At 44.4% G+C, this 70,174-nt stretch overlaps 4 protein-coding genes across 4 annotated transcripts in view; 2 read left to right on the top strand and 2 right to left on the bottom strand.

The window, feature by feature from the left end:
* The window catches only part of mcm6 (minichromosome maintenance complex component 6), a 12,224-nt gene extending 7,217 nt beyond the window's left edge, over positions 1-5,007 (bottom strand). Inside the window, 10 exon segments of the mRNA XM_046321366.1 lie at positions 841-982; positions 1,537-1,687; positions 1,828-1,973; positions 2,063-2,228; positions 2,530-2,658; positions 2,660-2,692; positions 2,809-2,896; positions 3,002-3,112; positions 4,297-4,443; positions 4,806-5,007. Of these exon segments, the coding sequence (XP_046177322.1) occupies positions 841-982; positions 1,537-1,687; positions 1,828-1,973; positions 2,063-2,228; positions 2,530-2,658; positions 2,660-2,692; positions 2,809-2,896; positions 3,002-3,112; positions 4,297-4,443; positions 4,806-4,903 (1,211 nt within the window). The 5' untranslated portion in view covers positions 4,904-5,007.
* A 31,707-nt stretch (positions 5,008-36,714) lies between these two features.
* LOC124009818 (C-X-C chemokine receptor type 4-like) lies at positions 36,715-38,444 on the top strand. Its single transcript, XM_046322007.1, has 2 exons — positions 36,715-36,807; positions 36,987-38,444. Exons 1-2 carry the CDS (start codon positions 36,793-36,795, stop codon positions 38,091-38,093), a joined length of 1,122 nt encoding a protein of 373 aa, XP_046177963.1. The 5' UTR covers positions 36,715-36,792; the 3' UTR covers positions 38,094-38,444.
* Positions 38,445-46,208: 7,764 nt separating this feature from the next.
* On the top strand, positions 46,209-50,139 carry abhd4 (abhydrolase domain containing 4, N-acyl phospholipase B). Its single transcript, XM_046321637.1, has 8 exons — positions 46,209-46,393; positions 46,967-47,052; positions 47,204-47,308; positions 47,637-47,928; positions 48,164-48,351; positions 48,455-48,566; positions 48,797-48,983; positions 49,116-50,139. Exons 1-8 carry the CDS (start codon positions 46,350-46,352, stop codon positions 49,203-49,205), a joined length of 1,104 nt encoding a protein of 367 aa, XP_046177593.1. The 5' UTR covers positions 46,209-46,349; the 3' UTR covers positions 49,206-50,139.
* A 624-nt stretch (positions 50,140-50,763) lies between these two features.
* LOC124010046 (protein-glutamine gamma-glutamyltransferase K-like) lies at positions 50,764-69,369 on the bottom strand. The gene is made up of 14 exons (XM_046322369.1): positions 69,165-69,369; positions 64,996-65,273; positions 64,670-64,861; positions 61,098-61,349; positions 59,686-59,804; positions 58,996-59,103; positions 58,386-58,563; positions 57,078-57,216; positions 56,092-56,284; positions 55,612-55,765; positions 55,082-55,366; positions 54,615-54,775; positions 52,234-52,370; positions 50,764-51,788 (listed from the first exon to the last, which is right to left on the bottom strand). Exons 2-14 carry the CDS (start codon positions 65,270-65,272, stop codon positions 51,644-51,646), a joined length of 2,340 nt encoding a protein of 779 aa, XP_046178325.1. The 5' UTR covers position 65,273; positions 69,165-69,369; the 3' UTR covers positions 50,764-51,643.
* Positions 69,370-70,174: the final 805 nt, after the last annotated feature.

The raw sequence follows: 70,174 nt of genomic DNA, 5'->3' as shown, positions 1-70,174 counted from the left end.
ATTCACTTGAGGAATGATTTTTGACAGAGGAGTCTCATACAGTGCCTTCAGAAAGTATTCACACACCTTGACTTTTCACACATATTGCTGTGTAACAGTCTGAATTTGAAATGTTTTAACTTGAGATATTTGGACACTGGCCTACACACAATACCCATACTGTCAAAGCAGAATTGTGTTTTTCCCAAAAAAATGTAACTCATCACAAATGAAAAGCTGAAATGTCTTGAGTCAGTAAGTCAGTAAGTATTCAACCCCTTTGCTGTGGCAAGACTAAACAAAGTTCAGGAGTAAGTCACATAATAAGTTGCATGGACTCAAAAAACTAGTGCAAATCTAGTGCTTAATATGACGTTTGAATGACTACCTCCTCTCTGTACCACACACATACAATTATCTGTAAGGTCCCTCAGCCAAGAATTGAATTTCAACACAGAGTCAGCCACAAAGACCAGGGTGCTTTTCCAATGCCTCGCAAAGAAGGACACCCATTGGTAGATGGATCAAAATAAAAAAGCAGGCATTGAATATCTCTTTGAGCATGTTGAAGTTATTAATTACACTTTGGATGGTGTATTAATACACCTAGTCACTACAGGTGTCCTTCCTAACTCAGTTGCTGGAGAGGAAAGAAACCGCTCAGGGATTTCACCATGAGAGCAATGGTGGCTTTAAAACAGTTTAATGGCTGTGATAGGAGAAAATTGAGGATGGATCAACAACATTGCAGTTACTCCACAATACTAACCGAATTGACAAAATGTGGAATAGCCTAAGTCAAGGCACTGTACATGTAGGTACAGTGTGGAGTGTATAGTGTGCAGGGTGTAGAGGTCTTACTTGAGGAACTGGCTCTTGGCGGTAGAGGGGTCTCCGACAATGCAGACGTTGACATCTCCTCTGAGAGACGTTCCCTCCATGGTGGTCTTAGGAACACCCCCAAACAACATCAACAGGATACCACGCTTCACCTCATCGTTACCTACACAAACACACATTATACACACATTGCACACACACACAGAATACCACATGCAAAGGTTGTGGTAATAACATGGTAGTAGTAACAGTGTAGTACTGACCATGTATAGTTTGGAACAGACTGGTGCTGAGGTTGTTGTAGTAATATGGTAGTGGTGTAGTAGTATAGTAGTAGTAACAGTGTAGTACTGACCGTGTATAGTTGGGAACAAGCTGGTGCTGAGGTTGTTGTAGTAATACGGTAGTGGTGTAGTAGTATAGTAGTAGTAACAGTGTAGTACTGACCGTGTATAGTTGGGAACAGACTGGTGCTGAGGTTGTTGTAGTAATATGGTAGTGGTGTAGTAGTATAGTAGTAGTAACAGTGTAGTACTGACCGTGTATAGTTGGGAACAAGCTGGTGCTGAGGTTGTTGTAGTAATATGGTAGTGGTGTAGTAGTATAGTAGTAGTAACAGTGTAGTACTGACGTTGTATAGTTGGGAACAAGCTGGTGCTGAGGTTGTTGTAGTAATATGGTAGTGGTGTAGTAGTATAGTAACAGTGCAGTACTGACCGTGTATAGTTGGGAACAGACTGGTGCCGAGGTTGTGGTATAGGTTCTTGTCTTGGCTCATCTCAAACACCTTCTCCCACTCCTGAACTGACATCTGGCTCTTGATGCTCTCTGCCGTCTGATCCTCATCACGCAGCTCCTTCCCTCCGAACTACACACACACACGATTACAACTCCCTTCAAACAAATGTTGTACATGCATGCATTACATGTATACTAGTTTGTAGCCTGAAATAGTATGAGAGTTTGTGTGTGTGTCTCTCGATGTTTGGGTGAGTGTGTGTGTCGTACCCTGGGGTTGGTAGGAGCCACATGGCAGGCGAGGAAGGCCAGTCTGTAGGACAGCTCTCTGACACCCAGGGCTTTAAGACCACGAAGGCCCTCGTTCTCATAACCCTGTCTCCCTCCTACCCGGGAACTGGTCTCTGCTCGCACACCTAGAGAGATGGGAAATGAGTCTTGTTGTGTGTCTGTATGACCTGTGTACGTGTCATACCAGTGTGTGTGTGTGTGTGTGTGTACATACCTGCGGTGCTGAGCTGGGAGACGTCGGGAACCACTATCAGTGAGCCAGTGATATCACAGCGGTCTCCGGCCTGGGCCGTCTCCACAGCCTCAGCCCTCAGAATCACCTCCAGAGAGCGGGGGATGGACCCTCTGGGCAGCTCTGCCTGGGTCTCCTGGATACGCACCTATACACACATACACACACACACACACACACAGAGGTTAGACATACACACGCATAACACACACAAGTTTCAGACTTAGACACACACACACGTAACATTACTGACACACAAACAATCACACACGCGTGCCTTCCTACTATTCTGAAGGTACCAAGTTGTTGAGGTGATATCTGACAGAATCCCCGAGCCGACTAGGTGAAAAATCTGCCGTTGTTCACTTGAGCATGGCACTTAGCCCTAATTGCTGTAAGTCGCTCTGGATAAGAGCATCTGCAAAATGACAAAAAATGTAAACGTCTACCTTCTGGAAGTCGATGAACTTGGAGCGGTGTGTGTCTAGGTGGAAGCGAGCGCGGTTGTTGCAGACGGGGTTCCTGCAGACAGTGGGCGGTGCGTACTTGAACTGCTGGGGCACGTCCGGACACACCCCCCTGGCAGTCCAGACACAGGAACGTCCCGCTCACCTGATGGAGGCAAAACAGAGAGGATCAGACACAGATGTCAAACATCTCAAGTGTTTTTAGGAAGCATTATTTGGCCTCACTCACAAGCTGTGGGTATGTGTGGGTGTGTGACTCACCAGTTCTGGGTGTACGGGGTGCGTCCTCACTACCTGTGCACTGATCCGCACCAGAGAGCCGATACGCAGGGAGGACAGCTCACGGATCCTATAACACAAAACAAACACTGTCAGGTCAAACACAAAACATCTTAGAGAACAGAACACCATTTGTGTGACTTGAAACATTTGTCTTCAGGTATGTGTCTCTTACTTGTGTCTGGTGGGCAGGTCCTGAATGGCCAAGTAGAACTCCTTATTCACTGGGACATTCCCATGATCCCTAGCAAAGTTCCTCACCGCACGACAAAGGAAGGGATACACTCTGAAGTGGAGGAGAGGTAGAAGCAGAAAGAAGAATAGAGAGCTTGTTAGCTGGACATAGTAACGCTAAGATCATCAATAACATGAACACACAAAGGTTCTAGGTAGAGGTCGACAAATCGGCATGGTCGATTAATTAGGGCCAATTTCAAGTTTTCATAACAATCGGTAATCGTCATTTTTTGACACCGATTATGGCCGATTACATTGCACTCCACGAGGAGACTGCGTGGCAGGCTGACCACCTGTTACGCAAGTGCAGCAAGGAGCCAAGGTAAGTTGCTGTGTAAAGACCATTTCTTCCTAACAAAGACAGTACTGAATCTGCCAGAATTTTACATGATTATGACATAACATTGAAGGTTGTGCAATGTAACAGCAATATTTAGACTTAGGGATGCCACCTGTTCGATAAAATACGTAACGGTTCAGTATTTCACTGAGAGAATAAACGTTTTCTTTTTGAAATGATAGTTTCCGGATTTGACCATATTAATGACCTATGGCTCGTATTTCTGTGTGTTTATTATATTAGAGTTAAGTCTATGATTTGATATTGATAGAGCAGTCTGACTGAGCGGTGGTAGGCAGCAGCAGGCTCATAAGCATTCATTCAAAAAGCACTTTCCTGCGTTTGCTAGCAGCTCTTCGCAATGCTTGAAGCACAGCGCTGTTTATGACTTCAAGCTTATTAACTCCGAGATTAGGCTGGCAATACTATAGTGCCTATAAGAACATCCAACAGTCAAAGGTAAATGAAATACAAATGGTATAGAGAGAAATAGTCCTATAATTCCTATAATAACTACAACCTAAAGACTCATGCTAAAAGGAATCACCAGCTTTCATATGTTCTCATGTTCTGAGTAAAGAACTTAAACATTAGCTTTTTTACATTTACATTTAAACCAAATTGAACATGTTTCATTATTTATTTGAGACACATTTTATTTTATTTATGTATTATATTAAGTTAAAATAAAAGTGTTCATTCAGTATTGTTGTAATTGTCATTATTACAAATATACATATAAAAATCGTCCAATACTCTCTTTTTTTGGTTATCGTGTTGAAAAATCATAATCGGTCGACCTCCAGTTCTAAGTGCTCTGTTAGAGTTTTATGGAGTGTCGTGCCCCTCTGATGGATTGAGGGATTTAAATATGATTCTAGATCTGTAGCTACCTGTAGAACTCCTCCTGGATGGTGGTTGCCAGTTCCTGATTAAATCCTTCCAGATCAGTGAAGGAGACCAGCAGAGTGTTTCTCTCTGGCCTGATCAGCTCCTCAGCATCACGGACATACTTCACCTCACCGTCTGCTGTCTGGTACCTACACACACAGAAATACAACATTTTTATTAGTTGTATGCATCCCATTTTGTGTATAACTGATGTATAACTGTGGTTATAGAAGACTTGTATGAAGCTAGACTGGATATGTTAGACATGCACATCGTGTTAGCCAACTCTAACTAGCTTGTAAGCTAGCCAGCTAGCTAGGTTTCAACAGTTCCAAAAACTTGGTAAAATACGATTAAAATAGTTAGTTAGCACACTATTAATAAAGTAAATCCAGCCATAACATTGACGTTTAGCTATATGTTACAGTTTGATAGCTATCCAATAGCTATTAGCTAGCTAGCTAAAAATGTACCAAGAACAATAACATCATCATGGCATTATTTCACTTACTCTTCTAAGAAAGCCTGGAAAAGCTTCTGGCATTTCTCTGCCAACTCGTCCTTCACCATCTGTCCCGCATTCTCCTGAGTCGGCTGTACAAGATCCATATTTTCACTGGATTAAAACTAAAATATTAATATATGAAATAGTTCTAAAGTGACTCCCGTCTCCTTTTGACTGTACAACGCACGCTGTGGGAAAGAAAGTGCATTTTTCGCGCGAAAACCAGGACCATGTGACATTTGGCGCGACATAGTCGACCAATTACATCGTTGTATCTTGAGCCATGCAAACGTATGAAGAATTATAGCCAATCAAAAGTTGCTATGCAAATTTATATCGACCTTTCTCCTTCCATGGCTTCCATGCTAGAAAAATGTATGCTTTATGACCATCTGCGGTTGTTACTAGTTGCCGCAGACACAAAATCAAAAATTCATGAAAACAAAAATGTGTTTTTTGGTCTTAATTTAAAATTGGGGTTAGGGATAAGATTATCCGTGTGGTTAAATTGTGGATTAAGGTTAGGGTTAGGTTTAAAATCAGAGTTACCTTGTAGAAATAGGTGGGGTTTAGCCATAATTATGACTTTGTGGGTGTGGTAACTAGTGACGAGCGTGCTGCGTGGACAGATCTAGGACCAGCTTCCCTTCCCACTCCTGGTATAAAGGTGGAACGCGCAAAACTGACCTTAGACAGTTAATAAAGTGTAATATCGTTACCGTGTTAGAAGCAACTTTGTGTATTTTCCCATAAAATGAAAGAGCGTACTAGTGGTAGCTACATCCAGAATGTTGGTGGGGTGACGTTCCAGGTTTCTCCACCGGATGTAGCTGTTGAACTGATAGAGCATGTTCTCAAGTGCAGCATTGTCATATTCTTGGAGTAATAAGGATTGGTAAAAACTGGGAATTTGTGGTTTTAACAGAGGAAGGACAAGGACCATAGTTTACCAGTTCACCCTGGCAAGTGCCCTCCTCTCTCATATCTTCTTCATAAGCAGTAGCCAACACGAATATGGATGATGTCTACCTGTCATTCACCAATCCTGGTATTTCATATCATTGATGCAGTTGAAGGGAGAGGAGACTTTGGAGTATTGGGATGTCATGTACACCTTTTCCCATGTCCTTCACGTACATTGTTCTGAAAACACCGGACCGGTGATAAGCAATATGGTGGATACTTACCAGGTGCTTGTTTGCTTTTACCTGCTCAGTTCTTTCACACCAGAGCATATAAAGGAGAGGAAGCCCCTTTATACTGTTAAGATGAAGCCCATTTCTTTCTGACTTTCCCACGATTGTTCAGTCTCACCAACAGGAAACTATCGGTCTCGACTTGACCAGACCATCTGTAGGCAGTAGCCTACCACACACGTGCACACACACACACACACACACACACACACACACACACACACACACACACACACACACACACACACACACACACACACACACACACACACACACACACACACACACACACACACACACACACACACACACACACACACACACACACACACACACACACACACACACTTTGCTACATTTCAGCCTTATTTAAAATGTATTAAATTGTTTTTTCCCTCATCAATCTACATACACACAATACTCCATAATGACAAAGAAAAAAGGTTATTTCATTTTTTTTGCAAATGTATCAATAAAAAAACAACTGAAATATCACATTTAAATAAGTATTCAGACCCTTTTCTCAGTACTTTGTTGACGCACCTTTGGCAGCGATTACAGCCTCGATTCTTCTTGGGTTTGACACTACAAGCTTGGTATACCTGTATTCGGGGAGTTTCTCCCATTCTTCTCTGCAGATCCTCTCAAGCTCTGTCTGGTTGGATGGGGAGCGTCGCTGCACACAGCTATATTCAAGTCTTTCCAGAGATGTTTTATCGGATTCAAGTCCGAGCTCTGGCTGGGCCACTTAAGGACATTCAGAGACTTGTCCCGAAGCCACTCCTTCGTTGTCTTGGCTTTGTGCTTAGAGTCGTTGTCCTGGTGGAAGACCTCAGTCTGAGGTGCTGAGCCCTCTGGAGCAGGTTTTCATCTAGGATCTCTCTGCCACCATCATGCTTCATCGTAGGGATGGTGCCAGGTTTCCTCCAGACGTGACGCTGTACATTCAGGCCAAAAGGTTCCATCTTGGTTTCATCAGACCAGAAAATCTTGTTCCTTATGTTCTGAGAGTCTTTTAGGTGCCTTTTAGCAAACTCCAAGCAGGCTGTCATGTACCTTTTACTGAGGATTGTCTTCCGTCTGGCCGCTCGACCATAAAGGCCTGATTGGTGGAGTGCTGCAGAGATGGTTGTCCTTCTGGAAGTTTCTCCCATCTCAACAGAAGAACTCTGGGGCTCTGTCAGAGTGATCATCGGGTTCATGGTCACCTCCCTGACCAAGGCCTTTCGCCCCCGTTTGCTCAGTTTGGCCAGGCAGCCAGTTCTAGGAAGAGTCTTGGTGGTTCCAAACTTCTTCCATTTAAGAATGGCCATTGTGTTCTTGGGGACCTTCAATGCTGCAGAAATGTTTTGGTAACCTTCCTCAGATCTGTGCCTCAACACAATCCTATCTTGGAGCTCTACGGACAATTCCTTCGACTTCATGGCTTGGTTTATGCTCAGACATGCACTGTGAACTGTGGGACCTTATATAGACAGGTCTTTTCAGATCATGTTCAATCAATTGAATTTACCACAAGTGGATTCCTAATCAAGTTGTAGAAACATCTCAAGGATGATCAATGGAAACAGGATGCACCTGAGCTCAATTTTGAGTCTCATAGCAAAGGACCTGAATACTTATGTTTCCACTTTGTCATTATTGGGTATTGTGTACAGATTGATGAGATAAATAAATACTTTTCATACATTTTTGAATTAGGCTGTAAAATAACAAAATGTGGAAAAAGCCAAGAGGTCTGAAAACTTTTCAAATGCACTGTAGAGTAGAGACGAGAGGATTGATGAGAAGAATGAGGGATAAACAGAGGGCATTTGTGCCTGTGTTTCAACACTGGTAGACATATCTTTACATGTGTGTGTATGTCTGCGTGTGTACAGGAATGTTTGTGTGAGAAATCTTTCCCAGCTGTTTGCTTTTCCTAAATAGAGAGGAAGTCCTTCCTGTTTTGAATACTCTATAAATAGATGATAATAATGTGTGTTTGTGTGTTTATGTGTATCACCAAACCCCTGTTCGTGCCACTGACCCATTAGCAGCTGCATGGGTTTGGAAGTGGGAAGTTTTTGATGTGGGGTATGCCAATTGCATCTGTGTGTGTGTGTGTATGTTTGTTTGTATAAGAGTGTGTGTGGGTGAGGGGTGAGTTTGTGGTATGGGTACTATTGAGGAGTGTTGATTTGCCTTCTCTCTTCTCTCTGTTTCCTTCACTCTTCATCCTCCTCTTCCTCCCTCTCTTCGTCAGGAAGCTGAGACAAACAGGCTCTGTTTTAATGCTGGGAGAGGCAGTTAACTTCCTACTTCTGTTTCTGCCACTTCCGTGTGTGTGTATGGGAAGTGCTTGAAAGGGCCTGGGAAAATGGACTCTTCTTGTCACTCACCAACCACCTCTCTTCCCAAATAACATACTTGGGTCAAATTTCAAACTGCTTGAGACTGCAATAGCAGCAGCAGCGGTAGTAGCAGTACTGTGAGACCTAATGTTTCCTACTGTGTTTCTTTCTATCTTTATTTTACACCAACATCCTGCTTATGTGCAGAAATACTATTTTCTTGCTCCTCTGTGTGTGTGTGTGTTTCAGGTGGGGTGGTCTTTAATTAACACAGCTGAAAGAATGGCGCTAAACCAGTCGGTCACCTGCTCGCTTCTGAGTGTGTGCTTTTCTGCATTTGACTGTTTATGCCCCTATACTGTAAGTGTTGGTGGCCTGAGTCCTTACTATGGTGGTGTTCATAGCTATGTAACAAGGCCTGATAACTATCAAACAGTGGGGGAGGACCATCCTCCTCAGAGAATTTCATAAAAATTCAAATAGTGAAACAAAAGTAATAATTTTTTGATAAAACTATATACATGATACCAAATAATTTATTAAATCACTGTTTAGGTTTACAGTAGCACCATGCTGTAGTCAGATACACTACATTTATTTTAATTTTACTAGGCAAGTCAATTAAGAACAAATTCTTATTTTCAATGACAGCCTAGGAACAGTGGGTTAACTGCCTGTTCAGGGGCAGAATGACAGATTTGTAACTTGTCAGCTCGGGGGTTTGAACTCGCAACCTTCCGGTTACTAGTCCAACGCTCTAATCACTAGGCTACGCTGCCACCCCATGGTTCCAAAGTATGTGGATACTCCTTCAAATGAGTGGATTCAGTTATTTCAGCCACACCTGTTGCTGAAAAACTGAGAACACAGCAATGCAACAAACATTGGCAGTAGAATGGCCTGTACTGAAGATCTCAGTGACTTACAATGTGGCCTGTCATAGGATGCCACTTTTCCAACAAGTCAGTTCATAACATTTCTGCCCTGCTAGAGCTGACCCAGTCAACTGTAAGTGCTGTTATTGTGAAGTGGCAAAGCCTAGGAGCAGCAACGTCTCAGCCGCGAAGTGGTAGGCCACACAAGCTCACAGAATGGGAGCGCTGAGTGCTGAAGCACGTAGCGTGTAAAAACCGTCTGTTCTTGGTTGCAACACTTACCGAGTTCCAAACTGGAAGCAACGTCAGCACAAGAACTGTTCATCAGGAGCTTCATGAAATGGGTTTCCATGGCCGAACAGAGCACAAAAGCCTAAGATCACGATGCGCAATGCAAAGTGTCTGCTGGTGGTGTAAAGCTCGCTGCCATTGGACTCTGGAGCAGTGGAAATGTTTTCTCCGGAGTGATGAATCACTCTTTACCATCTGGCAGTCCGACGGACGAGACTGGGTTTGGAGGATGCCAGGAGAACGCTACCTTCCCCAATGCATAGTGCCAACTTTAAAGTTTGTTGGGGAGGAATAACGGTCTTGGGCTGTTTTTCATGGTTCGTGCTTGGCCCCTAAATAATCTTAACGCTACAGCATACAATGACATTCTCGACGATTCTGTGTTTCTACTTTGTGCAAGGCCCTTTCGTGTTTCAGCATGACAATGCCCCCGTGCACAAAACAAGGTCCATACAGAAATGGTTTGTCAAGATTGGTGTGGAAGAACCTGACTGGCCTGCATAGAGCCCTGACCTCAACCCCATCAAACACTTTTGGGATGAATTGGATGGCCGACTGCAAGCCAGGCCAAATCGCCCAACATCAGTGCCCGACCTCACTAATGCTCTTGTGGCTGAATGGAGGCAAATCAAATCAAATCAAATTGTATTTGTCACATGCGTCGAATACAATAGGTGTAGGTAGACCTTACAGTGAAATGCTTACTTACAAGCCCTTAACCAATAATACAGTTTTAAGAAAAATATCTAAAAAAATAAATAAATAAAAGTAACAAATAATTAAAGAGCAGCAGTAAAATAACAATAGCGAGGCTATATACAGGGGGTACCGGTACAGAGTCAATGTGCGGGGGCAACGGTTAGTCGAGGTAATTGAGGTAATATGTACATGTACGTAGAGTTATTAAAGTGACTTTGCATAGATAACGACAGAGAGTAGCAGCAGCGTAAAAGAGAAATCCAAATAGTCTGGGCAGCCATTTGATTCGATGTTTAGGAGTCTTATAGCTTGGGTGTAGAAGCTGTTAAGAAGCGTCATGGACCTAGACATGGCGCTCCGGTACAGCTTGCCATGAGGTAGCAGAGAGACCAGTCTATGACTAGAGTGGCTGGAGTCTATGACAATTTTTTAGGGCCTTCCTCTGACACTGCCTGGTATAGACGTCCTGGATGGCAGGAAGCTTGGCCCAGTCATGTACTGGGCCGTATGCACTACCCTTTGTAGTGCCTTGTGGTCGGAGGACGAGCAGTTGCCGTACCAGGCAGTGATGCAACCCATTAGGATGCTCTCGATGGTGCAGCTGCAGAACATTTTGAGGATCTGAGGACCCATGCCAAGTCTCCTGAGGGCTATTAGGTTTTGTTGTGCCCTCTTCACAACTGTCTTGGTGTGCTTGGACCATGTTAGTTTGTTGGTGATTTGAAAGCAAAAGAACTTGAAGCTCTCAACCTGCTCCTCTACAACCCTGTCGATGAGAATGGGGACGTGCTCGGTCCTCCTTTTCCTGTAGTCCACAATCATCTTCTTTGTCTTGATCACGTTGAGGGAGAGTTTGTTGTCCTTGCACCACACGGTCAGGTCTCTGACCTCCTCCCTATAGTCTGTCTCGTTGTTGTCAGTGATCAGGCCTACCACTGTTGTGTCATCTGCAAACTTAATGATGGTGTTGGAGTCGTGCCTGGCTGTGCAGTCATGAGTGAACAGGGAGTACAGGAGGGCACTAAGCACACACCCCTGAGGGGCCCCCATGTTGAGGATCAGCGTGGCGGATGTGTTGTTACCTACCCTTACTACCTGGGGGCGGCCGGTCAGGAAGTCCAGGATCCAGTTGCAGAGGGAGGTGTTTAGTCCCAGGATCCTTAGCTTAGTAATGAACTTTGATGTTGAACGCTGAGCTGTAGTCAATGAACAGCATTCTCACATGAGTGTTCATTTTGTCCATGTGGGAAAGGGCAGTGAGGAGTGCAATAGAGATTGCATCATGTGCGGATTTGTTTGGGCGGTATGCAAATTGGAGTGTGTCTAGGGTTTCTGGGATAATGGTATTGATGTGAGCCATTGCCAGCCGTTCAAAGCACTTCATGGCTACGGACCTGAGTGCTACAGGTCTGTAGTCATTTAGGCAGGTTGCCTTTGTGTTCTTGGGCACAATGACTATTGCGGTCTGCTTGGAACATGTTGGTATTACAGACTCAGGGACATATTGAAAATGTCAGTGAAGACACCTGCCAGTTGGTCACCTGCCAGATGGAGCACACTTCCTGGTAATCCGTCTGGCCCTGCGGCCTTGTGAATGTTGAGCTGTATAAAGGTCTTACTCACACTTGCTGCGGAGAGTGTGATCACACAGTCGTCCGGAACAGCTGATGCTCTCATGCATGTTTCAGTGTCACTTGCCTTGAATTTAGCTTGTCTGGTAGGCTTGTGTCACTGGGCAGCTCTTGGCTGTGCTTCCTTTTGTAGTCTGTAATAGTTTCAAGCCCTGCCTTGCCGGTGTAGTACAATTCAATCTTAGTCCTGTATTGACGCTTTGCTGTTTGATGGTTCGTCAGAGGGCATAGTGGAATTTCTTAGAGGTTTCCAGGTCAGAGTCCCGCTCCTTGAAAGCGGCAGCTTTACCCTTTAGCTCAGTGCGATGTTGCCTGTAATCCATGGCTTCTGGTTGGGGTATGTACGTTCAGTCATTGTGGGGACGACGTCATCGATGCACTTATTGATGAAGTCAGTGACTGATGTGATATACTCCTTGTAGTATGTGGGATCTACATCTGTTTATATTAGTTACTGTGCTGTTAATAAGCAGTAATGCATTGCGGCAGTGGTACGTTACTACACTTAATAGGAAATGCACATCCGCACTGGGGTGCCGGGAACTGTAGAGCACGAGGGGTTTTGACTAAACGAAAACTAACTGTACTCCCGTCTCCTGGCTGGTCATTTCTCCACAACACAAATATTACAGTGGCGACGAAGTGATTAAACTACATAAACGGACATTGCTTGAAGGGAAGAATGTTGCGTGAGTAATGAAACTCAAAATAATAATGTAATTCGTCAGTTTTTTTTTCTTTCGCAGTTTTTTTTCTTTCGCCAGTAGAGAAGGCTAAGCACTGCTAGCACTGCTAGTACAGTATTCAGGAGCTGCCAAGTAGCAAGACTAATGGAGTCCAGAATAACGACACTGCCCTCTGGTGGTTAAATCGTTTAAAAAACTGTCAATGAACCCATTGATATTAGGCGATCTCAGTGGAGAAAAATTTTCAAGAAAAAAAGAAGGAAGAAGGAACTTAACACGGTGTGTACATTATTACAAATGAGTGCAGTGAATGAAGTAATTGCAGACATTTCTGAAGTGAAGAATTAGATGAAAATTCAGAAATTAAGGAATACAAGGAATAAGGAAACTGAACAATTAACTGTGAAAATGGCAACCATTGGTCGAGTACCAGAGTTTGAGGCTACAAAAGAGGATTTTGATTCCTATTAGGAGAGTTTTGAGCATTGGCTGGCTGCAAATGAAATCAAAGATGAAAAGAAAGCAGACATATTTCTCACTGTTTTGGGTCCAACTGAGTATGGATTGCTGTGCAGAACTGACTGAAACTCTTTCAAGGTATTTCAAACCTTAGCCAATTCTCATTGCAGAACGTTTCAGATTTTACCAACGTCACCAGAGTCAAGGGGAAACTGTGGCTGACTACATCCTTGCTTTAAAAAGGCTGGCAAGTACATGTGAGTTTGCACGATTTCTTGATGATGCTTTCCGAGACAAGTTTGTATGTGGTCTCACAGGTGAAGCATATCACAGAAGGCTCCTGTCCGAGAACCACCTGACCTTTAAGAAAGCCTGTGATATAGCACTTGGACTCGAGCTTGCCCACAGGGATACTATTGAGCTATCGGGACATGCAGAACGTCAGAAAGGTGTTCACAAGGTCAGTGATGAACGTGGTGAAAAAAGCTCACAATTTTTTTTTTTAATCAGTCCCGTCCTCAAGGTTACACAAGAACAAAGCAGCCCACATCTCAAAAGTCTAATCCATCCAAGTTGCTACAGATGTGGGGGAGATAATCACCAGCACAGTGAATGTCGATTCCAAAATGAAAAGTGCCACAATTGTGGAAAGGTTGGACATTTACAGAGAGTGTGTAAGGCCTCAAAACGCACAGTAAGAGCGCACAAAGTGTCAGACGCAGCACAAGAAGAGGAAGGTACAACTGAAACAGTAGTGGAACTGTTCACAGTGTACACAGCTCAACAACTAAAAGATGGAATCTATCTGTCATGCAGGTGAAAGAGGACCCAAAAGCGACTTGGCGAAAACAGAGTCTTTAATCCAGTAAAGTAAATACAAACAAAAAACACAACTTTCACTCGAAATGACGAGGACAAACTGGAGACTCGATCTTGAACAGCAGGTGAACAGCAGGTTGCCTCGGGAAGGCACTTGAACCAGACAGACTCAGACACCTGCTCACCACGCAGCATCTGAGGAAAACACGACACGACAGGGCGATACACAAACACAGCACGGTGAATTCTAGACAAGGAACCGACAGGACAGGAACGGAACACAAAGGAAGAAATAGGGACTCTAATCAGGGGAAAGGATCGGGAACAGGTGTGGGAAGACTAAATGATTGATTAGGGAATAGGAACAGCTGGGAGCAGGAACGGAACGATAGAGAGAAGAGAGAGCGAGAGAGTGAGAGAGGGAGGGGGAGAGAGAGGGATAGAAAAGGGAAAGAACCTAATAAGACCAGCAGAGGGAAACGAATAGAATGGGAAGCACAGGGACAAGACAAGATAATAAATGACAAAACATGACAGTACCCCCCACTCACCGAGCGCCTCCTGGCGCACTCGAGGAGGAATCCTGGCGGCAACGGAGGAAATCATCAATGAGTGAACGGTCCAGCACGTCCCGAGACGGAACCCAACTCCTCTCCTCAGGACCGTAACCCTCCCAATCCACTAAGTATTGGTGACCCCGTCCCGAGAACGCATGTCCATGATCTTATGTACCTTGTAAATAGGTGCGCTCTCGACAAGGACGGGAGGGGGGGAGGGAAGACGAACGGGGTGCGAAGAAAGGGCTTAACACAGGAGACATGGAAGACAGGATGGACGCGACGAAGATGTCGCGGAAGAAGCAGATCGCACAGCGACAGGATTGACGACCTGGGAGACACGGAACGGACCAATGAACCGCATGGAGTCAACTTACGAGAAGCTGTCGTAAGAGGAAGGTTGCGAGTGGAAAGCCACACTCTCTGGCCGCAACAATACCTTGGACTCTTAATCCTGCGTTTATTGGCGGCTCTCACAGTCTGTGCCCTGTAACGGCAAAGTGCAGACCTCACCCTCCTCCAGGTGCGCTCACAACGTTGGACAAACGCTTGAGCGGAGGGAACGCTGGACTCGGCAAGCTGGGATGAGAACAGAGGAGGCTGGTAACCCAGACTACTCTGAAACGGAGATAACCCGGTAGCAGACGAAGGAAGCGAATTGTGAGCGTATTCTGCCCAGGGGAGCTGTTCTGCCCAAGACGCAGGGTTTCTGAAAGAAAGGCTGCGTAGTATGCGACCAATCGTCTGATTGGCCCTCTCTGCTTGACCGTTAGACTGGGGATGAAACCCGGAAGAGAGACTGACGGACGCACCAATCAAACGACAGAACTCCTCCAAAACTGTGACGTGAATTGCGGGCCTCTGTCTGAAACGGCGTCTAACGGGAGGCCATGAATTCTGAATACATTCTCGATAATGATTTGTGCCGTCTCCTTAGCGGAAGGAAGTTTAGCGAGGGGAATGAAATGTGCCGCCTTAGAGAACCTATCGACAACCGTAAGAATCACAGTCTTCCCCGCAGACAAAGGCAGACCGGTAATGAAGTCTAGGGCGATGTGAGACCATGGTCGAGAAGGAATGGGGAGCGGTCTGAGACGACCGGCAGGAGGAGAGTTACCCGACTTAGTCTGCGCGCAGTCCGAACAAGCAGCCACGAAACGGCGCGTGTCACGCTCCTGAGTCGGCCACCAAAAGCGCTGGCGAATAGACGCAAGAGTGCCTCGAACACCGGGATGACCAGCTAACTTGGCAGAGTGAGCCCACTGAAGAACAGCCAGACGAGTGGAAACAGGAACGAAAAGGAGGTTACTAGGACAAGCGCGGCGACGCAGTGTGCGTGAGTGCTTGCTTAACCTGTCTTTCAATTCCCCAGACTGTTAACCCGACAACACGCCCATAAGGAAGAATCCCTCGGGATCAGTAGAAGCCACAGAAGAACTAAACAGACGGGATAAGGCATCAGGCTTGGTGTTCTTGCTACCCGGACGGTAAGAAATCACAAACTCGAAACGAGCGAAAAACAACGCCCAACGAGCTTGACGGGCATTAAGTCGTTTGGCAGAACGGATGTACTCAAGGTTCTTATGGTCTGTCCAAACGACAAAAGGAACGGTCGCCCCCTCCAACCACTGTCGCCATTCGCCTAGGGCTAAGCGGATGGCGAGCAGTTCACGGTTACCCACATCATAGTTGCGCTCAGATGGCGACAGGCGATGAGAAAAATAAGCGCAAGGATGAACCTTATCGTCAGACTGGAAGCGCTGGGATAGAATGGCTCCCACGCCTACCTCTGAAGCGTCAACCTCGACAATGAATTGTCTAGTGACGTCAGGAGTAACGAGGATAGGAGCGGACGTAAAACGTTCTTTTAGAAGATCAAAAGCTCCCTGGGCGGAACCGGACCACTTAAAACACGTCTTGACAGAAGTAAGAGCTGTGAGAGGGGCAGCAACTTGACCGAAATTACGAATGAAACGCCGATAGAAATTAGCGAAACCTAAAAAAGCGCTGCAACTCGACACGTGACCTTGGAACGGGCCAATCACTGACAGCTTGGACCTTAGCGGAATCCATCTGAATGCCTTCAGCGGAAATAACGGAACCGAGAAAAGTAACGGAGGAGACATGAAAAGAGCACTTCTCAGACTTAACGTAGAGACAATTCTCTAAAGGCGCTGTAGAACACGTCGAACGTGCTGAACATGAATCTCGAGTGACGGAGAAAAATCAGGATATCGTCAAGATAGACAAAAACAAAGATGTTCAGCATGTCTCTCAGAACATCATTAACTAATGCCTGAAAAACAGCTGGCGCATTGGCGAGACCAAACGGCAGAACCCGGTACTCAAAATGCCCTAACGGAGTGTTAAACGCCGTTTTCCACTCGTCCCCCTCTCTGATGCGCACGAGATGGTAAGCGTTACGAAGGTCCAACTTAGTAAAGCACCTGGCTCCCTGCAGAATCTCGAAGGCTGATGACATAAGGGGAAGCGGATAACGATTCTTAACCGTTATGTCATTCAGCCCTCGATAATCCACGCAGGGGCGCAGAGTACCGTCCTTCTTCTTAACAAAAAAGAACCCCGCCCCGGCCGGAGAGGAAGAAGGCACTATGGTACCGGCGTCAAGAGACACAGACAAATAATCCTCGAGAGCCTTACGTTCGGGAGCCGACAGAGAGTATAGTCTACCCCGAGGAGGAGTGGTCCCCGGAAGGAGATCAATACTACAATCATACGACCGGTGAGGAGGAAGGAGTTGGCTCGGGACCGACTGAAGACCGTGCGCAGATCATGATATTCCTCCGGCACTCCTGTCAAATCGCCAGGTCCCTCCTGAGAAGTAGGGACAGAAGAAACGGGAGGGATGGCAGACATTAAACACTTCACATGACAAGAAACGTTCCAGGATAGGATAGAATTACTAGACCAATTAATAGAAGGATTATGACATACTAGCCAGGGATGACCCAAAACAACAGGTGTAAACGGTGAACGAAAAATCAAAAAAGAAATAGTCTCACTGTGGTTACCAGATACTGTGAGGGTTAAAGGTAGTGTCTCAAATCTGATACTGGGAAGATGACTACCATCTAAGGCGAACATGGGCGTAGGCTTCTCTAACTCTCTGAAAGGAATGTCATGTTTCCGAACCCATGCTTCGTCCATGAAACAACCCTCAGCCCCAGAGTCTATCAAGGCACTACATGTAGCACCCGAACCGGTCCAGCGTAGATGGACCGACAAAGTAGTACAGGATCTTGATGGAGAGACTTGAGTAGTTGCGCTCACCTGTAGCCCTCCGCTTACAGATGAGCTCTGGCTTTTACTGGACATGAATTAACAAAATGTCCAGCAACTCCGCAATAGAGGCACAGGCGGTTGGTGATCCTCCGTTCCCTCTCCTTAGTCGAGATGCGAATCCCTCCCAGCTGCATGGGCTCAGACTCTGAGCCAGAGGAGGGAGATGGTTGCGATGCGGAGCAGGGAAACACCGTTGATGCGAGCTCTCTTCCACGAGCCCGGTGACGAAGATCTACCCGTCGTTCTATGCGGATGGCGAGAGCAATCAAAGAGTCCACATCTGAAGGAACCTCCCGGGAGAGAATCTCATCCTTAACCACTGCGTGGAGTCCCTCCAGAAAACGAGCGAGCAGCGCCGGCTCGTTCCACTCACTAGAGGCAGCAAGAGTGCGAAACTCAATAGAATAATCCGTTATGGACCGTTCACCTTGGCATAAGGAAGCCAGGGCCCTAGAAGCCTCCCTACCAAAAACTGAACGGTCAAAAACCCGAATCATCTCCTCTTTAAAGTTCTGGAACTTGTTAGAGCAATCAGCCCTTGCCTCCCAGATAGCTGTGCCCCATTCTCGAGCCCGGCCAGTAAGGGAGTGAAATGACGTAAGCAACCCGAGCTCTCTCTAGAGTATGTGTTGGGTTGGAGAGAGAACACAATCTCACACTGCGTGAGAAAGGAGCGGCACTCAGTGGGCTGCCCGGAGTAGCAAGGTGGGTTATTAACCCTAGGTTCTGGAGGCTCGGCAGGCCAGGAAGTAACAGGTGGCACGAGACGTAGACTCTGGAACTGTCCAGAGAGGTCGGAAACCTGAGCGGCCAGGTTCTCCACGGCATGGCGAGCAGCAGACAATTCCTGCTCGTGTCTGCCGAGCATGGCTCCTTGGATCTCGACGGCAGTGTAACGAGCGTCTGAAGTCGCTGGGTCCATTCCTTGGTCGGTTCCTTCTGTCATGCAGGTGAAAGAGGACCCAAAAGCGACTTGGCGAAAACAGAGTCTTTAATCCAGTAAAGTAAATACAAACAAAAACACAACTTTCACTCGAAATGACGAGGACAAACTGGAGACTCGATCTTGAACAGCAGGTGAACAGCAGGTTGCCTCGGGAAGGCACTTGAACCAGACAGACTCAGACACCTGCTCACCACGCAGCATCTGAGGAAAACACGACACGACAGGGCGATACACAAACACAGCACGGTGAATTCTAGACAAGGAACCGACAGGACAGGAACGGAACACAAAGGAAGAAATAGGGACTCTAATCAGGGGGAAAGGATCGGGAACAGGTGTGGGAAGACTAAATGATTGATTAGGGGAATAGGAACAGCTGGGAGCAGGAACGGAACGATAGAGAGAAGAGAGAGCGAGAGAGTGAGAGAGGGAGGGGGAGAGAGAGGGATAGAAAAAGGGAAAGAACCTAATAAGACCAGCAGAGGGAAACGAATAGAATGGGAAGCACAGGGACAAGACAAGATAATAAATGACAAAACATGACACTATCTCAACATGGAGTTAGTGGGAAAACCAGTAAAATTGCAGCTGGACACCGGAGCGTCTGTATCCCTGGTTCCAGAGAGACACTACAAAGACAAACTGAAAGAGTGTCCTCTTCAGCCCGCGTCCATCCGCCTTTCTTCATACACTGGTGACACTATTCCTGTGTTAGGGCAGATCCAGGTACCAGTCCGGTATGAGGAAAAGGAGTGGACGCTACCGCTTGTCATTGTTACAGGAGAAAAATCAGCCTTGCTAGGCAGAAACTGGCTACAAAAGATCAAGTTGAACTGGGGAGAAATCTTCAGTCTGAGAAATGACAAACCAGTGAGGCTACACTCACTAACATGCTGGAGACGCACAAAGAACTTTTCAAAGATGGCTACAGTGAAATACAAGACTTCACAGCAAATGTCAGAGTGCAAGAAGGAACCAAGCCTATCTTTCACAAACCACGTCCGGTTCCCTATGCTCTTAAGGAAGCAGTAGAGAAGGAACTGGACCGTCTACAGAAGAATAACATAATCACGAAAGTAGCGAGGAGCAACTGGGCCGCTCCGATTGTTGTAGTCCCAAAGAAAGAAAAGACCGTCAGAATGTGCGGTGACTACAAGGTCACAGTAAATCGCTGCATACTACCAGAGGAATATCCACTACCAAACGCTGAAGATCTGTTTGCCACTCTAGCTGGTGGGAAGGTTTTCAGTAAGCTGGACCTGGCATTCGCTTATCAGCAACTGAAGCTGGATCCGGAGTCAGAACAGTATCTGACCATCAATACACACAAGGGGCTATTCAGATTCAATCGCTTGACCTATGGAATCTCGACAGCTCCAGGATATTCCAACACACAATGGATCAGATCTTGGATGGTATAGACCATGTTGTGTGCTTCATGGACAACATCCTCGTGTCAGCACCATCCATTGGAGAGCACCTTGTGGTGCTGGACAAATTGATGTCAAGACTGGAGAAATATGGAGGGAGAATGAAACGCAGCAAGTGTGAGTTCCTCCAGGACTCAGTGGAGTATCTCGGATTCAAGATTGATGCACAAGGCCTGCACCCAACCAACAGCAAGGTGGAAGCAATCGTAAACGCACCAGCACCCACAAATATCTCAGAGCTGAGGTCATTTTTGGGGCTCCTGAACTATTACGGAAAGTTTGTGGCAAACTTGTCCACATTGTTGCATCCGCTTCACCAACTGCTGCAGGCTGATACAAAGTGGAATTGGTCCCCACAATGCAAAGAAGCATTCAAGACTTGCAAACAGCGTCTGCTAAAGAGCAAGTGGCTTGCCCACTATAACACAGAGATGAAGTTGAGACTCGCGTGTGATGCATCTCCATACGGAGTAGGAGCCGTCATCTCACATGTTCTACCGTCAGGTGAAGAACACCCTATTGAATTTGCATCACAGACTCTGTTACCAAGTGAGAAAAATTATGCTCAAATTGAGAATTGCACACTGCCCTAACACACCTGGACAAGAGGAATACCTATGTGAGAATGCTGTTCATCGACTACAGCTCGGCATTCAACACCATAGTACCCTCCAAGCTCGTCATCAAGCTCGAGACCCTGGGTCTCGACCCCGCCCTGTGCAACTGGGTACTGGACTTCCTGACGGGCCGCCCCCAGGTGGTGAGGGTAGGCAGCAACATCTCCTCCCCGCTGATCCTCAACACGGGGGCCCCACAAGGGTGCGTTCTGAGCCCTCTCCTGTACTCCCTGTTCACCCACGACTGCGTGGCCACGCACGCCTCCAACTGAATCATCAAGTTTGCGGACGACACAACAGTGAGGTCCTGGGCTGCTGCCCTCGTAGTGTGGTGTCAGGAAAATAACCTCACACTCAACGTCAACAAAACTAAGGAGATGATTGTGGACTTCAGGAAACAGCAGAGGGAACACCCCCCTATCCACATCGATGGAACAGTAGTGGAGAGGGTAGCAAGTTTTAAGTTCCTCGGCATACACATCACAGACAAACTGAATTGGTCCACTCACACTGACAGCGTCGTGAAGAAGGCGCAGCAGCGCCTCTTCAACCTCAGGAGGCTGAAGAAATTCGGCTTGTCACCAAAAGCACTCACAAACTTCTACAGATGCACAATCGAGAGCATCCTGGCGGGCTGTATCACCGCCTGGTACGGCAACTGCCCCACCCTCAACCGTAAGGCTCTCCAGAGGGTAGTGAGGTCTGCACAACGCATCACCGGGGGCAAACTACCTGCCCTCCAGGACACCTACACCACCCGATGTTACAGGAAGGCCATAAAGATCATCAAGGACATCAACCACCCGAGCCACTGCCTGTTCACCCCGCTATCATCCAGAAGGCGAGGTCAGTACAGGTGCATCAAAGCTGGGACGGAGAGACTGAAAAACAGCTTCTATCTCAAGGCCATCAGACTGTTAAACAGCCACCACTAACATTGAGTGGCTGCTGCCAACACACTGTCATTGACATTGACCCAACTCCAGCCACTTTAATAATGGGAATTGATGGGAAATGATGTAAATATATCACTAGCCACTTTAAACAATGCTACCTTATATAATGTTACTTACCCTACATTATTAATCTCATATGCATACGTATATACTGTACTCTACATCATCGACTGCATCCTTATGTAATACATGTATCACTAGCCACTTTAACTATGCCACTTTGTTTACTTTGTCTACATACTCATCTCATATGTATATACTGTACTCGATACCATCTACTGTATGCTGCTCTGTACCATCACTCATTCATATATCCTTATGTACATATTCTTTATCCCCTTACACTGTGTATAAGACAGTAGTTTTGGAATTGTTAGTTAGATTACTTGTTGGTTATCACTGCATTGTCGGAACTAGAAGCACAAGCATTTCGCTACACTCGCATTAACATCTGCTAACCATGTGCATGTGACAAATACAATTTGATTTGATTTGATTTTGATGATTTGAGAAGGAAGCCCTGAGCATAATATTCGGAGTGAAGAAGTTTCATAAATACCACCAGGTAAGGAAGTTCCAACTGCTGACAGATCACAAGCCTCTGTTGGCCATCCTTGGACCAAAATCAGCTATACCAACCCTTGCTGCACTTCGAATGCAACGTTGGGCTCTGATATTGTTAGCCTACGACTACGGGATTGAGTACAGACGATTCAGTGATCACGCAAATGCCGATGCACTATCAAGACTACTGTGCAATAGTGACTCCGACAGTGAAGATGATAGAGCAGTCTTCCAGATCTCTCTCTTTGATGAACTGCCCATATCTGCTTCAGACATAGAAGAGGAAACAAGGAAAGACCCAGTGCTTTCCAAAGTCTTGGACTTAACATTAGGCGGTTGGCCAACCTTCTTAAATGACAATAGCCTTCGTCCATTCATCGACAAGAAAGACCAGTTGTCCACTGATCAAAGGTGTGTTCTTTGGGGATCAAGGGTGGTGGTACCTCACAAATTCCAGAGGAGACTGCTATCTGACCTGCATGAGGGACATCCAGGGATCACTCGAATGAAAGCACTCGCTCGCAGTTATCTGTGGTGGCCTGGACTGGATCAGGACATTCAACAGCATGTAGGCCACTGCTCACCTTGTGAAGCTGTTCGCAACAAGCCTGCTGCCGCACCTCTTCATCCATGGTCCTGGGCTGCTCACCTTGTGAAGCTGTTCGCAACAAGCCTGCTGCTGCACCTCTTCATCCATGGTCCTGGGCTGCTGCACCTCTTCATCCATGGTCCTGGGCTGCTACACCTCTTCATCCATGGTCCTGGGCTGCTGCACCTCTTCATTCATGGTCCTGGGCTGCTACACCTCTTCATTCATGGTCCTAGGCTGCTACACCTTGGGAACGCATCCATGTGGATTACGCCGAAATTGACAAGCAACATTTCCTTGTTGTCATCGATGTCCATTCCAAGTGGATGGAAGTGTTTCCTACTCAACTGACCACAGCTGAGAAGACCATCAATCTTCTCAGATACCTGTTTGCATTCTTTGGACTAGTCAAGGAGCTCGTATCGGACAATGGCCCTCCGCTCACGTCAAACGATTTTGAAATGTTTCTCAAGAACAACGGAGTAATGCACATCCTGTCACCACCTTACCATCCGGCATCAAACGGAGCAGCGGAGAGAGCAGTGCAAACCTTTAAGAAGGCCTGGACTAGACTAGAGGTTCAGTCTGTTCCCACCCACCAAAGGCTTCCCCGGTTCATGTTTACTTACCGTAACACACCACACACAGTAACAGAATGTACACCAGCTGAACTGTTTCTGAAACGCCAACCACGTACCCGCCTGACATTGTTGAAACCAGACTTGTCAAGCACTGTGGCAAAACACAAGCTACAGCAGAAGAAAGCTTATGACACACACTCAAAGACTGTCAGAGAATTCAAAGAGGAAGAGAGGGTGATGGTACGTGATTTCAGACACCCCAAGCGCCTGTGGAACTCAGGTGTGATCTTGCAACGCAGAGGACCTTTGACTTACCAAGTCCAAATTGGTCATCGCCAGGTCAACGTTCATGTGGATCATCTGCTACGGTCCAACGCACCAGCAGAGACATGGGTTAGTTATTAGGACACAAACTCCATCTTCGGGGCAGAATAATACCCTGGATTTGTGCTGGGCTCTGAAAAGTCTGCTTCAACCCAGTAGTTGAAAAATGTTTAAGAATGCATTGTTCAGATATTGCATTAGTAGTTACCTAACATATTTACCGTGTTCCCTGGGAGTTAAACACTATGGGGGAGGAGTGTTGTATCTGGGATCTACATCTGTTTATATTAGTTACTGTGCTGTTACTAAGCAGTAATGCATTGCGGCAGTGTTACGTTACTACACCTAATAGGAAATGCACATGCGCACTGGGGTGCCAACTAACTGTACTCCTGTCTCCTGCCTGGTCATTTCTCCACAACACAAATATTACACTCCTCAATGACATCGGAAGAATCCTGAAACATATTCCAGTTTGTGCTAGCAAAACAGTCCTCTAGCTTAGCTGCTTCATCTGACCACTTTTTTATAGATAGAGTCATTGGTGCTTCCTGCTGTAATTTTTGCTTGTGAGCAGGAATCAGGAGGATAGAATTATGGTCAGATTTTCCAAATGGTGGGTGAGGGAGAGCTTTGCACGTGTCTCTGTGTGTAGAGTAAAGGTGGTCTAGAGTTTTTTCCCCTCTGGTTGCACATTTAACGTGCTCGTAGAAATGAGGTTAAACGGATTTAAGTTACCCTGCATTAAAATCCCCGGCCACTAGGAGTGCCGACTCTGGATTAGCATTTTCCTTTTTGCTTATGGCCGTATACAGCTCATTGAGTGCAGTTTTAGTGCCAGCATCGGTTTATGGTGGTAAATCAGTGGTGGGCCGTCAGGGCCAGCAAGGCCTTCTCTGCTGGCCTAAACATCATCAGAATATAAAACATTTTAAAATATATTTTCCCACAATTATGTATTAAATGATTCCCCAGAGTAAGAGTTACACTCTTCATTTCATAGCGTTCCTCTTGGTTGCACTGCTTCCAGCCCCAGGTTGAGATTTGTAGGGCTGGTGTTTATGTTAGATCTTTTATCCAATCATATTCAGCCATTATGTGTTGCCAGGGGTCTAACATCTGCCCTCAGGCCTTCAGAATCAACAGTGCGGGCGCTTGTAGCTTAAAGTGAATGGAAATTCAAATTTAGTGTCAACCAATCAGCTTTGGAGTTGGCTATTGTACGCCTGCTGGCTGGCTCCAGTGTTACACAGGAGCCAGCTAGCAGGCGTAGTGCGTGCACGTATTTTGATTGGATTACCAATATTGAGAGGCAGGTCCTATATGGGCAGGTCTCAGAACTAGGAAACTGAAATAATTTGCGTACTACTAAGCTGTTCTTTCAACCCACAATGGCGGAAGGAGAAGATATCGATTTGGTCGAAGATATAATTATAACGCCATTCTCAAGACAAACTTTTCAAGAAAAGTTCGACATTGTCAGGAGAGGTAGACGCCGACGCTACAAAGCCTGTCACAGGCGGGAAAGGGGTTCGTTCGCCACTTTCAACTATGAATGACTCACAGGCTCCGAGAAGCACTGCAAACTGTACTGCTGGGAATGCCTATTACTTGCAAGTGATCGATTTGGTGTTTGGAGCCACACTGGCTTTGCAAACCTGAGTTGTCTTACCAAGGCAGCAACGAGACAACAACGTATGGCTGGGCACTTACAAGCAATGGTGCTTTTGAAAACTTTTGGGGACACCTGAGTGGATCTACAGCTCAACGTACAAGAGCGCAGGGCAACGAAGCTGCACAATGAAAAGGTATTTTACTCTTCCGCTGCAATTCTCTGAATAAAAATGTCAATTTCAAGGTGACGCAACGCCTGGTTATACTGCGTTTCTGTCTAAATGTATAGTGTCTAGAGCCATGGCATCATAATGATGGTAATAAGAGGTGGATTAATTCGGGTGGGACTGTTTAGGACTTCACTGAAGGCCCAGGCCCCAGAACCACGGCACGCTACTGTGGTAAATAGACAGCTACGAAGAATATTGATGAAAACTATCTCGGTAGATAGTGTGGTCTACAGCTTGTCATGAGATACTCTATCTCAGGCTAGCAAAACATTGAGACTTCCTTAGATATTGTTTACCAGCTGTTGTTTTTACAAATATAGATAGACCTGCCACCCCTTGTCTTACCAGAGGCTGCTGTTCTATCCTGCCGATACAGTGTATAACCCGCCAGCTGTATGTTATTCATGTCGTCGTTCAGCCATGTCTCGGTGAAACATAAGATTTAACCGTTTTTAATGTCCTTTGGTAGGATATATGTGCTTGTAGTTCATCCACTTTATTATCAAGCGATTGTACATTGGCCAATAGTTACGATGGCAAAGGAAGATTAGCCACTTGTCGCCAGATCCTCACAACATCACCTTCTGCGAAACCTCCGTCTCTTTCTCCTGCGAATGACGGGGATGAGGGCCTGTTCAGGTGTCTTGGGTAAATCCCTCTCGGCCGACTCTGTTCTGATGTCCAGAAGATCTTTTCAGTCATAAGAGATGGTAGCAGCAACATTATGTACAAAGTTAAAAACATAAACAGACCCCATAAAACTGCAACCATCCCCTCTTGCGCCATCTTTCAAGCAAGTCCCCGCAGCAATGTTCAAACATCTAGTGGAAAGCTTTCACAAAAGAGTGGAGGCTGTTATAGCAGCAAAGGGGGTACCAACTCCATATTAACGCCCATGATTTCGGAAGGAGATGTTCAGTGAGCAGTTTTTCGACATACTTTTGTACATGTTGTGTCATTTTCTTCCTCCTCTGGTTCCATTAACTTCAACACAAAACATAGGAGGCTCATGGTTCTCACCCCCTTCCATAGTCAAAGTAATTATGACAACTCCCAGAGGACATCCTCATACCTATTAGAGCTCTTGCAACATTAACTGACATTTTGCCCACCCAATGAATCTGGTACTGGAAGCATAATCTACAGCTAGCTAGCACTGCAGTCCATAAAATGTGGTGAGTACTTGACTCAAAGAGAGAGAAAGACAATAGTTGAAAAGTTGTGAACAAACACAGAGAGAGAGAAAGAGAGAGTTATATTTCGTAGTATTTTTTAAATTTTCACTTACTTACCTAGCCAATGCAGCTAGCTAGTTTAGCCTACTAAACACCCGGCTCAAACAGAGAGGGATGCAATGTTAGCTAGCTGGATATGGCTATCCAAAACTGGTAGGACAAGGTAGGATTTTGTCTTTTTGAATTTTTTGACACCAGGGCCTGCCGATATAACTCCTAACCCGTTAGCTGATTGTACGCTGTACTGCATCATTGTAGCGGGTTTACTAATGCGTTAGTTCTATTTGCTATGTTGACTATGATGTTAGCAAGCTAATATGGTGACAACGATATAAGCTGTGTGTAGCGGTTAGAGGTTATGATATGAAGGTTTGGTTTGGAAAGGTTTTTTCGGTAGGTAACAGACAGCTGATGTGTTGTGCACTGAAGTCTACAAGCAAAGGGAAAAGGTGAGAGAGGAGGAGAGCGCATAGTTTTAGAAAAATAATGGAAACGAGCAAATTGATCATGCTATTTGTATGTGGCTGCTATGAACGTGAACTGTGTTAGCGTGTGATCAGGGGTGTATTCGTTGCGCCGATTCTGTTGAAAACGTTTCATAAACAGAAGCAAACTGTCACGAGTCCGACCGAGGGTGTTTCCCCTTCCCGGGCGGGTGGCGCTCAGAGGTCTTAGTCACCGGCCTATTAGCTGCCACTGATTGTTTTTCCTCCCCCTCCTTGTATGTTTAGTGGTAGCACCTGTTCATGTGTAATTAGTTTGTCTTTATTAGACAGCCGGCCCGCCTGGTTGTTGTGCAGGATTATTTCTATGTAACCTTCGGCTCTGTTGTAGATGTACGTGTTAGTGCCTAGTCGTGATTTTTTCCATTGTACTTTTGATTACCTGTGTTTGGGAACGTTACTTTTGTGAGCACCCTGTGGTGCGTTGGTGCTAGTAAAAGACGCACAGCATTGAACTCTGTCTCCTGCATTTGACTCCACACCCACGACACCCGGAGCATTACACAAACGGAACGAAACGAGGATAAATATACCTGAATTTGTCCAATAGAAACTCTTGTTTGCAATTGTTGGACTAATGATTACACCCTAGATCAGCTAGATGCAGTTAAGAGTGTTCAAGGTGGTATTGAATGTGTTACTGTCTGTCACCAACAATACAAAAAACCTGTGCAACTACATTGTAAACTTTAATTCATAGGCTAGGTTGTAGCAAACTCATAATGGGTATAGGAAAGATTAATGCATAATGTAATAGCCTTAACCTATCAATGTTACATTGAACTGGGTGAATGGAATATGAATGACAGTCATCCCAATATACTGTAATAGAAATAAGGCCATGCTCAACAACAACAAAAATTGTCCTCCCTCATCTTAAACGGCACCAACTGCAATTGTTATCAAAATACAATATTTCACTTCAATCTTTTGGAGTCTACAGTGTCTTCCAATTTGTAAGTCGCTCTGGATAAGAGCGTCTGCTAAATACTTAAATGTAAATGTAAATGTTGCAAAAGTATTCACCCGCTTGGCGGTTTTCCTATGTTGTTGCATTGCAACCTGTAATTTAAATACATTTTTATTTGGATTTCATGTAACGGACGCACACAAAATAGTCCAAATTGGTGAAGTGAAATTAAAAAATAACTTTCAAATTAAAAAACAGAAAGGTGCTGCATGCATATGTATTCACCCCCTTCGCTATGAAGCCCCTAAATAAGATCTGGTGCCATCAATTACCTTCAGAAGTCACATAATTAGTTAAATAAAGTCCACCTGTGTGCAATCTATATGTCACATGATCTGTCACATGATCTCATTATGTATACACCTGTTCTGAAAGGGACAAAGTTGTGGAGAAGTACAGATCAGGGTTGGATTATAAAAAAATATCAGAAACTTTGAACATCCCACGGAGCATTTCACCACAACAAACCTGCCAAGCCTCACGGACCAGGCAAGAAGGGCATGAATCAGTGAGGGAACAAAGATACCAAAGATAACCCTGAAGGAGCTTCCAAGATTGGAGTATCTGTCCATAGGACCACTTTAAGCTGTACATTCCACAGAGCTGGGATTTACGGAAGAGTGGCCAGAAAAAAGTAATTGCTTAAAGAAAAAAAGAAGCAAACATGTATGGTGTTTCCCAAAAGGCATGTGGGAGACTCCCCAAACCTGGGGAAGAAGGTACTCTGGTCAGATGAGACTAAAATTGATATTTTTGGCCATCAAGGAAAATGCTGTGTCTGGCGCAAACTCAAAACCTCCCATCACCCATAGAACACTATCCCCATGGTGGTGGCAGCATCATGCTGTGGGGATGTTTTTCATCAGCAGGGACTGGGAACCTGGTCAGAATTGAATGAATGATGGATGGTGCTAAATACAGGGAAATTCTTGAGGGAAACCTGTTTGTCTTCTAGAGATTTGAGGCTGGGACGGAGGTTCACCTTCCAGCAGGACAATGACCCCAAGTATACTGCTAAAGCAACACTCAAGTGGTTTAAGGGGAAACATTTAAATGCCTTGGAATGGCCGAGACAAAGCCCAGACCTTAATCCAATTGAGAATCTGTGGTATGACTTAAAGATTGCTGTGTACCAGCTGTAAGGAAGTCTGTGTGTAGCTGGTGTATAGGAGTCAGGTGCAGGACAGCAGATATGAGTAAATAAACAGATTTTACTCAACATAAATAAATGCAATACAAAAACAGAGCCCACATTAACGGACCTTCCTACATACAAAAAATCACTCACAAGAACCCATGGAGGAACAGAGGGTTAAATAATGAAAAAAGTAATTGGGGGATTGAAACCAGGTGTGTAAAACAAAGACAAAACAAATGGAAAATGAAAAGTGGATCGGCATTGGCTAGAAGGCCAGTGACGTCGACCGCCAAACTCCGCCCGAACAAGGAGAGGGACCGACTTCGGCGGACGTCGTGACACCAGCGGAACCAATCCAAATTGAAGAAGCTGGAGCAGTTTTGCCTTGAAGAATGGGAAAAATTCCAGTGGCTAGATGTGCCAAGCTTATAGAGACATATCCCAAGAGACTTGCAGTTGTAATTGCTGCAAAAGGTGGCTCTACAAAGTATTGACTTTTGGGGGGATGAATAGTTATGCACGCTCAAGTTTTCTGTTTTTTTGTCTTATTTCTTGTTTGTTTCACAAAAAAATATTATTTTGCATCTTCAAAGTGGTAGGCATGTTGTGTAAATCAAATGATACTACAAACCCCCCCAAAAATCTATTTTTATTCCAGGTTGTAAGGCAACAAAATAGGAAAAACGCCAAGGGAGGTTAATACTTTCACAAGCCACTGTACATGAGAAAGGAGAGTAGCTGCAAAGTGGGAAGATAAGTACAGAAAGTCTTTAATTAGGCCTCTGAGGAGAGGAGAGGGAGAGTCAGTGTGGGTGATGAAAGGGAGAGGAGAGAAAGAGTGTGTGTGTGAGAGAGAGAGAGAGAGAGAGAGAGAGAGAGAGAGAGAGAGAGAGAGAGAGAGAGAGAGTATATAGGATGAGGAAAGGAAAGATGTGTGAGGGTGTAGAAAGTTAGAGAGAGTGGGGTTAAGCGTGAAAGAGAACAGTCAGGTGACATCAGTCAGTGTTGTCTGAGTCTATGTCTGTACAGGATATGGCTCCCCTGTAACGAACATCACACACACTGTTTACACCACAGACACACACCAGGGTTCCGCAACTGGCAGCCCACGGATGGTTTTATTTGTCCATCCCCCAAAGTTTTCTGTGCAAAAATATATGAATTATATACAGTAGATACACTAGATACAGTGCATTCTGAAAGTATTCAGACCCCTTGACTTTTTCAACATTTTGTTACGTTACAGCCTTATTCTAAAATGGATTAAATTGTTTTTTTACTCATCAATCGACACACAATACCCCATGATGGCAAAGCAAAAACAGGTTTTTAGAAGTTTTTGAAAATGTTTAAAAATTAATAAACTGAAACATCACATTTACATAGAGTTGAAGTCAGAAGTTTACATACACCATAGCCAAATACATTTAAACTCCGTTTTTCACAATTCCTGACATTTAATCCTAGTAAAAATTCCCTGTCTTAGGTCAGTTAGGATCATCACTTTATTTTAAGAATGTGAAATGTCAGAATAATGGTAGAGAAAATTATTTATTTCAGCTTTAATTTCTTTCATCACATTCCCAGTGGGTCAGAAGTTTACGTACACTCAATTAGTATTTGGTAGCATTGCCGTTAAATTATTTAACTTGGGTCAAACGTTTCAGGTAGCCGTCCACAAGCTTTCCACAATAAGTTGGGTGAATTTTAGCCCCGTCCTCCTGACAGAGCTGGTGTAACTGAGTCAGGTTTTGTAGGCCTCTTTGCTCTCACACACTTTTTCAGTTCTGCCCACAAATGTTCTATGGGATTGAGGTCAGGGCTTTGTGATGGCCACTCCAATACCTTGACTTTGTGGTCATTAAACCATTTTTCCACAACTTTGGAAGTATGCTTGGACTCATTGTCGATTTGGAAGACCCATTTGCGACCAAAGTTTAACTTCCTGACTGATGTCTTGAGATGTTGCTTCAATATATCCACATAATTTTCCGTCCTCATGATGCCATCTATTTTGTGAAGTGCACCAGTCTCTCCTGCAGCAAAACACCTCCACAACATGATGCTGCCATCCCCATGCTTCACGGTTGGGATGGTGTTCTTCGGCTTGCAAGACTCGCCCCTTTTTCCTCCAAACATAACGATGGTCATTATGGCCAAGCAGTTCAATTTTTGTTTCATCAGACCAGAGGACATTTCTCCAAAAAGTACCATCTTTGTCCCCATGTGCAGTTACAAACCATAGTCTGGCTTTTGTTATTGTGGTTTTGGAGCAGTGGCTTCTTCCTTGTTGACCAACCATTCGGGTTATGTCGATATAGGACTTGTTTTACTTTTGATATAGATACTTTTGTACCTGTTTCCTCCAGTATCTTCACAAGGTATTTTGCTGTTGTTCTGGGATTGATTTGCACTTTTCGCACCAAAGTACGTTCATCTCTAGGAGACAGAACGGGTCTCCTTCCTGAGCGGTATGACGGACATGGTGTTTATGCTTGCGTACTATCATTTGTACAGAAGAACATGGTACCGTCAGCTGTTTGGGAATTGCTCCCAAGGATGAACCAGACTTGTGGAGGTCTACAATTTTTTTTCTGAGGTCTTTGCTGATTTCTTTGAATTTCCCATGATGTCAAGCAAAGAGGCACTGAGTTTGAAGGTAGGCCTTGAAATACATCCACAGGTACACCTCCAATTGACTCAAATGATGTCAATTAGCCCATCAGAAGCTTCTAAAGCCATGACATAATTTTCTGGAATTTTCCAAGCTGTTTAAAGGCATAGTAAACTTAGTGTATGTAAACTTCTGACACACTGGAATTGTGATTCTGTGAATTATAAGTGAAATAATCCGTCTGTAAACTATTGTTGGAAAAATTACTTGTGTCATGCACAAAGTAGATGTCCTAACCGACTTGCAAAAACTATAGGTTGTTAACAAGACATTTGTGGAATTGTTGACTCCAACCTAAGTGTTTTAATGACTCCAACCTAAGTGTATGTAAACTTCCGACTTCAACTGTAAGAATTCAGACCCTTTACTCAGTACTTAGTTGAAGCTCCTTTGACAGCGATTACAGCCTTGTGTCTTCTTGGGTATGAAGCTACAAGCTTGGCACACCTGTATTTGAGGAGATTCTCACATTCTTCTCTGCAGATACTCTCAAGCTCTGTCCGGTTGGATGGGGAGCGTCGCTGCACAGTTATTATCAGGTCTTTCCAGAGGTGTTTGATCGGGTTCAAGTCCGGGCTCTGGCTGGGCCACTCAAGGAGATTCAGAGACTTGTCCCAAAGCCATTCCTTCATTGTCTTGGCTGTGTGCTTAGGATAGTTTTCCTGTTGGAAGGTGAACCTTCGCCCCAGTCTGAGATCCTGAGCGCTCTGGAGCATGTTTTCATCAAGGATCTCTCTGTACTTTGCTCCGTTCATCTTTCCCTCAATCCTGACTAGTCGACCAGTCCCTGCCGCTGAAAAACATTCGCACAGCATGATGCTGCCACCACCACGCTTCACCATAGGAATGGTGCCAGGTTTCCTCCAGTCGTGACACTTGGTATTCAGGTCAAAGATTTCAATCTTGGTTTCATCAGACCAGAGAATCTTTTTTTCTTATGGTCTGAGAATCTTTAGGTGCTTTTTATCAAACTCCAAGCTGGCTGTGATGTGCCTTTTACTGAGGCTTCCATCTGGCCACTTTAGAAGATTCTCCCATCTCCACAGAGGAACTCTGGAGCTCTGTTACAGTGACCATTGGGTTCTTGGTCACCTCCCTGACTAAAGCCTTTCACCCCCGATTGCTCAGCTCTAGGAAGAGTCTTGGTGGTTCTGAACCTCCTCCATTTAAGAATGATGGAGGCCACTGTGTTCTTGCGGACCTTCAATGCTGCAAAAAACATTTGGTATCCTTCCCGAGACAGGATTGTGTCTCTACGGACAATTGCTTCGACCTCATGGCTTGGTTTTTGCTCTGACATGCACTGTCACCTTGTATTGACAGGTGTGTGCCTTTCCAGATCATGTTCAATCAATTGAATTTACCACTGGTGGACTCCAATCAAGTTTTAGAAACATCTCAAGGATGATCAATGGAAACAGGACCTAAGCTCAATTTAGAGTCTCATAGCAACGGGTCTGAATACTTATGTAAATAAGGTATTTCTGTTTTATTTTTAATACATTTGAATTTTTTTCTAAAAACCTGTTTTTGCTTTGTCATTATGGGGCATTGTGTGTTGATTGATGAGGAAAAAAATGTATTTAATCAATATTAGAAGAAGACCATGTTAACTCGGGCTCTTGAGTAGCGCAGCGGTCTAAGGCACTGCATCTTAGTGCTAGAGGTGTCACTACAGACCCTGGTTCAATTCCAGGCTGTATCTATGGAGTCCCATAGAGTGGCGAAAGAATTGGCCCAGCGCCGCAGGGTAGGCTCTGGTGGCTCAGGACAGACGGGAGGCTCTGGTGGCTCAGGACAGACAGGAGGCTCTGGCAGCTCAGGACAGACGGGAGGCTCTGGCGGCTCAGGACAGACGGGAGGCTCTGGCGGCTCAGGACAGACTGGCAGCTCTGGCGGCTCTGACAGCGCTGGGCATGAGGAAGGCTCTGGCAGCGCTGTACAGGCGGGAGCACCTGTAGGGAGAAGATGGAGAGACAGCCTGATGCGGGGGGGCTGCCACCGGAGGGCTGGTGCTTGGAGGTGGCACCGGTTAGACCGGACCGTGCAGGCGTACTGGAGCTCTTGAGCACCGAGCCTGCCCAACCTTACCTGGTTGAATGCTCCCCGTAGCCAGGCCAGTGCGGCGAGGTGGAATAGCCCGCACTGGGCTGTGCTGGCGAACCGGGGACACCATGCGTAAGGCTGGTGCCATGTACACCGGCCCGAGGATACGCACTGGAGACCAGATGCGTAGAGCCTGCTTCATGGCACCTGGCTCGATGCCCAGTCTAGCCCGGCGATACGAGGAGCTGGTATAACACGGTGCCCCTCTCCCTCTCACTCTCCAGTAAGCACGGGAAGTTGGCGCAGGTCTCCTACCTGAACTCACTATGCTCTCCGTGTGCCTCCACCAAGACATTTTTGGGGCTGCCTCTCGAGCTTCCTTGCCAGCCGTGTTCCCTCAAAGCGCTGGCTCCCTTTAGCTGCTGCCTCTGCCCTCCTGGCTGCCTCCACCTGTTCCCATGGGAGACGATCCCTTCCAGCCAGGATCTCCTCCCATGTATAGCAACCCTTGCCGTCCAGAATGTCCTTCCATGTCCAGTCCTCCTTATAGCGCTGCTCCTGCTGCCTGTTACCACGCTGCTTGGTCCTTTTTTGGTGGGTGGTTCTGTAACGGCTGTCTTGGATGGAAGAAGGAGAGGACCAAAGTGCAGCGTGGTTAGTGTTCATCTTTTTAATAAAAAACCGAAACAGTTCTATCTGGTGCAGACACACAAAGACTGAAAATAACCACCCCCAAAACACAAAGGAAAACAGGCTACCTAAATATGGTTCTCAATAAGGGACAATGATAGACAGCTGCCTCTGATTGAGAACCATATCAGGCCAAACACAGAAATAGAAAATATAGAAAAACTAACATAGACTGCCCACCCCAACTCACGCCCTGACCATACTAAATAAAGACAAAACAAAGGAATAAAGGTCAGAACGTGACACACGCGTTATAAAGAGAGATGTGATTGTATACAAATGTAGGCAAGATTTGAAATCATTATGTTTTAGTCAAACATTACATCTGTTTGGGATTCTTGCAGTCAATTTGCAGTCTACAAATGATTTGGAATTATAAGCTGGCCCCCTGCTGTGGGTAGACTGAGCACCCAGAATGCAGCAAAGGCACCCTGCGCCTCCAGATCTCGCACCAATCTTTAGCATGTGGAGCATGGACTGGCGCACTGAGAGGCAACACGGTAATAAGACACAGTGTTCGTTTAGGGTGAAAGGACCTGTGGGAGACCAGCAGGTATTTAACTGATAATATCACACACAATCTGTGGTGTAAAGTTCTACTTAAGTCATTTTTTTTGTATCTGTACTTCACTTTACTATTTTTATTTTTGAAAACTTTTACTTTTTAATACATTACTAATGAAAATAATGTACTTTTTACTCCATACATTTTCCCTGACACCTAAAAGTACTCGTTACATTTTGAATGCTTAGCAGGACAGGGAAATGGTCCAATTCACGCACTTATAAAAATAACATCCCTGGTCATCCCTACTGCCTCTGATCTGGCAGACTCACTAAACACAAATGCTTTGTTTGTCAATTATGTCTGAGTGTTGGAGTGTGCCCCTGGCTATCCGTACATTTCTAAAACTAGAAAATGGTGCCGTCTGGTTTGCTTAATATAAGGAATTTGAAATTATTTATACTTTTACTTTTACTTTTGATACATCAGTACATTTGATCAATTACATTTACTTTTGATATTTAAGTATATTTAAAATCAAAATTCTTTAGACTTTTACTGGATAACTTTCACTGAGTCATTGTCTATTAATGTATCTTTATTTTTAGTCAAGTAGGACAATTGGGTACTTTTACCACCACTGTACACAATCATAACCATATCATATCAGATGACGCAAGTGTGAAAATTCTCTCACAGAGCCGAAACTCCGGCTACTCATGCAGGACTGTTCAGCTCTGTGTAAAAGGGACTCAGAGGTGCAACACAAAAACAGTTCTCTAGTTCTCTCTCTCTCTCTCTCTCTCTCTCTCTCTCTCTCTCTCTCTCTCTCTCTCTCTCTCTCTCTCTCTCTCTCTCTCTCTCTCTCTCTCTCTCTCTCTCTCTCTCTCTCTCTCTCTCTCTCTCTCTCTCTCTCTCTCTGTTGATCTCTCTTACACACACACATGCACGCACAAACACGCACACACACATACACAGTGCAGCTGTACCCCCATATACACACGCAGTACATCTGTACAGTGAGAATGTGTTTAAAACATTTCCTCTTTACTTTGGTTGACTCTCAAGTAGACAACAGTGTTATATCATCATGCTATTGCCAACAATATTATTCTCACAGATCTTATGTTAGGAGCCTAAACAATAAACAAAGGCATACACACACACACACACACACACACACACACACACACACACACACACACACACACACACACACACACACACACACACACACACACACACACACACACACACACACACACACACACACACACACACACACACACACACACACACACTCAATATCCTGTGATATAGCCACTTTCAGCAGCTGACACCTCGAAAACAGGAAAAGCGTTTCCACGGGACACAGATGTGTGTGTGTGCGTGTGGGTTGAGGGTGGAGCAAGTGAGGGAGCGGTGTTGGCACGGCTATTTAACCTCACCGGGTACAAAACTATACTCCACTCTGAGAAGAAAAAGAGAAAAGGGCCGTAAAGAACGGAGACAGAGAGTAAGCTGGCTTCATCATGTCCTATTATGAGGTACGGTTTCATTCAGTATTTAGACCATGTTAACAAACTTTTATGGGACTTTATATTACTGGAACATTAATCTCAGTTATCATGTTATTCACTTATCAGATTGTAGAATCTGTTCTTAGAGTTTTGTACATGTATTTGCAAGTTTACTCAATTATCTCTCTTTCTTCCTCTCTCTAAAGCACTTTGTGATATCAGAATCGGATAATGACTACAATGACACAAGTTCCGGTTTTGGTTCTGGATTGGGGGATTTCGGCACTGGATTTGAGGAGCCGTGTGACCGTGAGCTGCTGAGCCCAAGTGTGCAGCGTATCTTCCTCCCGGTGGTGTACGGCTTCATCTTCATCCTGGGGATCACTGGGAACGGCCTGGTGGTATTCGTACTGGGCTGCCAGCGGAAGGCCCGTCTAAGCCTAACGGACCGCTACCGGCTGCACCTCTCCGCTGCTGACCTGCTCTTCGTTCTGGCACTGCCCTTCTGGGCTGTAGATGCTGCGCTCGGGGACTGGCGCGTCGGAGCGGTCATGTGCGTGGGCGTACACGTCATCTACACAGTGAACCTATATGGCAGTGTGCTGATCCTAGCCTTCATCAGTCTGGACCGCTACCTTGCAGTGGTCAAAGCCACGGTAACCAGCACCACACACACCCGGCAGCTGCTGGCACACAGACTGGTGTACGCTGGCGCCTGGCTGCCTGCTGGTCTCCTGGCCATCCCTGATATGGTGTTCGCTCGGACCCAGGAGGCAGGGGAGGGGGAGATGGTGTGCACGAGGCTCTACCCGCCGGAGAACGCCCCACTGTGGGTGTCCCTGTTCCACCTGCAGACTGTGCTGGTGGGGCTGGTGGTGCCGGGCCTGGTGCTGCTGGTGTGTTACTGCGTGATTGTGTCCAGGCTGACCCGGGGGCCGTTGGGGGGCCAGAGACAGAAGAGGAGGGCGGTGCGGACCACTGTAGCTCTGGTTCTCTGTTTCTTCCTCTGCTGGCTGCCGTACTGCATTGGCATCGCCGTGGATGCTCTCCTCCGCTTGGAGCTGATCCCTCGAGGCTGTACGCTGGAGTCAGGCCTGGGGGTGTGGTTAGCGGTGTCTGAACCAATGGCGTATGCTCACTGCTGCTTGAATCCGCTGCTCTATGCGTTCCTTGGAGTGGGGTTCAAGAGTTCTGCTCGCCGTGCCCTCACACTTACACGCACCTCCAGCCTGAAGATTGTCCCACGTAGACGAACAGGCGCCATGACGTCCACAACGACAGAGTCAGAGTCATCTAGTCTGCACTCCAGTTAACAGAGACAATATACTATAGCCTAATATTATGTGTGTGTGTGTGTGTGTGTGTGTGTGTGTGTGTGTGTGTGTGTGTGTGTGTGTGTGTGTGTGTGTGTGTGTGTGTGTGTGTGTGTGTGTGTGTGTGTGTGTGTGTGTGTGTGTGTGTGTGTGTGTGTGTGTGTGTGTGTGTGTGTGTGTGTGTGAGAGAGAGAGAGAGAGTAAGGAGAAGTCTGCTGGTCAGTCGTTCTTTCTAATGTCCTGAGATTTTTGTGGTAAATATTTTTTGCTTTGTCACCATTCACTGTTGTTTTGGTATTTATGTATGCTTTTTTATGGCTCAACATGTTTGTAATAAAATGTACAAAAACATTATATTAGTCTTCACTAGTTTCTCTCATTGAGTGGTGTTATGGTGTGTGTACGTGTGTGTGTCAGAGAGAGAGCAAAAGAGAGATGGAGGTGTACCTTAACGCTCTTGAATGTGAAATGGGGTAAATTCCCATGGTGCAGTTGGCCATTCAAGCGCACCTAAAACAACCTGCTGTGCGTGTGGGCAGGAGGGCAGACATGAACTGGTTCTCAGGTGTTGTTGTTGGAGCTGTTTACCCCCCACCGACATAGGTAAGTGGCTAATAGATTTGTGTGTGTTCGTGTGTGTGTGTGTGTGTGTGTGTGTGTGTGTGTGTGTGTGTGTGTGTGTGTGTGTGTGTGTGTGTGTGTGTGTGTGTGTGTGTGTGTGTGTGTGTGTGTGTGTTCGTGTGTGATGATGTGTGTGAATCCCCAAGCAGACTTGGTGAAAATCTGTCCAACATACATGTTAGTCATTTAACAGACACTCTTATCCAGAGTGACTTACAGGAGAAATTAGGGTTAAGTGCGTTTCTCAAGGGCACATAGACAGATTTTCACCAAGTCGGCTCGGGGATTCAAATCAGCATTCACGAACTCTCACACTCACACGCATGCACGTGCACACACAAGCACGTTAATGTTTTGCTGTTGTTGTGACTCACTCACACCTGGTCCAAAGTCACATGTCTAAAATATCAGCTAGTTTCATTTTCAGTGTGTGTGTGTGTGGGGGGGGGGGGATGACGACGACTGTGACTGTGTAATAGTGAGGGGAGTATCATGATGATTATAACACGATATGAGGCCCACCTTCCACCCAACTAGTGGAAGCCGGCATAATGTGTGGACTGGCACGGCCATTGCGAGTGTACCAATAGCACAGATAGAATAATGAGATTAATATTTCACTGCATGTATAAATGTGAAGCATCCAAATCAAATCAAAAATCAAGTCAAATTTGATTTGTCACATATACATGGTTAGCAGATGTTAATGCGAGTGTAGCTAAATGCTTGTGCTTCTAGTTCCGACAATGCAGTAATAACCAACAAGTAATCTAAATAACAATTCCAAAACTACTGTCTTATTCACAGTGTAAGGAGATAAAGAATATGTACATAAAGATATATGAATGAGTGATGGTACAGAGCAGCATAGGCAAGATACAGTAGATGGTATCGAGTACAGTATATACATATGAGATGAGTATGTAAACAAAGTGGCATAGTTAAAGTGGCTAGTGATACATGTATTACATAAGGATGCAGTAGATGATATAGAGTACAGTATATATATATACATATGAGATTAATAATGTAGGGTATGTAAACATTATATTAGGTAGCATTGTTTAAAGTGGCTAGTGATATATTTTACATCATTTCCCATCAATTCCCATTATTAAAGTGGCTGGAGTTGAGTCAGTGTGTTGGCAGCAGCCACTCAATGTTAGTGGTGGCTGTTTAACAGTCTGATGGCCTTGAGATAGAAGCTGTTTTTCAGTCTCTCGGTCCCAGCTTTGATGCACCTGTACTGACCTCACCTTCTGGATGTGAACAGGCAGTGAACAGGCAGTGGCTCGGGTGGTTGTTGTCCTTGATGATCTTTATGGCCTTCCTGTAACATCGGGTGGTGTAGGTGTCCTGGAGGGCAGGTAGTTTGCCCCCGGTGATGCGTTGTGCAGACCTCACTACCCTCTGGAGAGCCTTACAGTTGTGGGCGGAGCAGTTGCCGTACCAGGCGGTGATACAGCCCGCCAGGATGCTCTCGATTGTGCATCTGTAGAGGTTTGTGAGTGCTTTTGGTGACAAGCCGAATTTCTTCAGCCTCCTGAGGTTGAAGAGGCGCTGCTGCGCCTTCTTCACGATGCTGTCTGTGTGAGTGGACCAATTCAGTTTGTCTGTGATTTTTATGCCGAGGAACTTAAAACTTACTACCCTCTCCACTACTGTTCCATCGATGTGGATAGGGGGGTGTTCCCTCTGTTGTTTCCTGAAGTCCACAATCATCTCCTTAGTTTTGTTGACGTTGAGTGTGAGGTTATTTTCCTGACACCACACTCCGAGGGCCCTCACCTCCTCCCTGTAGTCCGTCTCGTCGTTGTTGGTAATCAAGCCTACCACTGTTGTGTCGTCCGCAAACTTGATGATTGAGTTGGAGGCGTGCGTGGCCACGCAGTCGTGGGTGAACAGGGAGTACAGGAGAGGGCTCAGAACGCACCCTTGTGGGGCCCCAGTGTTGAGGATCAGCGGGGTGGAGATGTTGTTGCCTACCCTCACCACCTGGGGGCGGCCCATCAGGAAGTCCAGTACCCAGTTGCACAGGGCGGGGTCGAGACCCAGGGTCTCGAGCTTGATGACGAGCTTGGAGGGTACTATGGTGTTGAATGCCGAGCTGTAGTCGATGAACAGCATTCTCACATAGGTATTCCTCTTGTCCAGATGGGTTAGGGCAGTGTGCAGTGTGGTGGAGATTGCATCGTCTGTGGACCTATTGGGGTGGTAAGCAAATTGGAGTGGGTCTAGGGTGTCAGGTAGGGTGGAGGTGATATGGTCCTTGACTAGTCTCTCAAAGCACTTCATGATGACGGAAGTGAGTGCTACGGGGAGGTAGTCGTTTAGCTCAGTTACCTTAGCTTTCTTGGGAACAGGAACAATGGTGGTCCTCTTGAAGCATGTGGGAACAGCAGACTGGTATAGGGATTGATTGAATATGTCCGTAAACACACCGGCCAGCTGGTCTGCACATGCTCTGAGGGCGCGGCTGGGGATGCCGTCTGGGCCTGCAGCCTTGCGAGGGTTAACACGTTTAAATGTTTTACTTACCTAGGCTGCAGTGAAGGAGAGTCCGCATGTTTTCGTTGCAGGCCGTGTCAGTGGCACTGTATTGTCCTCAAAGCGGGTAAAAAAGTTATTTAGTCTGCCTGGGAGCAAGACATCCTGGTCCGTGACTGGGCTGGTTTTCTTCTTGTAGTCCGTGATTGACTGTAGATCCTGCCACCACATACCTCTTGTGTCTGAGCCGAATTGAATTGAGATTCTACTTTGTCTCTATACTGACGCTTAGCTTGTTTGATAGCCTTTGATAGCCTTGATTAAAAGCAGTGGTTCGCGCTTTCAGTTTCACGCGAATGCTGCCATTAATCCACGGTTTCTGGTTAGGGAATGTTTTAATCGTTGCTATGGGAACGACATCTTCAACGCACGTTCTAATGGACTCGCACACCGAATCAGCGTATTCGTCAATGTTGTTATCTGACGCAATACGAAACATATCCCAGTCCACGTGATAGAAGCATTCTTGGAGTGTGGAATCAGCTTGGTCGGACCAGCGTTGGACAGACCTCAGCGTGGATTTTCTTGTTTTAGTTTCTGTCTGTAGGCAGGGATCAGCAAAATGGAGTTGTGGTCAGCTTTTCCGAAAGGAGGGCGGGGCAGGGCCTTATATGCGTCGCGGAAGTTAGAGTAACAATGATCCAAGGTTTTTCCCGCCCTGGTTGCGCAATCGATATGCTGATACAATTTAGGGAGTCTTGTTTTCAGATTAGCCTTGTTAAGATCCCCAGCTACAATGAATGCAGCCTCAGGATATATGGATTCCAGTTTGCAAAGAGTCAAATAAAGTTTGTTCAGAGCCATCGATGTGTCTGCTTGGGGGGGAATATATACGGCTGTGATTATAATCGAAGAGAATTCTCTTGGTAGATAATGCGGTCGACATTTGATTGTGAGGAATTCTAAATCAGTTGAACAGAAGGATTTGAGATCCTGTATGTTACTGTGATCACACCACGTCTCGTTAGCCATAAGGCATACGCCCCCGCCCCTCTTCTTACCAGAAAGATGTTTGTTTCTGTCGGCGCGATGCGTGGAGAAACCCGCTGGCTGCACCGCCTCTGATAGCATCTCTCCATTGAGCCATGTTTCCGTGAAGCAAAGAACGTTACAGTCTCTGATGTCCCTCTGGAATGCTACCCTTGCTCGGATTTCATCAACCTTGTTGTCAAGAGACTGGACATTGGCGAGAAGAATGCTAGGGAGTGGTGCACGATGTGCTCGTCTCCGGGGTCTGACCAGAAGACCGCCTCGTTTCCCTCTTTTACGGAGTCGTTTTTTTGGGTCGCCGGCTGGGATCCATTCCGTTGTCCTGGTTGAAAGGCAGAACACAGGATCCGCTTCGCGAAAATCATATTCTTGGTCCTACTGATGGTGAGTTGACGCTGATCTTATATTCAGTAGATCTTCTCGACTGTATGTAATGAAACCTAAGATGACCTGGGGTACTAATGTAAGAAATAACACGTAAAAAAAAAAAAAACTGCATAGTTTCCTAGGAACACGAAGCGAGGCGGCCATCTCTGTCAGCGTTTCCACTCACTATCAAATATGGTGATCAGAGGAAGTCCAGTGGCCGGGCAGTGGGAGAAGATGGAGCGAGATGGATTTTGGCCAACATTCTGCAAATTTTCTCATCGGTGAACATTTGATCTCCATACAGTTTTCTGTTTCCAAAACTACAATCTGTACCAAACAGAGTGAACTGTGTTCAGTAAACTGAAATACTTGCCAAAGTTTTTAAAAATGGTGTTGTTCAGAAGGAGCACAAGAGCAAATCTTTTTGGGGGGGAATATTTGTTGCTTTGCCCCCATTCACTGCTGTTATGGTATTTATGTATGATTTTTTATGGCTCTACATTTTTGTAATAAAATGTGCAAAAACATTATATTAGTCTTCACTAGTTTCTCTCATTGAGTGGTGTTATGGTGTGTGTACTTGTGTGTGTCAGAGAGAGAGCAAAAGAGAGACGCTCTTGAATGTGAAATGGGGTAAATTCCCATGGTGCAGTTGGCCATTCAAGCTCACCAAAAACAACCTGCTATGCGTGTGGGCAGGAGGGCAGACATGAACTAGTTCTCAGGTGTTGTTATTGGAGCTGTTTACCCCCCACCGACATAGGTAAGTGGCTAATAGATTTGTGTGTGATGATGTGTGTGTTCGTGTGTGATGATGTGTGTGTGTGTGTGATGATGATTTTGTGTGTGTGTGTGATGACCATGGGTGGAAGGTGGGCCTCATATCATGTTATAATCATCATGATACTCCCCTCACTATTACACAGTCACAGTTCCCCCCCCCCCCCACACACACACTGAAAATGAAACTAGCTGATATTTTAGACATGTGACTTTGGACCAGGTGTGAGTGAGTTACAACAACAGATAAACATTAGTGTGCGTGCATGCTGTTTCGAATCCCCGAGCCGACTTGGTGAAAAATCTGTCCATGTACCCTTGAGCAACACACTTCACCCTACTTAACCCTAGTTAAATGACTCAAATGTATGTTGGAGGGCTGAAGTGTGGGTTAGAGGCCAAAGCTGTTGACATGGACAGGAAGCATTAACTTCTGGCAAGACCGTTAGATAATATCCACATGTGGACACACAATATGTAGCAGATTTAGGCTTATTTTAGGCTAAGCCTAAATGCTACTAACTTTGCACTATGAAATAATGCTTCTTTTGACAACACAAGTCATGTCCATGCTAATATTAACTCAAAGGAAGGCCTAAACAGTTATGAAAATGTGTTCATATAATACAATTGAAGTCGGAAGTTTACATACACTTATGTTGGAGTCATTAAAACTTGATTTTCAACCACTCCACAAATTGATTGTTAACAAACTATAGTTTTGGCAAGTCGGTTAAGACATCTACCTTGTGCACGACAAAAGTCATTTGTCCAACAGACAGATTATTTCACTTATAATTCACAGTATCACAATTCCAGTGGGTCAGAAGTTTACATACACTAAGTTGACTGTACCTTTAAACAGCTTGGAAAATTCCAGAAAAGGATGTATTGACTTTAGAAGCTTCTGATGGGCTAATAATTAATTAATAATTTGAGTCAATTTGTCACGACTTCTACCGAAGTCGATGCCTCTCCTTGTTTGGGCGGTGCTCGGCAGTCAACGTCACCGGTCTTCTAGCCATCATTGATCCATTTTTCATTTTCCATTGGTTTTGTATTGTCTTCCTACACACCTGATTCCAATCCCATTCATTACCTGTTGTGTATTTAACCCTCTGTTTCCCTTCATGTCCTTGTCAGAGATTGTTTGTTGTTCATTTATCGTGTTGTTTGTATTAGTGCGCGACGGGTCCTCGTACCCACTTTGTTTTGATTATTGTCATGGTTTTGGAGCTATGTTTTTACGTTATTAAACTACTCCATTTGACCAAGTTCGATTCTCCTGAGCCTGACTTCCCTGCCACATATACACACGTATAGGACACAATTGGAGGTGTACCTGTGGATGTATTTCAAGGCGTACCTTCAAACTCAGTGCCTCTTTGCTTGACATCATGGGAAAATCAAAAGAAATCAGCCAAGACCACAGAAAAAACATTGTAGACCTCCACAAGACTGGTTCATCCTAGGAAGCAATTTCCAAACGCCTGAAGGTACCACGTTCATCTGTACAAACAATAGTAAGCAAGTATAAACACCATGGGACCACGCAGCTGTCAGCTGTCAGCGCTCAGGAAGGAGACGTGTTCTGTCTCCTAGAGATGAATGTACTTTGGTGCAAAAAGTGCAAATCAATCCCAGAACAACAGCAAAGTACCTTGTGAAGATGCTGGAGGAAAGATGTACAAAAGTATCTATATCCAAGTAAAATAAGTCCTATATCAACATAATCTGAAGGGCCGATCAGCAAGGAAGAAGCCACTGCTGCACATTGCAACTGCACATGGGGACAAAGATTGTACTTTTTGGAGAAATGTCTTTTGGTCTGATGAAACAAAAATAGAACTGTTTGGCCATAATGACAATTGTTATGTTTAGAGGAAAAAGGGGGATGCTTGCAAGCTGAAGAACACCATCCCAACCGTGAAGCACGGGGGTGGCAGCATCATGTTGTGGGGGTGCTTTGCTGCAGGAGGGACTGATGCACTTCACAAAATAGATGGCTTCATGAGGCAGGAAAATTATGTGGATATATTGAAGCAACATCTCAAGACATCAGTCAGGAAGTTAAAGCTTGGTCACAAATGGGTCTTCCAAATGGACAATGACCCCAAGTATACTTCCAAAGTCGTGGCAAAATGGAATAAGGACAACAAAGTCTAGGTATGGGAGTTTCCATCACAAAGCCCTAACCTCAATCATATTGAAAATTTGTGGGCAGAACTGAAAAAGCGTGTGCGAGCAAGGAGGCCTATAAACCTGACTCAGTTACACCAGCTCTGTCTGGAGGAATGGGCCAAAATTCACCCAACTTATTGTGGGAAGCTTGTGGAAAGCCACCGGAAACATTTGACCCAAGTTAAACAATTTAAAGGCAATGCTACCAAATACTAATTGAGTGTATGTAAATTTCTGACCCACTGGGAATGTGATGAAAGAAATGAAAGCTGAAATAAATAATTATCTCTACTATTATTCTGACCGTTCACATTCTTAAAAATAATGTAGTGATCCTAACTGACCTAAAACAGGGAATTTTTACTAGGATTAAATGTCAGCTACTGTGAAAAACTAATGAAATGAAATTAAATGTATTTTGCTAAGGTGCATGTAAACTTCCGACATCAATTGTTTGTCCTCATTATATTGTAGACTTGTATAACTAGCCGACGAATATCAACGATTGGCAAGAAAGCCAACGAAGCTGGTCATAATGGACAAAGCAGAAAAATGACAGCCAGCTTAACGAATCATAACGTCTGTGGACGAAACCCCACCCACTTCTGGGTCAGCTGACTTAGGAATGTTCGTGTTACAAAACATTGAACACGGATGTTTGGCACTGTACACGAGTCGCAATCTCAAACAGAGGAAATCCCTACTAATTTTTGACGTTTGTTAGGCTACTGCTACAGCTTGTGTATCGTTATCAGAATATGTCATGCTATGGATCCCACAGTAGCGCCAATGCAACACGAAACTGAGACAGAGTAAGTTGTAACTCATGTGGTTTAACTATCCTTCCAGACATATCTTACTGCTTTCATAATCTTTTGATGTGTTAATGCTATACCACCTTTAAATGGTCTGGCTATATAATGTCTGTCAAAACAAGTTTTGTTATGATGATTGATGGTGGCTGGCCAACTATGACATTGAGACTAGGCTACATAACAGCAACGTATGTTCGATCTGTGTTCATTGAAGAGCAGTGCAGCAGCGACGCTGTGTGGGGGGGGGGGAACATGTAACAGTGAGTGACACAGCACTTTTCATCATGTCCCCTGCATTATTTTAATTACTGCCCCCCACCTGTGTCAGCTGTTTTTTAATTATAGGGTCAGGAGTTTTCCCTGATCAGGTCACGTGGTGAGAACTACTGGTTGTATAACTGTCTGAGGTCTCAAGGAGTACTAGCTTCATGTGTGTTTGATAGGCTAACGCTTAGACCTTTACCCTACTCTGTAACTGCACTGTAGTGATCATGTCGTTAGTGTCATAGTACAGTGTTCATATTCCTGACGGCTATAGTAACACAATGTCTATCATCTCTCTCCCTCCAGGCCATACTCTGGGTGGGGCTGGTGGCCTTCCTGGCGTCCGACTTCCATGTCCCTCCTGAAGAGCACAGAGGCCAAGATCCTCTCCTGTAACACCATGTTAATAACGAAAATGATTTATATCTTTTCAGAGGAGCTAAATGGTTGACTTCTTGTTTATATAGTAACACTTCGTGTGTGTGTGTGTGTGTGTGTGTGTGTGTGTGTGTGTGTGTGTGTGTGTGTGTGTGTGTGTGTCAGGTATACAGAATGAAGTGTGGTCCAGGTTTGTCACGTTACCCAACCAGGACAGGATCTGGACCCTCACGTTGACCAACAAGACCCCCCACAAACCTCTTGAGCAAGGTATTCTCACCGTCTCCTTGTCCTTTTAGGCTTTTGACATATGAATTAGCTTTTGTCTTGGTATTAACTTCTCGTCTGTCTCTCGGTCTGCTTCTAATAATAATATAATAATAATATAATATATGGCATTTAGCAGACGCTTTTATCCAAAGCGACTTACAGTCATGTGTGCATACATTCTACATATGGGTGGTCCCGGGGATCGAACCCACTACCCTGGCGTTACAAGCACCATGCTCTACCAACTGAGCTACAGGACCACCCTGTACAGCTTCTCACTCTTCCTTTCTGTCGGTCTCTCTTTCTATGCCTTCCCTCCCTCCCATAGCCCCTAAGAAGACTCCTCTGGTGATGGTCCATGGGTTTGGCGGAGGAGTGGGTCTGTGGATTCGTAACCTGGATGCTCTGAGTCACTCTCGGCCCGTCTACGCCTTCGATCTCCTGGGGTTTGGCCGGAGCTCCCGACCCCTCTTCCCCACAGATGCTGCCCTGGCCGAGGAGCAGTTTGTCAACTCCATGGAGCATTGGAGGGAGTCTGTAGGCCTGGAGAACATGATTTTACTGGGACACAGTCTGGGGGGATACCTGGCAACATCTTACGCCATCCAGCACCCTTCTAGGTGAGAGGCCATGTTTTTATTTATGATGATGTCATAGTATTTATGATGGTATTGCCTTAAAGCTATTGAATGACGTACAGGATGTCTCCATATGTACGGTGACAGTTAAAAAATGGATCTACACTGCACTTTATTATTAATCATTAGTACCATGATTCCTGGTCAGGAAAAACTCCATGACCAATTTTATTATAGTAATGGAATAATAACTTAGATTGTGTCTCCCCTTCTTTAGGGTGAGTCACCTGATCCTGGTGGACCCGTGGGGTTTCCCTGAACACCCACAGCCAGGGGTGGAGACCCCGGCGGGCCAGGGACCAGAGGTTGTGAAGAGGCCGCCCCTGCCACGCTGGGTCAAGGCTGTGGCCTCAGTCGTCTCACTGTTCAACCCTCTGGCTGTCATCAGAGCAGCAGGTCCATGGGGTGAGAGACACTTTATTCACATTCAGATCACTTATTCAAAGCTTTCACAATTTGATCAATACCTCCATTTTTCCCTTTTTCTCTTTTCCTTTCATTCTGTCAGGTCCAGGGTTGGTAAATAGATTGCGTCCAGATTTCAAGAGGAAATTTGAGGACTTGTTTGATGATGATACCATGACTGAGTACATCTACCACTGTAATGCTCAGACCCCTAGGTACGTAGAGTCACTCCTTGGCTTGCATGACATATCACCACTATTAAACTGCATACTGCGTTCACATTCTCCTGATCCCATAGGGACCTGGCCTTACTTGGCTTTACTAGCCTGAATTTGCCACAGAATGACATTTTATTTCTCCTAATACCTCTTCCTTTATTCCATTATCCTCTTCCCTCTGTCACTCTTAATCCTCTTTGTCCTCCTTCTCTTCCCTCTATACCCAGTGGGGAGGTAGGCTTCAGGGCGATGTCAGAGTCCCTGGGCTGGGCCAAGAGGCCCATGCTACAGCGGGTTCACCTGCTGCCCCCCTCCATGCCTCTTACCATGCTATACGGTTCACGCTCCTGGGTGGACAGCGCCTCAGGGGACAAGGTGGCCAAGATTAGGGTCCAGACAGCCACACGCACTGTGGTGAGGAAGGGGGGAATTTATTTCATTTAAGTTTTGAGGTCTTAGACATACATTTTATCCTCTAAATCTTTATCATACAACAAGACATAATACGATACCCATGTGATCATTCCTGTCTCCATCTCTCTTCAGATGATAGAAGATGCGTCTCACCATGTATATGCTGACCAACCAATGGAGTTCAACAGAGCGGTCCAGAACATATGTAACGATGTAGACTGAAAAAGCATACATGACTTACAAACCAAGATGTCATAATGTGTGTCTTGGTCTGTACCTCGTTAGTGCTACAGAAATGGCTCCAATGTTGGTGGGAGATTTTTATAAGCTGGACCTATTCCACTACGTTCTGATCAGTGGACACTAGTTGGCTAAGTGGTTATGATGTATGCCATTTAGCAGATACTTTTATTCAAAGCGACTTAACAGTCATCCGTGCATACATTTTACATGTGGGTGGCCCAGGAGTCAAACCCACAATCCTTCCATTACATGCACCGTGCTCTAACAACTGAGCCATGCAGGACCAATTGGAACGCTTAGGGCCAGGAACTGACCATGTGACCTGACCAGGAAAAGTCCTGGGCAGGTTACATGGTCTGGTGAACTCCTGGTTCTGCTCCAATGACTAATGACTGTCAGGGAAACCAGACCCTGCACTGAAGTTCCCCTGTCCAGGTTGGGATGATAGACAAGGCCTTGACAATGGAGTGTTTACTATTCAATCAATTATTCAGTTGTATTTTATCAGTACTGTTCCTATAAGTAGGGCAAGGACTTTTTCCATGTAGTCTGGGAAACCTCTAGGATCTAGCTATATGTTATACACAGTTATCAATGGTCATTTAGTTCATATTGCAGCCTTCTGACTAAAGCGAAGTTCACAATTCTGTTATTTGTATGAATTAGTCAATGCAATAAGAGTTTGGGTGGAACACTCAATGTTCAGGTTATATAGTTATGTTTCTTTCTGTAACTATGGTAAATGCCACTGCAGCATGCTTTTATCATGTGCCTGAGTTGGAAAGTAAATATGTGATTGTAATGTTCTCTGTGACCTCTGATCTTCACTATAAAAAAACCTGTATTTTATACTACTACATGGATTCAATAGAAATGTATATGATTAAAATAATGCTTATCTTTGATCTCATCATTGATCTGTCAGGCGTCTGTCTCTCCATGTCGAGGGTATTCAACCATTACTATCCCTTTTTCGGTAATTGCTATGCACCTCATTTTGATTATTTAAAAAGGGTGAAGTATGTAGATTTGTGCTCTCCAGAAGCTAAGGATCTTGTTACCATGACTGCTCTGTAAGCTTGAAATGCATGGTAATATGTATTCATATGACCACTAGAAGTCAGCATTTTGCTACCTAAGGTACTGTCCTGTGCAGTAGGTTCTTTGGCACGGAAAAGGAGTGGTGCAGTGCAGAGTCCAATAAGGGGTGTGAGAATGAAGCCACACGGATCCCAATCATATCAACTTATAAATGTACTGTAGACATTCAATTACATGCATGAAATGTTCCATTTCCACAGGATAAAGTGTGCAAGACACACCTTTGCCTGAAGCCATACAAGTTGCATAGATCACAGGTTCATGCATAAGCCAAGACTTCTGGATTAAACAAAGAGACTTGGCTGCAGATGGAACGTTCTGCTACTATAAATATGTAGTTGCTACAGTGAATAATGGCATCTTTCTGATCTCACACCTTTCCATTCAGTCGGGGTCTGTCTTCCAGTGAGTCATGCACATCACTCAATAGGAAACATCACTCTGTAGTTGTTTTATTAGCAAATACATAAAGATACATTAATACAATCAAATGTAACTCTTTAAAACAGTTTACTTCCTTGAATTTTAAGTGCAGTAAAAAGCTCCCTAACACTAGGAGAGCAGAGCGAGGTAAACAAAGGCTTTGTTTTCATCTCGTAATGTTCAGGAGCTGACTTTGTTTCATAAGAACAGTTTAAGGCAAGGAAGCACAATGACCAATGAATGGGCCATAATACTGACTTTAGTTATTTCACATAAACACATCGAGAAGGTCATCTTTAGGCATAACCCTCATATAAAATCAAACTAGGGCTTCACCTTCAAATAAGCCATATAAAATACAATTTGACCGACATGTTATGCTACGTACGTTACACTTTATCCAACATGTTGATAACATAAATACTTGAACAATAACATAATGGAATAATATAATGCATGTATACAGTGCATTTATCAAATGTTTTGATGACAGCACCATGACATTGTTTGTTAAAAAATACAGTAATATTAGATAATGTACAGCTAGATAATTACATTTACCACATGATTTTTCAATGGCCCCAACAATAGTTTGATGATTCTTCTTTATAGGTGTGGACAGCCCTTACAGTAACAGCAAATCCATTTCAGAGCAAAGCGCACTGGTTCTAGGATATTACGTGAGTATCAAAAAGATTAGCGCTTGTTAACAATCGTTTACAACTTCATCCAAAGATCAGGATATTTCCATAATTACATGACAGCATGAAATATCAAATATATCAAACAATACTTATGCCTTGGGAGAACTAAATAAAATGTTTCCCATTTTCTATGATGAGACTTGAATTAAAGGCCAGGTAAGTGGACAGGAGAGAGCTGCAGGCTCCCTCTCATTGGTTCTGGACGTCGATGTCAGCAACACCGTGCACCTGTGTCAGCTGTTTACAGTCCAGAGCCGCTACCAACTTCCTGGGCCCAGCCTGGGTAGGGATGAAGTGTTCTGTCAGAGTCACCGTGGAGTGGCTTCCAACATCACTGAGAGAGCGAGACAGAGAGAAAGGGGGGTTAATATTACTTAGAAGAGGGCCAAAGAGGGGTTTAATACAGAGACAGATGTGAGCGTAATTGACCGAGAAAAGGCTAATACAGATATAGGATAAAATTTTATCAGAGAGTTTTCCTGCCAAACAGGAAATGCAAACGTGTAGTTTGTTTGAGTTTTAAAAATGCTTTTAAAGTTTTACATTTCCACTTAGAAATTTCAGACTTGATTTTCCCCAGCAAAAAGTATCAACCCCTACAAACCCCTAAATATAATCCACATAATAATAATTCACATTTCCTGTTGCTGCAGGATTATTTTCCTGCAGTAGCAAACTTGCTCAAATTAAGGTCCTTCATCTGTACATTGAGATGGTTACAGGGTCTTGCCCATAGAGATCATGTTAAATTACTCGTATTCTTAATTTTATGATCTTACCCCACAACCACCTCGCGGACCTTCTGTAGGCCCAGTCCCTCCACCCTAAACACCACACCCCTCAGTTTATGTGGCAGTGGGTTGGTGAACGTGATCTTGGCTGCCATCTCCTTACCCACCACCGCGTCCCCTTCAGGCTGAGGAAACAAACACAACATCATACTTTACAGTGTTGCTGTTTATCTGGGCACTGACATCTGTATGCAGTCTGTACCATGGCCACTAGTCAAGACATCTGTATGCAGTCTGTACCATGGCCACTAGTCAAGACATCTGTATGCAGTCTGTACCATGGCCACTAGTCAAGACATCTGTATGCAGTCTGTACCATGGCCACTAGTCAAGACATCTGTATGCAGTCTGTACCATGGCCACTAGTCAAGACATCTGTATGCAGTCTGTACCATGGCCACTAGTCAAGACATCTGTATGCAGTCTGTATCATGGCCACTAGTCAAGACATCTGTATGCAGTCTGTACCATGGCCACTAGTCAAGACATCTGTATGCAGTCTGTACCATGGCCACTAGTCAAGACATCTGTATGCAGTCTGTACCATGGCCACTAGTCAAGACATCTGTATGCAGTCTGTACCATGGCCACTAGTCAAGACATCTGTATGCAGTCTGTACCATGGCCACTAGTCAAGACATCTGTATGCAGTCTGTACCATGGCCACTAGTCAAGACATCTGTACTACTTCATTTCTATGGCATTGCATTGCGTTTGGTATATACAGTTGAAGTTGGAAGTCTACATACACTTAGGTTGGAGTCATTAAAACTCGTTTTTCAACTACTCCACAAATTTCTTGTTAACAAACTATAGTTTTATCAAGTCGATTAGGACATCTACTTCGTGCATGACACAAGTCATTTTTCCAACAATTGTTTGCAGACAGATTATTTCACTTATAATTCAGTGTATCACAATTCCAGTGGGTCAGATGTTTTGATACACTAAGTTGACTGTGCCTTTAAACAACTTGGAAAATTCCAGAAAATGATGTCATGGCTTTAGAAGCTTCTGGTAGGCCAATTGACATCATTTGAGTCAATTTGAGGTGTATCTGTGGATGTATTTCAAGGCGTACCTTCAAAATCAGTGCCTCTTTGTTTGACATCATGGAAAAATCTAAAGAAATCAGCCAAGACCTCAGAAAAAAAATTGTAGACCTCCACAAGTCTGGTTCATCCTTGGGAGCAATTTCCAAACGTCATACCACTCAGGAAGGAGACCCGTTCTGTCTCCTAGAGATGAAAGTACTTTGGTGTGAAAAGTTTAAATCAATTCCAGAGCAACGGCAAAGGACCTTGTGAAGATGCTGGAGGAAACAGGTACAAAAGTATATCCACAGTAAAACGAGTCCTATATCGACATAACCTGAAAGGCCACCCAGCAAGGAAGAAGCCACTGCTCCAAAACCGCCAGACTACGGTTTGTAACTGCACATGGGGACAAAGATCGTACTTTTTGGAGAAATGTCCTCTGGTGTGGTGAAACAATAATAGAACTGCTTGGCCATAATGATCATCGTTATGTTTGGTGTAAAAAGGGCGAGGGTTGCAAGCCGAAGAACACCATCCCAACCGTGAAGCACAGGGGTGGGGAAGCATCATGTTGTTGGTAGCATGAGGACGGAAAATTATGTGGATATATTGAAGCAACATCTCAAGACATCAGTCAGGAAGTTGAACCTTGGTCGCAAATGGGTCTTCCAAATGGACAATGACCCCAAGCATAGTTCCAAAGTTGTGGCAAAATGGCTTAAGGACAACAAAGTCAAGGTATTGGAGTGGCCATCACAAAGCCCTGACCTCAATCCGATAGAACATTTGTGGGCAGAACTGAAAAAGCGTGTGTGAGCAAGGAGGCCTATAAACCTGACTCAGTTACACCAGCGCTGTCAGGAGGAATGGGCCAAAATTCACACAACTTATTGTGGGAAGCTTGTGGACAGCTACCTGAAACGTTTGACCCAAGTTAAACAATTTAAAGGCAATGCTACCAAATACTAATTGAGTGTATGTGAACTTCTGACCCACTGGGAATGTGATGAAATAAATGAAAGCTGAAATTAATCATTATCTCTACTATTATTCTGACACTTCACATTCTTAAAATAAAGTGGTGATCCTAACTGACCTAAGACAGGGAATTATTACTAGGATTAAATGTCAGGAATTGTGAAAAACGGAGTTTAAATGTATTTGGCTAAGGTGTATGTGAACTTCTGACTTCAACTGTATATTTAAATAAAGAACTGAACATAACCAGCATACTGTTTACAGAACTGTTGCTCAAATATAACTTTTTGAATTCCAATTTGAACCTCATAGGAATCCAGTGACAGGTTGTGCTAAAGCTAAGTTGCGTCTTACCTCAATGTTGAGGTCTGGTGTGCGGAGCCTGAAGTTGGTCTGAGTGGCAAGGACCTGCTGGGTCTCAGAGACCCGTCCAGACAGAGTCAGCATCAAAGCAGCCTGGTCCACCAACTGGTTCTGGTAGCTCTGGTAGGGTAGGACCCACTGCATGGTCTTCACTGAGGAGGAAGAGAAATTGAGATACACATTCTACAGTACAGGGGTCAGATGAGAGGATTGAGGATACACATTCTACAGTACAGGGGTCAGATGAGAGGATTGAGGATACACATGTGGTAACAGCAAATGCAGAGTGGAGACAATATTGTTACTGAGCTGAAAAGGTGCTAACGGGGAATGCTGCTGGCCTCAGTTGGGTTGAGATAGACGTTGCTCTAAGCCACAGCTCTAGGATCAGATTACAATTATCTGACCCTGTAGCAGTTAGGGGCAACATCCTCCAACTATTCCCCTTGCCGACTCACCTTCATTGGGCATGAGTTCCACAGGCAGTTTGTTTTTCTGGACGGTTCCCTTCAGCACCCCGGTGTAGTACATGACGGCCACCTGGCTGTGGAGCGTGGTTCTGCGCGGCTGGGAGCTCAGGTTGGTCACCACGATGGTCAGCTGGGCATCCTCCCCCATACGAGGCCCCTTCCCCTCCATCTTCACCTCCACGCTCACGTCCTTCGCCATCGGCGTGGAGTACACATCAGGCCTGGTGCCATAGCGACTGGCCGTCTCCACAGCAATGCGCTCTTCCTCTGATTCTGGTTAGTGGGGGGGGGGGGATCAGAGAGGGGAGATTATTGTTTGTGTGCTAATTTCAATCAAAAACCTCATTATACCAACGCTCTAACCACTAGGCTACCTCCCAACCCCCACTAGGCTACCTAGTCTTGTCTTTACAGGTGAGTGATGTCACCCTTACAACCGGAGTGTTATTCCATGTGTAAATACGGTTACCAAGCGACCCTCTGACAGTGTTTTGAAGTGCATGATGACATCACTGTACCTTCGGTGTGTTTGTACAGGTGTGTGATGTCAGCGCGCTCATCAGAGCCCACAGCTTTGGTGCTGATGAAGTGTCCCACAGCCTTCTTCTCACTGTGGATCTGCGTGAAGGTACCGTCCAGGTTCCTCTGCCAGTAGATCTTATCACTGTTCACCTGAGGAGACACAGACAGACAGGCAGGATCAGCACCATTCATTCATGGAGAAACAGGGAAAGTGTGTAATATTTGATAAAAGATAGGAAGTTATCCAAGGTCAGTTTAGCCATTTCTTCTCTAATTTGAGATCTGTGATGTGTAAGGTGAATAATGTCTCAATTGGTAGATCATGGCGCTTGCAACGGCAGGATTGTGGATTCGATTCCCAGGGCCACGCATGACTAAGTCCCTTTGGATTCGGGCATCTGCTAAATGGCATATTTTATTATTAGTATTCACAACTGATCATAGATCTTCAACCATCTCCTTCCCATAGAGCTCACCTCAGCGAAGACGAAGGGCGTGTCATATTTGTGGTAGACCTGGCCGGTGCGGATGGCGGTGACAGAGGCGGGGCCACAGCGGAAGGTCCCCTGGCTGGTCTCCTGGGGGGTGGAGTCTAGTGCCTGCCAGCCACCCATACCAGGAGGAAGGTCTGGCCTGGACATCCAACAGTCGTTCCATACATGGAAGTTCCTACACAGACAAGGGGGTTGTTAGGATTACACAGTTAGGAGTATCTGTATATGCAAGGCGCTACCGAGGTTAGTACTTACGGCCCAGTACATTACTGGGGCCAAGCTTCCTGCCATCCAGGACCTCTATACCAGGCGGTGTCAGAGAAAAGCCCTAAAAAGGGGTCAAAGACTCCAGCCATCCTAGTCATGGGCTGTACCGGAGCGCCAAGTCTAGGTCCACGAGGCTCCTTAACAGCCATCAGACTGCTATTTGCATTGATCCCCTTTTTTTACCCCTACCTACATGTGCAGTACATATTACCTCAATCACCTGGACTAACCTGTACCCCCCACATTGACTCAGTACCGGTAAACATTGTATATGTTGTATACATTGTATATAGACTTGTTATTGTTATTTTATTGTGTAACTTTTCTTACTTTATTAGATTTTTTTTTCAAATAAATGAGCAAATATTTTCTTACTTACTTTTTACAAAATTCTGCATCGTTGTTTACAGACTTGTAAGTAAGCAATTCACGGTAAAGTCTACACTTGTTGTATTCGGCGCATGTGATAAATACAATTTGATTTGCCTTTTACCGAAGACATTTATTTCTATAACTCCAGCCTGGTGTTTTTTTTTATAGAGTATGATTTGTGGCAAGGCATTTCTGTGTATTTAGAGCAAAGCCAAATATACACTCATGTGGCCTGGATTGAAGTGGAGAACTCTTAACCTGTGGCAGGTTAGATGCACTTGACCTGGCCAGGAAAAACCGGGCTCTACTTCATTTGGATTATAACTCACCAAACAGAGTCAGAATTGAGGTGGTCCAGCGGCTCCATATTCTCATCCAGATACACGTCTGTTGTGAGTGAGACATCTGTGTCGTGGGCAGACTGGAAGTTTGTTACACTACGACATGGTATACCCAGACACCTGAGCACTGAGAGATGGAGAGAGAGGGGAGGGGGTTTGAGAGAGCAAGACCAGGTAAAAAAAGAGTGTATATGAAGTCAAGTGACCATAGATATGAAAAGCAAGCAAACACGAGACATCACACAGCCTTAATTGTGCGCAGGTCAACTCTTTGTTCACCAACACCCGCCCGCAATTGCTAATAACCCATCAGAGAAGGGGAATGATATTTTGACAGGGGGTGGAGGATTTTTTCCCTGCCTGATATTGATATGTTTCTGCTTATCATTTCTGACATTTTGGTAGGCTATTTGTTAGTTGTAACTTGTTTATTACCATTAGACACATGCAGCTTCTCTTCTGTCATTATATGTTGCCCTAGAAGACTAAATAAACCCTTGCTCAACAGAATGTCATAAATCGATAGAATGAATGTTTCAATCTAGTTGAAATCGATTCGAGTTCTCTGTCATCTCTGTTTCTTTTGCAGAGCACAGATGTTTATGGACCGTGTACATAGCTGCTGGAAGTAGGGGTGCTGAGGGTGCTGCAGCATCCCCTAAAAAAATCAGAATAAAAATTAAAGTCTTACAAAAGAATGTGTTAAAATGTAGTGCACTGGGCCTTTACTAGTCCTGTTTTAGGGGACCAATATAATGTCTGTAGCTCAGGCCCAAATACTTATTCTGCTCATTCGTAAAAGCGTTTGATGATTAGCATGTAAGCTATTGGGCGAGTGTACAGTTATTGACCTTAAAGCTTAGGCTTACGCACTAATACCAGATAGCCTAAAATAATGAAAGAAAAACCTTGCTTTCTTTGCTTGCTTCCTCTTTATTCAACCCACCCGCCCTTCATCCACAAAATACTTAATGACCTTAAACCCACCCACTATAACCAGGGGACTGCGGGTTATGAGTCAACCCGCGCATCACTACAACATACGGGCCTGTGTGGATCCTCATATTGCCACTGTGTCTATGTATGCAAAACACATGTGTAGAAACTAGTATGGGCACACACACACACACACACACACACACACACACACACACACACACACACACACACACACACACACACACACACACACACACACACACACACACACACACACACACACACACACACACACACACACACACACACACACACACACACACACACACACACACACACACACACACACACACACACCTGTGGTGGTAACGCCAGAGAAGACCCAGCATTGTCCGTATTTGACAGGCTGGCCTCCCTCCTTGTGGTATTTCATCAGAATGTCCACACTGCCACTCCAGGCTGTAGGGGAAACTCCTCCCACATAGTTCCCTGACCAGTTTCCTGCCAGGACCCCATTGTCATCTGGGGAGTTGATCTGATGCATTAAAGGGAGAGAGAGAATTAGAATGAGTCAAATCAAATTGTATTGGTCAGTTGCACATGTTCAGCAGATGTTATTGTGGGTGCAGCAAAATTCTAGCTCCAACAGTGCAGTAATATCTAATAATTCACAACAATACACACAACCTAAAAGTAAACTAATGGAATTAAGGAATATATAAATATTATGATGATTACAGTAAGATAAAGTATAGCAGGTGGTTTATTTAAAAAGGTAAGTTATTGAGAACACATCTTTCTACAATAATACAGTAATGGTAATGAAATTGAGATCAGCATAATTCAGATCAATCGTTCATAAAGATGATATGACACATGATTTGACAGGCATAAGTACATTGAAAGTATGTGGAGTATGAGAAACATGCTGTACGTTCACTACTGAATAAGTTGACCAGTAACTCACCATGGCAGATATGACTCTGACCACGTTGACAGAATCTCCTCTACCAGACGGAGGGATCTCACTCTTCTCCAGCACATAGAGACAGGCCTCAAGCATCCCCTCAAGGAACTGAACAGCACAAACAGGAGGAAACAGACAGTGAGATGGGAGAGAGGGTGGAGGTCAAAACAAGGAATAAACAGAGGCTGCTTCTTAAATGACTGGGGTTTGCAGAATGACTAGGGTTTGCAGAATGACTGGGGTTTGCAGAATGACTAGGGTTTTCAGAATGACTGGGGTTTGCAGAATGACTGGGGTTTGCAGAAAGACTGGGGTTTGCAGAAAGACTGGGGTTTGCAGAATGACTGGGGTTTGCAGAATGACTGGGGTTTGCAGAATGACTGGGGTTTGCAGAATGACTGGGGTTTGCAGAATGACTGGGGTTTGCAGAAAGACTGGGGTTTGCAGAATGACTGGGGTTTGCAGAAAGACTGGGGTTTGCAGAAAGACTGGGGTTTGCAGAATGACTGGGGTTTGCAGAATGACTGGGGTTTGCAGAATGACTGGGGTTTGCAGAATGACTGGGGTTTGCAGAAAGACTGGCGTTTGCAGAATGACTGGGGTTTGCAGAATGACTGGGGTTTGCAGAAAGACTGGGGTTTGCAGAAAAATTTCAATCCAACCACACTTGATTTCCTCCCTGTCTAATACCTGTCCATAGTTCCATGTGCGAGCTCCAATCTGTGTCTCTGTACCATAGTAGAGTCTTCCTATGTCATTCAGCACATACTCCTTCTTCTCCTCCTCGTCATCCATGTACACTGTGTCAACTAAGGAGAGAGAGAGAGAACCAGGGGACAAAGATTAGGTATACATTTATTCACTCCTGGAGCTACAGGTGAAATGTGTATGTTTTTGCATGACATTTCTTAAATGTTGTTTCATTCACAGTCCACAACATTGTCATTTCTGTCTTAAGTACTAAATTACTATTTTGATAAACACCAGGGAGAGTCAGTGTAGCCAGGAGAGGGTTAACTGTTACTAACACAATGTCTGGAGCTCTCAGAGGGGCCTAGCTCATTTATGGGAATAGGGCTGCATTGAATAGATTTCCTCTCAACAAGCACTCCGAGAGAATCAGAGAGAGAGAGAGAATCAGAGAGAGAATGAGAGAGAGAGAGAGAGAGAATGAGAGAGAGAGAGAAAGAGAGAGAGAGAGAGAATGAGAGAGAGACCATCTGTTGTGCTTCTATCATATGGTCCTAAGGCAGTTTGTACAGTAATTGTGGAATGTCAACTTTTATGACAGGAAAGGATAGATTGGGCCACCTGCCAAACAGTACATTTAAAGACAGATAGCGCTATTCAATCAAAACCCGTTCCAGAAGGCAGAACAACCATCTTAATCAGATGAAACAAAGCATATTTAAATCAATATAACCAGTTTCAATTTATTTTCGTTTTACCAAGTATGTGCATGTACATCTTTAGTTTTAATGAATCAAAACGCACATCCTGAAAGTGTTTTAATTCCAGAGACCTCAAAATACAGGTTTTGATTGAACAGTTAGAGACAATGGTAAAGCGAGGTCAACATCAATTGGCAAAGACCAGAGTCCCAAGCAAATGGACGTGTGGTCTTGACTCACAGCCAGAGAATGAAACAAGTGTTCTCGGTCAAGCAGTGACTCTTTTTGTGATGGATAGCAACACGTTATTGGGCAGTGAGCCCTGCCTATGTGTACATTTACATTAGTGCTGTTCTGAGAGACCAAGAGGATAAATTGTAGTCCCAGAACCAGCCTCCTCTGTGTCTGCTCTGGGATCTGTCACACTTGGCCCTGGTGTTTGAATTTTGCTGTCCCTATTGCAATGGAATAACAACATTGAAATACTAGACCTATATACAGCATCGAAGCTGAATTGTGACTTGTTTCACACTGTCGGTGAGCATGGGTGGGTGTTGTTTGGATGTCAGTGGCAATGGTCCCGAAACATGCAAACTCCGCCCACCCAGTTTGCTAGGCAAGCTAATCAAAGCGCAACTTTTGTCTCTCTATCTACCTCCTCTCTTCTTCTCTCTACCTTCTGCTGTCTCATATCACTCCACTCATCCTTACCTTCACACCATGGGTTGAACAGCATGACGACGTCTTTGCTGGGGTCGTGTGTGATGGCCACTTCCTGCTTAGGGCACTTCACCATCACAGTGAGCTTGTACTGGCCAATCACGGCTTTGGGATGCGAGTTTACGGACAACTTGATCCTGTTGCCGTTCTGCTTCACGATCTTAGCCTCCCAGCTGTGGTCCTCCAGTTCCTCCACCAATTTAATTATGATGTGTGTGCCCTTAGACACCATGGGGGCGGGTCCTGTCAGACAAATGAATAAATTATTAGTTTACAATTATCAGGGTAGTAAAACAAAGCTTCAGGGTGATTTAAGCAGTATCGTAACAGTGCAATATCAGTGTAATATCCATGTAATAACAGTGTAATATTATGTAATAACTTATAATATTGTTGTAATAACAGTGTACTAACAGTGAAATATTGATGTAATAGCATTGTCATAACAGTGTAATATTGGTGTAATAACAGTGTACTAACAGTGAAATATTGATGTAATAGCATTGTCGTAACAGTGTAATATTGGTGTAATAACAGTGTACTAACAGTGAAATATTGATGTAATAGCATTGTCATAACAGTGTAATATTGGTGTAATAACAGTGTAATTCAAATCAAAATCAAACTTTGTCACGTGTGCCGAATACAACAAGTGTAGACTTAACCGGGAAATGCGTATTTACAAACCCTTAACTCTTCTTGAACTGCACTGTTGGTTAAGAACATATTTACCAAGTAGACTAAAATAAAAAGGAATAATAAAAAGTAACACAATAAGAATAACAATAACGAGGCTATATACAGGGGGCACCGGTACCGAATCAGTGTGTGAGGGTACAGGTTAGTTGAGGTAATCTGTACATGTAGGTGGGGGTGAAGTGACTATGCATAGATAATAAACAGAGTAGCAGCAGTGTAAAAACAAGGGGGGGTCAATTATCCGGTGGTGATTTGATGAATTGTTCAGCAGTTTTATGGTTTGGGGTTAGAAGCTGTTGAGGAGCCTTTTGGTCCTAGACTTGGCACTCCGGTACCAATTAGTGTCATGTCGATGTAATAGCAATGTAATATCGGTATAATAACAGTGTAGTGGTGCCTGAAACCCACCTCAACAAACTACGCAATGTACAGGGGTGCGTTTGTAAATGCACTCTGGCTATCTACTTCAATATCAGAGCACTCTCGTCTGAGTGTGCCAGAGAGTAGAATAACTGATGACTTTACAAACGTTCAACACCTGTTCACTACGTCTGGTGTTGGTAAACATCAGCACAAGAGCATAATTCAAATGTTGCCAGCAGCACAGTTACAGTCACCAATGCCCTGGATAACATGAAAACAGCCTAACCAGCTCTGATAGGACGAGTGAAATGATCAGAGTGAGATGGTCTCTCATTTTTGTCTGGAAGTAGCTAGCAAGCTAGCCAAAGTTAGCCAGATAGCTTGGGTGCTTGACTGCCTTTGTGAGGTCAGAACACTTGGATCAACCATAATCCTCGGCCAGAGCGTCCAGTGTGCGCTCTGAACGCTCAGAGAGCGAAACACTCTGAATTTACAAACCTACAATCTGACAAAGCTCTGGATTTACGAATGCCCAGAGCGCACTCTGGCACTCCAAATTTAATTTCTGAACACACCCCAGATAGATATGGATTGCTCTCTTGTCTCTGATGGAAACTGAGCCAACCCACATTGCATTCCTACCTTTCCTGAGCATGTCAAAGGGCTCACTCTTCAGTCACAAAAGGACCACACTAAACCAACATTTAAATGTGCATAGATTCAAACATACACACGCACCCTTAACAGCTGCACATGACTGGCACACACATTCTATTGTAGAGGCAGGAAATCACATTCCTCTCGTATCCATGGAGATGGCCATTCCAATACCATCACACTCGACTTGGCAAATGTCAATGTTGACTATTTATACAGTGTGAAGGAGTATGTACATGTGTGCTTGCTTGTCTGTACTTGCATGTGTGAAAGAGCAAGAGAAAGCTCTGCAAACCAGAGAAACGTTTTAATTGAATTTACCTTAAAAGAAACAAAATAAGGTAAGATAGTGGAATGACAGTGGTCTATCTTTAATGGTCATGTGTAGTCTTGTATGCAGAAAAGTGAGAAAAACCACAGTATCCACACCATTTCATTTCATAGTCTGCTGTCCCAGAGAGTGACTGGACCAAACCAAGTGTAAACCACAAATGTGTCACTGTCATACAGTTCAGTTCAGCTGAGATAAACACAGTGTAGTACTGTGAAAAGTCCACTGAGAGCATAGACACAGAACGTATAATAATAAATAAATAATAATATAATAATAATAATAAATGCCATTCACAAACATATAGAACCTCATAAAGTATGAACCCACTACCCTGTGCCTGTGTCCTCACAAACATATAGAACCTCATAAAGTATGTGTGCCTGTGTGCGTAGGCCTATCGCATCTCTAGGCTGGTGTTTTGCTTTAAGCTAATGGCTTTCTCTCTGTCTCTCTAAGCGCTTGTTGAGAGGTAATCTATCCAAACACTGTCTCTCTCTACTAGTATTGTTAGTAAGGACAGCAACTGAATCCTTATTAGTCTCCATAGTTTGGATTCCTTATGACGGAAATATTGCATGTGTCAATTTGCAAATACACATAGTGTGCAGGAGATCTTTTTCTCTTTCAGACCTCCAAGGTTTTGTCAGACACACTCAGGAAGTCATTCAAGGCAACTATAGAGCATCCTTCTTTCATATCATATGATTTCCTTTTCTTAGAATGAATCATAATTGTGAAAGTGAATTAAAGATGTGTTTTTCCTGCCCATATGACTGACAGGAAACTGGGCTATATATAGAGCCTGAGTAACAAAGGCTTTGACCCTTCACCTCTGCAGCAGTTGGTATGAAAAAAGAGGAGTTCTTCCTGGTCAGCTCACAAGATCAGGAAAAACTCCTAGCCACATCAAAACAGCAATATGTGGTGGAGTAAGAGTAATGGCATTACTTGTGAGCTTTAGCCATAATATACTACCAAAGTCATAAATACCAACTAGGGGCTCGGCTAGCGGAGTAAATCGGAGTAAATCGTGAAAAATTATTAGTGAGACAGTTACAGACGCACAAATATCCTACCCCCAAGACATACTAACCTCTCACCACTAAAATAACAGGGGAGGTTAGCATTTGTTGGGGGGATATGATATTTGTGCGTCTGTAACCCTCTCACTCATCATTATTCATGATTCATTCAGGGTTATCTGTAATCATGATAGCATCCACATGAATGTACAAATGGTTAGAAACATATTCTATTCTTATTTACAGTAAAGGTGAAACACAACCAAAACAAACAGCAAACACATCCAACAAGTTTATAGAGTCACAAGCTTGATGTAGTCACTGTGTGCTAGGAATATGGGACCAAAATACTTCACTTTTTACTACATTAATACACATAAGGGAATTTGTACCAATACTTTTGGTACCCTAAAATTGGGGGGGGCTGATATTTCTAAACGGTTAACCTGATATCACCTTTTTGTGAGAGCCCTCAAAGTCAAACTGACCTGTCTTGAGTTCCAGGTGGAGTTTGTCTGTGTTGGAGTTGAAAGGTCGCGACAGGTCCAGTTCCATCTGGAACGTCTGGCCACGTCGGATGATGAGCTCATTGCCATGGTAAAGGTTGGTGTGATGCTCCAGGCGGTTCTGACCCATCTTAGAGCTCAGTAGATCCACCGAGCGCACCGACAACATCAGTTCTGAGAGAGAGATTTAAAAAGATAATGTAATGGTCAGTGCTTTCTGTTTATATATAGGGCCAGGGGTTTTTCCTATGGGGTTTACAATTATGAACTAATGAATTTGACTGATTCTGTTGCTTCATGTAACCTACCTTCCAGCTCGTTGTCTCCAGTGTGGGGCTGAGGAGGCTCGGGGAGCGTGGCTGGTTTCACCCCGTCATCTGTGATGACAGTGTCTGTGATGTCATACGAGCTGCTCTGGCGTCGACAGCAGCAGGGGCACATCTTCTGAAACCAACGGCGACAGCCTCCCTGCTTCTTAGAATTAGACTCCGCCTCCTTCTGGTTGGTTATCTGCACCGTGCTCGGGGCGACGCCATGGAAACGGCCCACAACAGAACCACTCACCGTCGACCGGTCTCCTGGCATTCTGAGAGGGGTGATACAGAAATTACAGATGAGATGAGACTGTTAGAGGGGTGATACAGAAGTTAGAGATGAGATGAGACTGTTAGAGGGGTGATACAGAAGTTAGAGATGAGATGAGACTGTTAGAGGGGTGATACAGAAGTTAGAGATGAGATGAGACTGTTAGAGGGGTGATACAGAAGTTAGAGATGAGATGAGACTGTTAGAGGGGTGATACAGAAGTTAGAGATGAGATGAGACTGTTAGAGGGGTGATACAGAAGTTAGAGATGAGATGAGATTGTTAGAGGGGTGATACAGAAGTTAGAGATGAGATGAGACTGTTAGAGGGGTGATACAGAAGTTAGAGATGAGATGAGACTGTTAGAGGGGTGATACAGAAGTTAGAGATGAGATGAGACTGTTAGAGGGGTGATACAGAAGTTACAGATGAGATGAGACTGTTAGAGGGGTGATACAGAAGTTACAGATGAGACTGTTAGAGGGGTGATACAGACAGAGATAAATAGTACTCATATTGGAGAGTGCCGTGATCAAAAAATGAAAGGATAGAAAACAAGAGCAATTGACTGAGAAAATCTATAAAATAACAACAAATGAAGATACAAAAGCATGTGAACAATTCAATGTTGGAGAGGTTAAGTGCACACATTACTTGGACAACACTGTTGGACAACACTGCACAATAATCCACTGAGAACAATAGTAACATTACTATTCATATACTTGATCAACTTGGTTTTTATTCTCTCCGCTTACATCTTTTCCTCCCTCCATTCCAGAAACTAGCTTGTTTTCTTTTTAATCTTTTCTCACAATTACCACATTCCTGACTCACTTTTTTCAACAGTCTGCCTTTCCCAAAGCATGCCAGGGTAGTTAGCCTTTTGTCCCAGGTCAGACACTCCCCAAATTCCCCAAACACCCCAGCATAACTCTTGACTCACTGATTGATACCGGACCCTACAGCCCCACCTAGCCACAGATGTATGTGTGTAATCTCTAGAAATGATGGGAAACAAGAATCATATTTTCATGACAACGCAGAGCAATTAATTAATCCCAGTTACATCTAGTTCCTCTTTTTAGACCGCCATTCATCAAACTGAAAGGTTAGGGGAACCATGAGACTATGAATCTGAGTAGATCCAGGCTAGAGTTCAGGCTTCAACTCTAAACATAATGGGAGTTCAATGTCAAATGTCAGAGGTCAGGTGAGTTAAAAACAAGAGGAACATGAAGCATGTTTAAAGAAAACCACGAGGAGTTTCCAACCATGGTCTCAATCTGTACTTTATCTGCTGTGTCTAAACATAAAAGACACTTTAATGTGTGTAGAGGCTAGTGAAAGAGTTTCACAAACCTTTTGATAATTAAGACTGCTAAGAGAGCAAAACAGAAAGAACATAGGGAGAAGCACAGAGGGAGTAGAGTGAACAGCGAGCGGGTGTAGCAGATGGGTGTGTAGTCATGATGGGCTTAGTAACTATAGCACTGTGTGTGTGTGTGTGTGTGTGTTTATAGTTGAGTGCATTCATGCGTGAGTGACTGATTTCTAAACTCCCCAGTCCACATGCTGTTCCAATAATGTTCCCCTCCCTTACATTCATCCAAATGTCCTAAGAATTGTCAGAAAGAGACCGTATTGTGTTTTTGAAAAAGAGCAATACATGTCAGAAGCATTACTTATCATGTAACAATGATGACAAATGCAAATGCCAAAGACAAAATTGCTTGCAACATACAATTGGGACCCCACCCAAAATCACCCTGTTTCTAGCCCCACTCCACGATGTTTCCATGGTCCTCTCTTTCACCCGTGCCTGCCCCTGTCCCTCCACATGTTTCCCTCCCGCACAGTGGGTTTGTTTTTGGCAGTTAGCACCTTGCTAGCATGATTGGAATGCACACGGGCCACTGAGATAAGAGCTTCTAATTCAATGCACTTTTCCAACAATAACACCCAAATACAACGAGTTGAAGCCTGCTTCCCCAACTCACATAAAACATCCCTCAAAGTGATGCCTGATGTAGATAACACCCACGATCAGCATTTGTTTAAAAATGAAATGGCATGCAACATATATTCTATCTCCACTTGTTTGAGATCAAAGGTCAATAGACCACATGAGAGGTGAAATGATGGCAGAGGTCATAGGATAAAGTGTAAAAATGGCACATGATATTTCATTGGTTATCGAAACACACCAGCTAGCACATAATGTTCTGAGAACCATTTGTTTCTTAGTGCTTGGTCAGAGTGTGGTTGTCCTGTGTTTATTTTGCATACAACCTTCCCACAACTTTCTGGAAATGATGCAGGATAGTTGCTTGGCTTTGGAACATTCTCAGCACATTTAAGGAACTTTCTTTTCTTGGTACTTCATTACTTTAACAGAAGGTTAAAAATTAAAACATTTACATTTTGGTAATGTTCTAGGAACGTTCTCCAACTGGTTTGACATTGGGAATGTTCTCAAATTGTTCAGAGAATGTTAAAAAACAATGTTTTTCTGTGGGAATTTCAGTACTTTAGCATAATGTTTCCTATAGATTTCCCCATGGTTCTATTGAAAGTAAAGTTCTCAAATTGTTCAGAGAATCTTAAGGTAAACTTTTTTTTTTAAACACAAGAAAACTTTAGTAACGTTCAGAGAATGTTTTAATAATGTTATTTAAAAACATATACAATCCGTTCCCAGCATCAACAAAACTCTATCTTCTATCTTGTTAAGTGTGTTCAGGTGTGTTGGCCGCACCCACAAATCGGCCACACCTGATCTTAATGAGTGCTTGTTTCCTTTGAAATGAGGTCTACTCGAATAGACTAAAATGAACAGCTGTGTATGCGTAAAAACCATGGCATGCTAGCTCCATCCTGGTGGCACAGTGGAATAATTACATGGATAGAGAAGAGAAGATTATGTTTGAACCTGATGCCGTGTCACAATAAAAAAAAATAACAGCGTTTGCATGATTAATGCCTAAGGAAGTGAATTTCCATGATTCCAATCTGTGCTTGGAGTTCTAAAAAGTGAACCCAAAATAATCTAGCAGTGTTATTAAGTCTTATTGAAACATCCAGTGACAGTTTTAAGGAGTCATTGTTATAAGTACTTATTTTTCTTAATTGACTTGCTTAAATAAAATAAGAAACTCAAAATAATGTTTATATTCTCAGAGCGTTAATAAACTTTCAGGGAACCATATTAAAATGTTCTCAGAACCTCCCTGCAACCTAAAAATTAACATTCCCCAAACAGCCAAATGTTCACTTCAGTTCTCAGGACGTTATAGCTTGGTTCCCAGGAAACCTATAGCTTGGTTCCCAGAACCAATGGGAAATGAGAAACGTAGGTTCCCACAACTTCCAAGGAACCACATGCTAGCTAGGCAACATGATGTGAGGGAACAAGACAACCTTATCTTAGGGAGAGAAAAATGTGTTTTAATATCAGCATGGTATCTGAAATATTTCTGTGGACTTAAGTTCGCAATTGGGAATACATAATTTTATGAGCAGAAGAGCCTTGTGACACTGGAGCCAATAGGCCTAACACCCATCAACCCATGACAAGTGAAACGTAATATTTTTCAACTGAGCTAATAACTCTGTCTCTATCTACCATTTAATTGCCAGGTATTTTCCTTTTGCTACATGATCAATAGGCTACATGAACACTTTCCTCTGCATGCCTTTTATGTGCTTCTCACTCACTGCAGTGAGTGTCTAACGGTTCCCAAATCAGCAAAACGCATCCCATCCCGACTGATACAGTTGTGGAAAACCTCATCACATGAGTATCCTACCACAGTGTAACTATTTGTCAAGAGTTGTAAGCGCATTTTATAAATAGGTCATTTAAATACGAATTAATGAAAAAAATCCTTACTTTGTCTTGGGTGATGACTTCTTGATTCACCAGAAAAAGTTTGAGTGCGTTTTAAAGTTTTCAATGGCTCTCCGTTCTTGTATGATCAGGTTTAAAAGTTTTTCTTACCCGGTTTAAAAGTTTGTCTTACCAGTTCCTATGTCTCTTACATACGCGTCTTAGATACTGGTTTATACACTCCTAAGGAATGCAAACGGCATTTGATTTGACACACCCTCTGCTTCAAACCTCCCCTCCCCCGCCCCTCCAGTCACCGTTAGCACAGTAGTAGGCTATAATCAAATGAACCATTGTAGCCCAGGATGTCCCGTGTGGAGCATCGAGGCACAGCATAGCAAACCCGCAGGTTACGCAATAGCAGGCCGTTTGTTTCCAATGCAGAACGGGAGGGGAAATACAGGGAAAGGCAGTGGAGGGAATAAAAGAAAGGCATGTGGTAAGAAAAACAAAGCGACATAGGGAAGGAAGTGAGTAACAAAGGCTGGTCATCACCCTACCCTACCCTCATCTACAGTGGGTGGACTGTGATGATCATATCCATCACCTTCGTATACAGTGGCAGCTGAATATAAACTGTCCATTCTAAACTAAGTCAAAGGACATTTTAGCATCTCCAATGTACGAATTTAACCTCTACCTGAGTGGCTGCTTGACATAATACTGTAGGTCTTCTCATTCCCTCTCTAAATTTGGATACGACTCATCACTATATCCTATTCCATGTAAAGACAGTGCGTGAGCTGAACAGTAGGCCTACGCACAACACACACACACATCCCTAAAAAGGTTAGTATGGTCTCATTCCTCGTCAACTTCCCTTAACGACTTTCGGTTCTGTTTTACTTTACACCCCTGCCTCACTTTTTCATAACTCATGACCTCACAAGCTGGACCCCTACTGTGACAAGAGTTCCTCTGAGTTCCTCTGAGTTCCTCTGAGTTCCTCTGAGTTCCTCTGAGTTCCTCTGAGTTCTCGTAATCTTCTCAGAAAGTCATATCCTGGATCATTA

Source organism: Oncorhynchus gorbuscha, linkage group LG22, assembly GCF_021184085.1.
Source record: "Oncorhynchus gorbuscha isolate QuinsamMale2020 ecotype Even-year linkage group LG22, OgorEven_v1.0, whole genome shotgun sequence".
Taxonomy (NCBI): domain Eukaryota; kingdom Metazoa; phylum Chordata; class Actinopteri; order Salmoniformes; family Salmonidae; genus Oncorhynchus; species Oncorhynchus gorbuscha.
The sequence above is the reverse complement of the archived record's forward strand: the minus strand, read 5'-3'. Positions and strand labels throughout refer to the sequence as shown.

What these genes read in the sequence shown, in the direction of transcription:
- LOC124010046 (XM_046322369.1), bottom strand. Translation starts at nt 65,272, where the DNA reads ATGCCAGGAGACCGGTCGACGGTGAGTGGTTCTGTTGTGGGCCGTTTC. An exon ending in GCACATGGAACTATGGACAG is followed by an intron (nt 59,104 to 59,685) that starts GTATTAGACAGG and finishes TGTGCTGTTCAG; the next exon opens with TTCCTTGAGGGGATGCTTGA. An exon ending in GTCCGCGAGGTGGTTGTGGG is followed by an intron (nt 51,789 to 52,233) that starts GTAAGATCATAA and finishes TCGCTCTCTCAG; the next exon opens with TGATGTTGGAAGCCACTCCA.
- abhd4 (XM_046321637.1), top strand. Translation starts at nt 46,350, where the DNA reads ATGGATCCCACAGTAGCGCCAATGCAACACGAAACTGAGACAGA. An exon ending in AGAGGCCAAGATCCTCTCCT is followed by an intron (nt 47,053 to 47,203) that starts GTAACACCATGT and finishes TGTGTGTGTCAG; the next exon opens with GTATACAGAATGAAGTGTGG. An exon ending in CAGAGCAGCAGGTCCATGGG is followed by an intron (nt 48,352 to 48,454) that starts GTGAGAGACACT and finishes TCATTCTGTCAG; the next exon opens with GTCCAGGGTTGGTAAATAGA.